Source organism: Caloenas nicobarica, chromosome 15 (assembly GCF_036013445.1).
Source record: "Caloenas nicobarica isolate bCalNic1 chromosome 15, bCalNic1.hap1, whole genome shotgun sequence".
NCBI classification, from domain to species: domain Eukaryota; kingdom Metazoa; phylum Chordata; class Aves; order Columbiformes; family Columbidae; genus Caloenas; species Caloenas nicobarica.
This window is the reverse complement of record NC_088259.1, coordinates 2,564,022-2,634,569: the sequence shown is the minus strand read 5'-3', so window position 1 is coordinate 2,634,569 and position 70,548 is coordinate 2,564,022. Positions and strand designations below refer to the sequence as shown.

Here is a 70,548-nt window from a genome sequence, read left to right as displayed (position 1 = left end):
TAACTCTGAGAATTCCAGTTCAATGCTATTTTATTCTGGAGTGGCCTACCGACTTTCCCCATGGAGTGCAGGTATACTGGCCTATAGATGCTATAGGTGTGTTGCTTGAGCCGCTGGGAACAGCTGACACAGACTTCTTTCTTCGTAATTAATGATAAGGTACTTACTGAATGGTTCTGATCACTGAAATCTACAGTGTTGGAATTACCTCTTTCACTGCTCATCTCAAAGCAGCTTCTGTTATTCCAAATTCACCTAAAGTCTCAATAGCAACAAAAAGATGCTGCCACAGTGAGCTGTGATTTTTTTTTTTTCTGAATTCCACATATCCATTCAATTTCTACTCACAAACTATTGCAAATCTTGCCAAGACTTTATGTGAAAATCTGCAGTTTCAGTTATCTGGCGTGAGAAGAGAAACACGTATCAAAACTTCCCAAGATAAGCGAGCGGTGGCCTTTACAAACATTCATTAACGACGATAAGCACAAATGCACAACCCAGGTGGACTTGACCCACCCCTCGTTCCTCTCTGAAAACAGAGGTTTAGGGACAGGGCACAGCGAAGGAACTCGAAAGGAGCAGAGGAGCTTGAAACTGCAGAAGTTTGGCAGGACTTGCCTTAGCCTGGTCATTGTATAACGTGCAAAGATAGACACCCTCAATTATTGCTCCGGCTTTCTTCCCATGGGTGACTTGGTGTTAGCAACTGGATGGTAGAAGCGCACAGAAACCTGAGCTGTAAAGCACCACGGGTTAAAAGTTCAGCTTTCCACCTTTATGATGGCAGGTTTCGCTCTCTCACTGAGAATGCCTCATTTGTATTTACTTTTTAGGGTCGTTATCTGTCCCACGAGAGTCTTTGTGAAGGTCCAAATTTCAAATAAACAGTATACTATAAGACAGGTATGTGTGGATAATTTTTGTTGTATTTGGCTAAAATATGGGTACTAAGCTCAATAGGTAAACATAAAAGTATGCCATTTAAAACAATGCATTCCCATTAGTGTTTGAATATGTGCCTAAACTCCATGTACACTTTTACATGGTTATGTCATTTCCTGTGTAAAATGTGCTTGTTTATACAGCAGCCATATGAAAGATGCAGTAACCCGCTATGTGGGCTATTTGAAGCTTTCTTTAAGAAACATAAAAACCCCTTGACCCTTGTATAATAAAAGGTGTTAAAAGACACTGCTTTTATAACATCTTAGCCAAGACTAATAAGAATGTACAAAGCAAACAATTTTTTTTTACTCCATAGTCCTGGTCAATCACGTGTTATTTTATGAGTTTACTGTTGCTGTTGGGTAATAAAATGATATTTTAAAATAAAATTGCATGAGATTTCATTGCTTCTCAACAAATTTAATAAATAAGGAAATCTTAACATTTTTTGAAAAACAGTAAACACAGTGCAGTAAATACACTTTGTTGAGTGCTCAGAATAACCCGTTTATTCTGTCATTCTGAGTTCACTGATGTCCCTATTTTGCTGGGGTTTCTTTTCAGGACTAGTTTCAACTTTCTGCAACGATTTGGCTCGCTGAAGTAAGGCGAATGGATTCAGTTTTCCCCGATGTCATTTTGAAGGGCACAGCCATCAAGAAAAAATTGCTCCATTAGTAATAATAGTGATTAATTGGCTGAGCCTCTGCTAGGGGACAGAAAATGCTCTTTTCACTGTTGTTTTCTCGAGGAGTCTCTTTGCTCTAACACCTTGTGCCAGGCTGTGCCATCCAGGAGTCCGGGCTGAGCAGACTCTGCCCATTGGGCTGCCAGAGAAATGCCATGAAAATGAGGGTATTGCTTCCGCACATTCAGTTACTGTCTGCCTGGTTTTGTACAAGATGCCGTTTACCATGGCATTAAGTCAGAAACAAGCCTCTTATTGATAAAAGCAGGCACATCTCATTTTGCTCATGCAAATGGCTTCAAAACATTAATCTTTCTCCAGAAATGTTGAAAGAGAAACACCCTTTGGGTGCTCCATGGCCTTAGAGAAGGGGCTGTATGTCTTCACGGCAGCTCTCTGTTCTGCAAAGGTGCAATAAGACTCATAAATTTTAGATGGCAAAAAAGTCATTAACTCATATGCTTAGTGATCAGATTACAGGAACCCAGCTAAAGAAGATAAAAGGCTCATGGTAGGATGGGGAGAAGCAGACGGCGTGGGAGCAGGAGCTCTATAGAAACCCTGGAGGGAATGTGGCTGGGGAGAAGGTATCAACACAGGCTGGGGATGCAGGGATGGAGAGCAGCCCTGAGGACAAGGACTTGGGGACACTGGGGGATGAAATGCTGGACATGACCCGTTATTGTGCACTTGCAGCCCACAAGGCCAGTCGTATCCTGGGCAGCATCCCCAGCCCCGTGGGCAGCAGGTTTGGGGGGGATTCTGCCCCTCTGCCCCGCTCTGGTGAGACCCCCCTGCAGGGCTGGTCCAGCTCTGGGTCCTCAGCACAGGACACACATGGACCTGCTGGAGAGGGGCCAGAGGAGCCCCAGAAATGATCCGAGGCTGGAACAGCTCTGCTGGGAGGACAGGCTGAGAGAGTTGGGGGGTTCAGCTGGAGAAGAGAAGCTGCAGGGAGACCTTATTGCTCCTTTCCATACTTAAAAGGAGACTGTAAGAAAGATGTGGACAGACTTTTGAGCAGGGCCTGTTGCGATAGGACAAGCGGTGATGGTTTTAATCTAAAGGAGGGGAGATTCAGGCCAGAGATGAGGAAGAAATTGTTGGCCCTGAGGGTGGTGAGAGCCTGGCTCAGGTTGGCCAGAGGGGTGGTGGATGAACCATCCCTTGAGACATCCCAGGCCAGGCTGGACGGGGCTCTGAGCAACCTGAGCTGGTGCAGATGTCCCTGCTCATGGCAGGGGGGCACTGGGGGAGCTGGGAAGGGCCCTTCAACCCAAACTGTTCTATGATTATATGATAAGGGACTTGGGGAGAAGTGGTTGTCAGGAGGTGGCAGACGGGCAGCCCCACAGCGGTGGGGGACAGCAGGGGCTGAGGTCTGGGCGAAGGACTGAATAACAAGATGGACTGAATGCGGGACCCACTGCAGAGTGAATGTAAACCCAGGTGGAACACAAGATGGGTTGGTTGGCAGTGCTGCTGGTAGGAATAGATGTGTTCACATGCCTATCATGAAAAGAACTGTGTAAGCAATTCTTTCTTTCCACTTGCCTGTCCTTCTCATGCCAGTGGCTTTCAGGCTTTACTCAGACATTTGGCCCAGAAGCTGCTGAAGGCTGAGAGCAGGAGCCGGCTCCTGAAGCCCAGCAAAGGCAATAACTTGTGACAGCGGCAGCTGTAGCACAATGCTGACCGCGGCCGCGTGTGCTGTTGTGGGAGGTCCAAGGCAATGGAGCCGAGAAACCCGAGCCTGGATGATGAGGCACTTTCATTTATGAGATTTTCAGATGGATCACGAGTTTCACCGCTGGGCCACAGGCAGACAAGCCGTCTGTCCTCTCCAAGGCATCTGCAGCCTGAGGTTAAAAAGGCTGACCCTGCAGCTCTGAGAGCCAGGTCCTGGGAGAGCGAACTGAAGCGTCTGTGAGCTGAGCTGGGAGCTGATGGGCGACAAGGGCTCCAAAGGAGTCTGGGGCCAGGTACTTGTGGATTGGGTCCCTCTGTCCTTTGGGGATTCAGCTGCACGCACCAGAGGGCTTCACAGTCTAGGAGAGGCTCCTGTTAAACATCCTATTCCCTGGGGTTTTTTTGGTGTTTCGTTTATTTGTTTGGGGTTTTGTTCGTTTGCTGTTTTGTTTTGTCGTGGGGTTTTTTTACTCGCCTTCGTGGAGGGCTTGGGCCTGGTTCCTTCTCCTTGCTGTGCTTCTACCTGGCTGGAGGCACCGGGGGGCAGAACTCCCCTGTCTCCCACTGCACAGCTGCATTCCAGCTGCTCCCCGGGGCGGTCGCGGTCCTGCCTGCACCCTGCGGCGCGGAGCTGGCACAGGACACCCACCCCACACCCCCTGCGGGAACGGGGGATCTGACCTGCATTTCCGATATAAATCACACAGAGGAAGGACTTGTACTAAATGCTTCCACATTCAACTGATCCCTTTTACTGCTGGGTCCTTAAATAAACAGCTGTGTTACAGACAGCCTGATATTTGAGGGATATTGTGAGAACAGCTGCTGGATGAGTCCTGCAGGCAAGAAATACCGAGTGCGAGGAGGGAGAGAGGAGAGAAGGACTTGAGCGATTGGCAGCAGCACAGCTGATCCTGGGGCTCCGGACCTGCACCCAGACAGGGACTCGAGCACATGAACACGGTTCCAAGAAGGTGTCAGTGACACCAGTGGTGACACGTGTCACCGGATTTTTACAGATCCCTGAGCTATACCTTGGTGCCCAGGCTCGGTTAAGGCTGAGATGTTTAAACATCGAGTGCCTGCAGCCCACACATCTTCAGTTCATAGCATCTATAATGGAATTTAAACCCACCTGGCGTGGGTTGGTGACGGAAAACAAATCTCAGATGTATGAAGAAATATTACAGGCATGGAACAAGTTTATTGATTACTTCATTTTTTTTCCTATGGAATAATGTTGTGTGAATAATATCTGATCAGTAAGTTCCATAAAATGTAAGCTGGAATCTTTCTGAGGCATGGAAACTTTCAAAACAGATTGATTCTTTGGAGTTCTAAGAAAAATGACCTGCCGTTTGTCTCAAAATGTAAACACGGTGTAGCTATCTGTCTCCCAAAACATTATAATGTTTTTGGTAAGAGAAAAAGCCATAAGAAATAATTCACTTCTTGCAACAGTAATGAAATATTCCCCATGCCAGTAAGATAAGAAAGTGATGAGGAGCATGTGCTGGCGTTGTCAGAGTTTTAAAACATTTAACCTGCACCAATAAGCCTACTGATTTTTAATAAATCTTGGAATTCTGGGGAAATTCCAGAGGTTTGGGAGACTCAGGAGAAAAGGAATTTAATTCAGTACTATAAAGGGTCACTGTGCTGACCTGGCAATTATAAGCAAATTATAGGACTGTTGATACTGACTGAATCTTATAATGTGATTGAAGAATGGTAGTTTAATTCATAGGCAATGAGGGCAGGAAGAACAATTAGGATCATTTAGGCTGATGAGCCCTATGTACCCTAGGTAAAAAAATTTACCTTTGAGTCCCTGAAATGTCAGCTCAGTTTTTACAGCAATCGAGGCAGCAAATGCAACTTTAGGAATGACTGGAAGAGAAACAGAGAACAAATGAGAAAACAATATGCAGGCACTGCAGGGATTTCCAGGACTGGTGAACACTGTGATGCAGCAGAGCTGGAGAAGGGCAGTGAGAACCACTGGAAGTACGAAACAGCTTCTGAGACAGGAGTAACTGGGCTGACTGGAGCCCTGCAGGGAGAGGTGTCTGGGGGAGATGGAAAGCTGACGAGGGCCAGGAATGTGAACTGGGTGCAAGTTTCCTCCCAAACAAGAGCCACGAGGTACCACATTAAACTGGTTCAGGACAGGTTTGAAACCAGCACAAAGATATGGATTCCTACAGTGTAGCCCAGCTGCAGAACTCCTGACCGCACCCAGGTTTGGATGCTAAAAGTTCACATATGCTTAAAAAACCTGAATAAGTTCATGGAAGAAAAATCCATGAAAAGCTGCTGACTTTCTTGAGCCCCTGGTAGCTGAGAAGCTGTGCCAGGGAAACCTCACTGCACATTTGTCCTCTCCTTATTTTCTTTTCAGGGGTCTGCTGTTGGCTGCGGGAGATGGACTCGATGGATCCACGGGCCAACTTGGCAAAACCATTCTGTTCTGTATGAAGCCCAGGACCTGCAGCAACTGAGTACAGTGGGACCTCCTGGCTTAATCCGTTGAGTAGGACTTAACAGGGCTTTGACCACTGTCCTGTTAGAGAAACATGGTTTTCTGATGTGGTCTCTCTTTTCCCACCATTTTTTTTAAAGGAAGCCTATTTTTAAGGTTCCTTGGCATTAAATGACACTACATAATAGCCGGGTAATAAGTATTTGGAAAGAGAGATCCAGGATTGATTTAAAGACCGAAAGTTTTAAAAAGCTCACCACATTCAGCTCTAAGCTAATTCTGTGAATATTAGCACTTCATTTTTTCATAAGCAGCTATTTCTACCTACTGTCCAGTTTCCACTTTGAATCAGTGAATTGGCTTCTTTGTCTGCTACATGAAAAAACTTGTTCCCATGGGCATTGTTCTGCCTATGCAGACTGTGATGAATTTTTTCTTTTATTTTCTATGAAGGTGGTAGATCAACTTGGTTATGCTTTTGCTGTGCACCTTCCTTACCAGATTTTTTTTTCTTTTTCTTGTGTATTTTCTTTAGACTCTCATTTCTCCAAATACTTTTTGCAGTGTGAACACCAGAACTCATTTAGTGTTGCAGTAACAACCTCATCAATGACACAGAGACACTACTAACTCCATATTTTGACTGGATTTTGCCTTTCATTATAGTCCAGTGTCCAGCTTTCCCTCTCAGCCACAGCATCACATTAGGAGATCAAACTCGACCTTCTATTACAGCCAACACTGCTTTTCCATAATCACTACTTTCTATAGAAAAACTTTCTGGTTTATAAGTTCTTGCCTCACAGCTGAGTTAAAAGCAGCTTAGTCCCACTAAGAAGTTCCTGCTTGACAAGATGTATGTAATTCCTTCTACTCACTATGAAGTAAAAGTTACTTTGCTTTTTAGGGTGAGGCATTGAGACAATTAGGAGAAGAGGGGTGACCTCATTCATGGGGATCAATATGGAAAGGGGGAGTGTCAGGAGGATGGAGCCAGGCTCTTCTCGGTGACAACCAGTGATAAGACAAGGGGTAATGGGTGCAAACTGGAACACAGGAGGTTCCACTTAAAGATGAGAAGAAACTTCTTCATGGTGAGGGTGCCAGAGCCTGGGCCAGGCTGCCCAGGGAGGTTGTGGAGTCTCCTTCTCTGCAGACATTCCAACCCGCCTGGACACCTTCCTGTGTAACCTCATCTGGGTGTTCCTGCTCCAGTGGGGGAATTGGACTGGATGAGCTTTCGAGGTCCCTTCCAACCCCTGACATTGTGAGATTCTGTGAAGTGAAGGCGCAGCCTCAGGAGCCCTGTCAGCAGAGCCCGATGTCCCAGGCTGGAGCCATCACCACCTCCCCGTGTCCCAGGAGCAGCAAGCTCTTCGAGAAGGAGCAGAGGAGAGATGCCTGCAGCAATCTGTGCTTCTGGAATGTCGAAGTGCTTGACTTCAAGAACTGAGCAGAGGGCTGACAGAGCCTCCGCTGCTCACACATCTTCACTAAAATCCTTGCTCTCAGGACATTCTGCAGACATCCCGAGCAGGTGAAGATCGAGCTGTACTCTCTTTGGCACAGATTTAAAGGTTACTTGAAAGCTGCACTGGAGCAGAGGACTGATTCATACAGATCTTGTTCTGCTCTCAGCTCCGATCGCTGAGGGAGGTTTGCAACTCTTGCTGCGAGTCCATGCTGAACCCTGCTTGTAACCGCTGGTTCCTGGCAGGCAAAGCTCTCACCAGTGTCCTGCTCTCCCTGTGTGGTGCCGCTGCCTTGAAGAGGTTTTAACTCTGGGCGCTGGGTGGGTTTTCTCCAGTGGTCTCCAGTGCAGCCTGTACAGAGCTCCCAGCCGTGCTGGCCACCCTGGCCGGGGTGAGCTCAGCGAGGGCTGCGGGGCTGCTCCTGCTCCCCGGCCTCCCCGCAGCGTGGGACATCACTGCTGGACGCAGCCCCACCAAGGCTGGGCCTTCTGCTTGGCTTTTCAGGATATGGGCAACACATCGGTGCTACAGGAGCCAGCCTGTCGCTGAGTCCCTCAAGGACGCTTGGGAGCAGCAGGAGCCTCTCGCAGTGACTGGAGAGGGTGTCCTGGTTTTGTTAAACCTTGACAGAGGGTCACCCTTCTGCCGTCCTCACAGCACGGGGCCAAATCCTGCGGGCCGTGTTTGGAGCCGCGTGAAGGGAGGGAAGAGGGGGTGACTGCTGGGAGGTGGTGGGGACATTTCTAAGTGAAAATTGCTCAGACTTTGCTGGGAGAGACTGACAGCATGAAACTGATAGATTATCCTGGATAGCCAAACCTTGCCCCATATTATATGGTTTTGATCACAAACATAAATGTACTTGGTATAAAACAGAAGGTCAGGAAAGTTTAAGGCACGGTATATGAGAAAACATTTTCCAGATTTCAGCTTCCTCCAAGGTAATATGCAAGTGTAATTAAAACAGAACCTGGAAATATAGAGTACAGTACCCTATTGAAAGTGTGTTGTATGAGCTGAACTCCCTTCATTGATAGCTTTCCAAAACACACAGCTGCAATAATCTCTATCCAGGAGAAGGGAATAAATTAAGTCTGAACACCTCTGCATATAGTACAGTACAGTGTATGGCACTGCACCCCATATAACCTCTGAGCGGTAATGGAAAGCTGAAGGAGGCGCAAGTGGAAAACCTCTCTGACCAGCAAACACTTTCTTCTCCAGAAAGCATACAGATGGGAAGAAAAGCTCCTGAAGCAGAGGTGGCTTAAGTACTGGGATGTCTTGTTTCTGAAGCGGTCTGCTCAAGTCGTTGAGCCTCGGCAGTGGCCGGGTGCCAAAGCACACTCCAGGCTTGACAGGTGGGGAGGGAAACGTCCTGGGCTTGCCCCAGCAAATAGTGAGCACTGACGGCAGCGAACACACAGGAGTTTATCACAGTTAACAGCAGCAGCAGCCATGAGGATATAGAAGCTCGGGAAAATGTAATCAGGTCTTATTGCTACTTCCCTTGAATGGTTCAGCCATGGAACTGAGGATTTGCTTGCGAGGCTTCCCCAAAGGCAGGCGGTGTGGCACCGAGGAGCCTGTTCCGCTTCACATCTGCTGCTCCTCCTGCAGCGCTGGTGCGGGAGAGGGAAACTCCTCCTGGAGACCAGAGCAAGGACCACTTTGCACCCCTGGCCAAGGAATTCCAGATTAGGGAGTTGATCTCCACCCTTGCCAAACTTTTCAAGGTCCATAATGCAACGTGAGGATTGTACTTTTATTGAAATATTTTCTTATTTTCATATTTTTGGAAAGCATTTATCCTGGAAAACAGCAGTAGCAAATGTGTGCACAATGACACTCTTAACTGAGTATTCAGTCTTATGGAGAGGACTAAGCATCTTTAAGTTGCTAAAAATATAATTGGTTTCCATTAAAACTGCTTTTTCAGCTTGTAATGTCATCCTAAGGGTGGACTTGGCCTCGACGTGTCCAGATTTACTCTCTATGCAAAGGAGAAAATTTTTGTGAAAGCGAAGAATGACAAATTCATTATAAACTACCAGTTCGAATTTAGACATGCCATTTTCCCTCAGTACACAGCCAGAGCTAGAAACTCAGCAGAACTTGGGTTTCCCCAGATGGCCCCTCACTGCGTTTCTGGAACTGGGAGCTCCGGTCAGAGCGGTGCAGACACCCAGGTAAGCTCTGGGAGAACTCACACCACACTCCCAGGGCTCCGAGGGCCTGTTATCACTGATCTGCGCTTCACGTCCTAAAGGCTCCATCGGCCAGGCCGCAGTGCCAGAGCTGCCCTGGCTCCCCTGTTCGTATGAGGCCCCTTCAGAGCCCGGAGCACCGGGAAGGTGCAAAGACACTCGAGGTGCTGCCAGACCAGCTGGCAACACCACAAGGCACCGATCCAGGTTACTGAGACCTGCGAGGCCTGAGCGGAGGTTTTGCAATGGGGTTTCTCTTTATCGTCATCTGCAGAGTGTCCTGGAACACCCACTGTCGCGGTTTAACCCCAGCAATATAACCGTGATAGCCGCTCGCTCACTGCCTCTCCAGACGGGGGAGAGAATTGAAAGGAGGGAGAAATTTGGATTGTGATAAACACAGTTTAATAAATAACAAATACTAATACACTACTAGTAAATATATATATGAAATAGAAACAGAATATAAAATAAAAGATACTCAAGGCAATTCCTCACAACTCCGTCCGCACCGAGCAGCCAGTCCCAGGAAGCAGCACCTGGTCCCGAACAGCTGATCCCAAAGAGAGAAAAAAGGAAAAAGGCAGAAAGGCCCCGAGGCCTCTGCAAAACAGCAGGACGGTGAAAGGCCGAACTAAAGAAAGACCTGAACAGCACTCCCCGAACAGGTCTCCATCCCGGCTCCAACTAAAAGAGAGAGTGCGAGAGAGCAAGTGAAAGAGAAAATCAGAAGATCCCAACTCTCCATAAATACAAAGCCCGACGCCAACGGGCTGGAATACTCTTATTGATCAGCCTGGGTGTCAGTCCAGCTCTGTCCGTCCGTCCCCTTCCTCGCTGCCTCGCACCTGTGGGCAGAGCTCAGGGTGTCCTTGGCCCTCAGACCAGAGCAATTCAAAACATTAACTCTGTGCTGGGCTGCTATCTGCTTGTTCTCAAACTAAATTCAAACAACGACCGTGCCAGCTACAAAACAAAAGAAAGGTTTCTAATGCATGAAGAAAATTAACTCATTTTCAGTCAAACCTGCACACCTATTTTCCCTCCTGTTTTCTGGAGTGTCCCAGCCCTGCCTGCCCCAGGTAACAGGGGGAGACCCTGTTTCCCCATGTGATTGTGAGATTTTCTTTGATTCTTTCTTCTGCAGGAGCAGGTGGTTAAGAAGGAAAATACAATTTTAACTCTGCACTTAGAGGGGAATTCAGACTGAGCAGAGCAAAGACAGAAGGTGAAAGATCTGTACTTTTGCCCTGCTTTAAAGTTCGTTTGTTTTTCAGAAGGAGGGAGCTCTCCCCACAAATGTTGGGCTAACAATTGCCTTACCAAGTTGAATTTGATTCTTTTTGTGACTGAGAAGAGAAAAATAAAGAAGTTGTTATGGGACCTTATATATTTAGAATATTTTAAAATGGTCGATTGACCTGCATAGTTACATTTTAAAATATAAAACCATAGGCTTACGTAAAAATGATCAGTCTGCTTTTCTATGCAAAACCAGAAAAAGGACGTTCTATGATAACATTTGAAATGAAATTATGTGCTGATAGAAAATTAGGACAGGAACATCAAGTATTTTAAAATACCTTTTTAAAAAAGTTATTTATCATTCCTTGTTAATTAAGTGAAAAAAAAAAAATAGAATTGTAGTAATGACCACTGAACCAGCTTGGGAGAGGTTACACGTACAGGTAACCTTGGGACTGCAATAGCCCAAGGGCTGCTGTGCAGTGTGTGGAGAGTCTTTCAAAAGTGGACAGAAATACACAGAGTGAAAAACCACACAGAAAATCTGTTTCCTGGTGAGTTAAACACAGAAAGTCTGACTGCAGAGTGGTCTGCATAGAACATCATCACTGCTGGAGAGCAGGAAATGTGGCAAGTAAAAAATACCAGAAGAGGTCATAGAGGTGCCTGTCTCTGAAGTCCAAAAAACTGAAAAGTCAGGAATGATTTAACCTGGAGATTCCAGCTCGGCAGATCAGGCAGTTCTCACCGTGCTGACGTCTTGGGTGCAGCCCCTTTGTATATTCAGTACAATATTGCTCACTCAGAAAGACACAAGTATTCCTCAAGGCAGAGGCCACGCAGGAGCTGGATTGCCGGGTCACCACCCTATGTCTCATATTTTTGACCATATAATCACCACATGCCCATTTGTGCTTCTAATTTCTGATGGCAGTACAACAAGCGACTTAAAAAAAAAAAAAAAACAGAACCATTTCATTCTCTTTTATTATGAGGAAACACATTTATATCCATCAGCAGGGTGAAAACTCAAGTAATATGATAAAGGTTACATAAGAAAAATCTTGCAGAGCTGTGATATGGAGCCTCATCTCCAGAACAGCCAATGGAGAGTTTCTCACATCTCTACAGCGCTTCTCACAGCAAATAACCTGAGGCTGATTTCTTACAGTATCAGCCAAACTCTGCTGTTACCTAATACCTTCAGGAACTTGACATCAAAGGGAGAATGGGGCTCACACTGAGCATCGTTATGTTAAGTAGGAGAAAACTTTCACAGTGTAAGGTTGGAAGGAGCTTCCTATGGAAACTGGGAATCCCCTTACAGAAATTTTTAGGTGCAGATCAGAGAAATATGCACCAGAGAGGTCCAAGTACATTTGGTACTGGATGTGGAGGATGGTCTAGATGGTATTTTTAGTTACATATCTACAAGATTTGCAAATGTCTGTAACTAATTATGCCAACCAAGGTATAATATAACAACCCAGAATCAAAGTCTGAGTCCCTACCATTGCCTGGAACACCCAAGTGAGGACAAACATATTAAAACTAACAAATCATCTCCCCACGGAGAAGAGCTGGTGAGCTAGGCGGGGGTGCTGTGGTGCAAGACTATCAATTTTCAGTCTTTGCCCTGATTAAGATTACGGGATTTTAATCTGAATTTTTCGTACTGAGGGTGGCCATCGCAATTACGCTAGAAAGGTCTCTTCCTTCTTTTTCAGTCTTCCTTGTGGCACTTTAGGTCCCTAATTAGCAGTTCACTGAATCAGAAAGTCAGTTTCTGTTCTGATAAATATTTCATCATCAAGTGTCTCGTCTCCCAGTTGATGATATGCAACTCTTCCTTCCACACACACTGTGCAAACAGGCTGCCTGCAGTGAAATGGGGCTGTGCTCCTGAAAAACAGTGGTGTCAGTAGAAGCGCACCCGGGACTGGATGAAGATTGCAGTAAGAATAAGATAAAAATGCCTGTGCTGTCTTACATGTGCTAAACTGAATCAAAATTGTGAAAAAGAAATGTTGGGCACAACTTGGATCCGTCGGTTGTTTTGAAGGGCTCAGTTTTGTCAATCCACTTGATTTTGGTGTAGTATTTTAACACTGAAGAAACATCTACGTGATTTTAACCCCAGCCCTTCACTGCCCGCTCTCCCCTGCTTTTGGGTTAAAAAACTCACAGCCCCTTATTGTCTCCATTCATGGTAGTAAGGAGATTTGGACCCTTATCCTATCTTTTTCTGGATAACAGCTAGATGTGGAACTTTTCCTCCATGAGTTTTTTCAAGTCTGAATAAGCTTCACACTCCCTCTTTGTGTTTGGATGCTTGCTGGACTGAGGCTTTGACTAACAAGCTAGAATTATATCCCCATTCCTGTTCAGCTCAGTAATTGACTTGTCAAAATGCAGCCTTGCCAACCACAACAGCCTTAACCTAGACCCAGCGTGCTCTAGAAAACCTGATGTTCCACAGAGCCGGAGGTAAACTCAAACAGAACCCAGAGCAGCCCCAACACAGTGTCTGCTCTTGCGCAGCTCCAGGAAAGTGTTAGTCGTTCTCCACGTCTGGGCAAGAATGATCCCAAAGAGGCTGCGAGGGCACCCTGGGCTGCCTGATCCTGCTCTGAAATGCCAGCGCAGGATCTCGACGGGAGCAATTCAGGTGTCCTCGTGTCTCTGAATGGCCACCTGGGGAAAAAGGTTTTTCTCTGTGCTTGCCTGTTTGGGGACAGGGCTTCAGGGTGATTGTCACTAGTTCTCCCCTTTCCCCCTTCTGTTCCCTGCAGGACAGGAATCCCCCGTCACCCCGGCACAAGGAGCACTGCTGGCAGCAGCGTGGGCAGGACGGCAGCGGGACACAGGGTGACAGTATGGACAAGCTGACGGAATAGCTGGCTGCTGCCAGAACGGCTGATCTGCTCTCCTGCTCTGTCCCCAGATACACATTCCTGGCATTCCTCGGATCCTGAGGAGAGCTGTTTCCCAGCTAAGCTCACAGAAAATCCTACTAAACACAACAAAAGGACAATCTTCTGCTGGTCCAGCCCCTTCAACCAGCTCATTGGCTCAGCAATCACCAGATGAATGCTGGTGCCACCACAGCCAGGGGCAGGACTTCTCAGAAATTATTAATTTTATTAGTTGTGTTTTCAAACTTGATCCTTACTTCATCCACCAGCCCCATCCAACCAGACATACAGGAGCAGGCGAAGGCTTCTCCCACCATCCTGCCATCTGGATCATCACTGCACCCATTTGTCCAGACACAGCACACAGGACTGCACAGCACAGCCCCAGTCACCAGGAGCAACCACTCCTGCTGTCAGCAGGCTTCTCCACCACCACTGCCCTCAGGAGAGGACTTGGTGGGTAGAAAGCAGAGAGTCTTCTCTCCACCTGGCTTTCACTTGCTTTCTGCTCCCTGCTTCTCTGCCTTTAGCACACAGCAGTCCCACATCCCGTCTTGGTCACGCTTAAAAAATGGTGGAGTTCATGTTCCCTGGCATGTTTCAGCACACCCATGAAAGCAAGTTTCTGTGCCCTTGTTAATGGCCTGGACTGAAGGGACACCAGCAGTTAGGTAGGAACTTTGCTGCCCTGTTGCTGAGACTTCTTGTTGCTGGTGAAAGTGCTCTCTGAGGAGCAGTTCCACACGGGACATTCATCAAGACTGAGGAGAGACCCACGCAGTCGTGGAGCTGCCCACTGAGCAGAGCTGAGCGGTAGGAATGTGAGGACAGCAAGGACTGGGTACGAGAATGGCAGTACATTGCCAGTGCTCTGATAGATGAAAGGCCCTTAGAGTTGAAATTGAAATTCGGACCCACCTCCAGCTCTTCTGTCTCCACGGCCTCTTCAGAGGCGGTCGGATGTGCTGTGTTCAGCTTGGCTGACATGAAAAGGGCTTAGTGCTACATGGAGAATGTCACAAACAGTGACAGGAAAAAGTGATGGCAAAGAGTAGGCTTCAGAAAAGTGTAATCATTGTCCTTCATCGCCTTCTCACAAAAAATCTGCTGTTAAGAGTGATATTTAATATTGCTTTGAGTCTAACACATGGAGGACAGATAAACAAATAGAAAGGAGCAGAGGTAGCTTTAACCTTCCTCCCTAGAACTGGCCACACACACATGAATGAAATTAAATGTAGCATATTCCTGACAGAGATCTCCAGTTCCCTGCACTGTTCAACATCCAGCTCCATGTCAGAACCACTCATTCACTAAACGCGTTGTCAGATGCAGTTGAACCCGTTTCAGCAGATAGCTGCGGTGTCAGAACATCTCGAAGAGGCCGACTGCAGGCCCAGGGATCCAGGACGCCTGTGGAAGGGAAGTCCAAGCAGGTGATTCCATTGGCCCCCTGAGGCCCGACATTTAAGAACATATGAAAGATTTCTAAGGACTACTGTGGAGTTTCAGGGCTATTAAAGCAGCTGCTACTGCCCTCTTGAGAAGCTGACATCCCAGTAAATATGCTAAGAAAGAGGGGAGTAGAATATTATAGCTCCCCAAGCCCTTTGAGCCAGCACTGCTGCTGACAGAGCAGCCTCGCTCTCTTCCCCAGCTGCTCTTGCTCACATCTGCACCAGCACTAACATTTGTGAGGTGATGTGGATGTGATCCAGATTAAGCCCAGCCTGGCAAAACAAGGCAGCTCATTCCAACCCGTGGGGTTCCTGCTCAGGTTTACTCTGCGGCCTCACGAAAGCCGGTGCCGGCAGCAGGAGCAGGGCGGGTGGATGGCCCTGGGCTGGCTGCAGGGACCCCGGGGGCTGCGCCGTGTCCAGTGCCACCGCTGACACCCGTGCTGGTCCCGGGCAGGCTCACAAAGACACGGGCAGCCGCAACGGCCACATCAACGTCAGCCGGGGGAAACTCGCTGCCCCTATGCTGCTCTTATTAGAGAGAGGTTCTCCTCCCCCTCTCCTCTGCCCTGGTGAGGCCGCATCTGGAATATTGTGTCCAGTTCTGGGCCCCTCAGCTCCAGCAGGACAGGGAACTGCTGGAGAGAGTCCAGCGCAGCCACGAAGATGCTGAAGGGAGTGGAGCATCTCCCGTGTGAGGAAAGGCTGAGGAGCTGGGGCTCTGGAGCTGGAGAAGAGGAGACTGAGGGGTGACCTCATTCATGGGGATCAATATGGAAAGGGGGAGTGTCAGGAGGATGGAGCCAGGCTCTTCTCGGTGACAACCATGATAGGACAAGGGGCAATGGGTACAAACTGGAACACAGGAGGTTCCACTTAAATATGAGAAGAAACTTCTTCCCGGTGAGGGTGCCAGAGCCTGGCCCAGGCTGCCCAGAGAGGTTGTGGAGTCTCCTTCTCTGCAGACATTCCAACCCGCCTGGACACTTTCTGTGTAACCTCATCTGGGTGTTCCTGCTCCGGCGGGGGGATTGGACTGGATGAGCTTTCGAGGTCCCTTCCAACCCCTGACATGCTGTGATTCTGAGTGCTCTCTCAGCTGCCGAGCAGCAGTGCCAGCGCAGCCCTGCGCCCTTGGGAGTCGGCCTCAGAGGAGAGCCCCGCAGTGCCGGGCAGGCACAGCTCTGCCATCTCCTCCCTTCCCAGCCAGACCCCAACCGGGCCCGGGGCTCCCTCCTTTTGACACCTCCCATCTCACCACCTCATTTTCCGCAGCAGCCTGGCCTGGCCCGTCAGCCGCTCCCCGGCCGTGCGGCGCGGGCAGCACTCCTGGAACATCCCACCCACCACGGCCACACACGAGGGACGAGGGCTGTTGCTGACATTCGTAGTTGTTGGAGGTTGTACGGGGACTATCTCGGGGGGCAATTAGGGCAGTGTAGCGGGGGGGGGTCAGAAGATAGTTTAATGTAGAATACCAGCTTTGGGAGTTGGAGGTGAGGGTTTAATTCCCTCTTTTCTCATTACGAGAGGGTGTAGGGGAACTCTAAAAAGGGGTATAACCTTCATTCTTCGGTTTACAAGACTGATGTTTTTATAAACTATTAAGAGTGTTTTAGTAATTGCGGATTTATTTTCTAGGGCTCCGATAGTAGGGAAAAGGATTAGGAGGGTGGTGAAGCAGGTGAGCGAGGCTAGTTGGCCGATGATAATGAACGGGTGTTCTACTGGTTGACTTTCACTCCTGTGGGCACACGGAGGCTGGCGACTCGGATTCCGAACCCGGGCCCCGACCGCGCCCGCTCCGAGCCCGCGCACGCGCGGTGGCGGGCGGAAGGGGCGGGGCCGGGCCCGCCGCGCCGCCGGAAGCAGTGCGGAGGAGCCATGGCGGCGCTGGCGCGGGCCGCGGTGAGTGTCCGCCCGGGAGCGAGCGGCGGTTGTGGCAGCGCCAGCCCTGTGGTGTCGTTACTGCCCCGCAGGTTGTCTCCGGCGTGGCCTCTCAGCAGAGAACGTGCGTGAGGCACAGCCCGGCCCGCGGGGCTGTGGGGCCGCGGGGGGTGCGGGGGGAGCGGCGCCCAACGCCTCCCCATGGCCCCCTGCACATAACCCCCGCCCCAAGGCCCCATGGCCCCCCCGCCATGGCCCTCTGCCCGGCCGTGCCTCCGCTGGAGGAGCGACGTTTCCTTCAGAGCCTGTCTTTACATAAGCTTTAGGCCAGGCTTTAGCACTCCTGCTTGGGCTTGAGAAACCTTTTTTTTTTTTTTTTTTCCCCCCAGTCTGGTGCTTCTGCTGTCGCTTTGGGCCCCGTGGGGTGGGCATTGCCATTGTGGGAGATTCCCTTCTCACTTCAGAGGCGCTTGATTGCAAGGATAATGTGAAGATTCCAATTTCTCTGTTACGGGGAACAGATTGGGTTCTTATGAATGAGAGTGGATTACTAATCACACAACTGCCTTCTCATGCATTAGTGGTGTTTTGTTTTGAATTAGCTTTCAAAGTTTTTGCAGCAGAATGCCACTTTTAGCATATAGTTTAGAAAAGAGAAGTCTGTGCCTGGGTCTGATATTCGGTCACAACACAAATACAGGGATGGCTGGTGCTCCAAGGTGGAGGCAGATTCTCATCAGGAAGATGAGCGGCCTTTAGTCTGAGGGCAATACCCACTTATAAGAAAGAAATTGTTGGCCAGAGAGGTGGTGGATGAACCATCCCTGGAGACATCCCAGGCCAGGCTGGACGGGGCTCTGAGCAACCTGAGCTGGTGCAGATGTCCCTGCGCATGGCAGGGGGGGCACTGGGAGAGCTGGGAAGGTCCCTCCCACCCAAACCGTTCTGTGTTTCTGTGAAGTTAATCCACTACATTCCTGGAACTGGTGTCTGGGGTGTGGTTCTTACAGGCATGGCTAGCCCTGCCCTTTCGGCTTTCAAGCTGAAAGGGACCGAGAGCGAACCTGCCTTAGAGCAACTGAAGTGAGATCGAGTTCCTGCTGCCTCCTCCTGTTCCTGCTAATTCTTGCTCATGTCTTTGCACTGCTGGCCTGCCATTGCCTCCTCCTGCAATTTTTTGGGCCCCTAAGATGCAAATGCTGGAGCAGCAGGACCATGGTAACAGAGAAATAGTTTTCTGCAGTTTTAGTGCGTTAGAGAGGCAATTATAGTAAAAAGGGAGGGGGAAGCCAGGCAGGAGGGGAGCAGGGAGGGTGGTAGAGAGTCACCGGATGGGTTCAGCTCTGTGGAGCTGCACACCCAGGGGGTGGTTTGCAATGAAAACCTTGCAGAAGGTGAAGGACTTGTCTCCTGGGCTTACCTGTCCATGGACAACTCCTCTCCCATACCTTTGAAATGTGGGTATGCTCATTGTTTGTTTTCGTCTGTCTCTGTCCGGTTGTGTTGCAGCAGTGCTTTTCCACAGCTATAAACCCCAGTATATTCCAGCTCTAAGACATACTGCAGCCTAGGCGTGCTTTCCTTCTTGTCTCAAAGATAAAGCCTCAGAAGAATTCCGTCATGTGCCTTGGAATCTTGTAGTAATTAGTTATAAAAAATGGTGATTTTTCTCTCTCACGTCAATGTTTGTTAAACTGTTTATATCAGAGCACTGGATTATCTCAAGAAGTACTTTGTGGTACTCAGCCGAAATGTCTTTTTGGATAGAAATCTATCCTTTTCAAAATTGTACTTGCTGGGCAGTGATGTTAAGGAGAAAGAGCTGGAACTATGTAGCCTTGCTGCAGTAGCAGTGAAGACTGATCGCATTTGTTGTGGCAGTGCATCTGTCCCCTTGCAGTTTTTAAAAATCCAGATGGATTCCCTAATGGATTAGAAGTGCGGCTGTGTGAGGAGCTGAGGAGGGACAGCAGGGACCGCAGGGACAGGAACTCCAGCCGGTTTGTCTCTGCTCCCCCCAGCCCTTGGCAGATGTGCGGGTGTCCCACTGTCCTGTCACTGGGCTGTCCACCCCATCAGGGATTTATGCAAACTGTAACATTCCCCTGGAGTCTTCTCAAATCTACATGTCTCCTTGTATGTTGGATACTTCAATCTTCTAATCATCCTTGTAACCAATTGAAAATGAAGCCATTTTTATTAGAAAAAAAGCATATCCATTCTAATGATATATACGTTATTTCCAGTATTAATGTAGAACATTTATGGAGGCGGCAAATATTGTACTAACTTGAATATTGCAGAAAATGAAAGGTGCAGAGAAAGTGCAGGCAAAGATAACTCTGCCTTTTTACCGTATTACCTGGCATTTTCATTACAGAAAATAATTATTTTCACTTAAATTTATTGGGACAATATACATATTTGAAATACTGAAATTCTGAGCTGTGCCTGAGTAGAGTAACACAAAGATGTGTAAGAGCTGAGAGCTGGATGTGAGCTTTTTAGAGCTCACTCACTCAATTGCAGAATGCTTCTTAAGCATTTGAATTTATTGTATAGATGTAAAAATTGCGGTGTACTTTTATGATGTAGACAGCCAGCCATTTCCTTTGACCAGTCTGTTTCTGCCATCACACCTGGGTTGCACGCTTGTACTGGAAGGCAGGACTTCTTTAAAATCAAAATTTATACTTCTGTCAAGTGCAAGTTGGGAGTTTAATCTGAGGATTGTTGTATAAATGAATAAAACTTGTGGAAGCAGGAGGACAGTTAAACTGTTTCTGAGCAGTAGGGTCCTTTTCTTCATTGCTGCTCTCTCTGTTCCAGGGCTGCCAGACTGGAGTCACTCACTGGATCACAGCCTGCGGTGGATTGTTACAGACAACCACAGTCCCAGGCCAGCGCAGACGGATGCTCTGTGCTATTTCCCAGGTAGGATATCAGTATATTAAAGTGTGTAAAAAGTGGGATAAGTTTAAATTGGGATGAAAAAGTCATGTTTATTAAATAGAGGCTTCCAAAAGTGATATCTTCACTGTCTGTGTGTTCCTGAAATACCAAGGCGACTGAAAAGCCTTCTGCTGCTAAAAGAGTGAGCTCCAGTCCTTCATTGCTCAGTTGTCTTCAACAGTTTTTTAATGGATCCAAATGATCCCGTTGTGAGTAGATTAAATGCAGAAGTCCAAATGGAGGTGTCATTTTTTCCAAAGCTAATAATGATTGCGTGTAATTTACAGCACTTTATTTCATAGAAAGTCTCCACTGTACAATAACCTTGGACTTTCTAGTACTCTGGATATGTTACCTAGCACGGCAGAACATGAAGTTGTGTTGTTTCAGTGGCAAATGCAGCTTTGCAGTTGTGCTTTCAGTTCTGCAACAGCATGCACAGTGTCAGATTGTGTCTATTCATAGTAAATTAACTAGAATATCATGTAATAGCAGTTGATGATAAAGAGGTGAAAAATGTGTAGAAAATGGTAATAGATGCGGGCTGTCTGGACAGAATTAGAGTATATCTCTTTGTGTTTCCTTGTTGCGTAAAATGAAATGAGAGGACATGAAGGCTCTTCTTTGTTTTCCTGTATCTTAAACTTGTATCAAGAGCCATGACTTACAGAGTTAGAAACTTACCTGTAAGTTTTTTTGCTTGAATGTCTTTTCTCAGATAAGACCTTCCAGTCCTGGGAAAGTTGCCTATACTTTTGTGGCACAACCATACTGTTAAAGCACCATCGATATGGAGTAGGATAGCATGTAGGGACCTGGACAAGCTCAAGAAGTGGGCCTATGTGAACCTCATGAGGTTCAACAAGGCCAAGTGCAAGGTCTTGCACCTGGATCAGGGCAACCCCCAGTATCGGTCCAGGCTGGGGATGCAGGGATGGAGAGCAGCCTTGAGGAGAAGGACTTGGGGACACTGGGGGATGAAATGCTGGACATGACCCGTTATTGTGCATTTGCAGCCCACAAAGCCAGTTGTATCCTGGGCAGCATCCCCAGCCCTGTGGGCAGCAGGTTTGGGGGGGATCTGCCCGTCTGCCCCACTCTGGTGAGACCCCCCTGCAGTGCTGGTCCAGCTCTGGGTCCTCAGCACAGGACACACATGGACCTGCTGGAGAGGGGCCAGAGGAGCCCCAGAAATGATCCGAGGCTGGAGCAGCTCTGTTGGGAGGACAGGCTGAGAGAGTTGGGGGGTTCAGCTGGAGAAGAGAAGCTGCGGGGAGACCTTATTGCTCCTTTCCATACTTAAAAGGAGACTGTAAGAAAGATGTGGACAGACTTTTGAGCAGGGCCTGTTGCGATAGGACAAGCGGTGATGGTTTTAATCTGAAGGAGGGGAGATTCAGGCCGGACATGAGGAAGGAATTGTTGGCCCTGAGGGTGGTGAGAGCCTGGCCCAGGGTTGGCCAGAGGGGTGGTGGCTGAACCATCCCTGGAGGCATCCCAGGCCAGGCTGGACGGGGCTCTGAGCAACCTGAGCTGGTGCAGATGTCCCTGCTCATGGCAGGGGGGGCACTGGGGTAGCTGGGAAGGGCCCTTCAACCCAAACCATCTGTGATTCTATGATGTTGGGAGTAGAAAGGGAAGTTATGAAGAGAGCAGTTGTGAAGTTGATTGATAGAGCTGATGTTACTCTGAGCCACCAATAGATTCAGTAAATACTGGAGGTGACTGCTCTTAAAAAAGTAGTATATTTACTATGTCTGAATTTATTAATAAACAAGGTACTGGTAATCTGGGTATGCTGGGAGGCTATGAGAGGTGTTCTAGTCAGTGTGCAGCTTCTTCCCTGGAGATCCCACTCACTCCTACTCAATAGTTTTCTTTATTGTGCAGTAGCTCTGTGATCCGGATCATGTGCTGTGAAATTATAGTGGTTGCAGTGGTAGCTTTTACCTTGTTATTTGTTTTGCTCAAGTCCTGGCACAAAGGCAATTGAATGGACTATAAAGTTGTAGATAAAAGTAGCATAAACTGTTTCTCTGCAAGGACAGGAAAAAGAATTATTCTTCATTGAGAGCAAAACCCATAATGAGAAGTAATGTCTGAGAAAATCAAAGCAGATAGCCCATGGTTTTTGAGAGTGAAGTGTTCTGCCAGTCTATTCCATCAGTACGTGTGCAGAACACTAGAAAATGTGTGGAGCACAGCATGAAGCATGGACAACCACTTTGTGTTATGATAGTAAATTTGTGCTTTTTGCAATATAAAGTTTTTCAGGATTAGACTGAACTGTAACTGATGTGGAAGCAAACTAAGGGTAGTTGGTGTAAAGTTACGTGTCTACTAGTCAATGTTTATTTCATTTTTTACTTTTCTTTTATAATTTTTACTAGAGACGCCAGGCTGACCGGTTCCGATTGTCAAAATCCTCTGGTGGATTGATTCAAGCCAACGGAGCCATTACGCAGCCAAACAGATCATTTTACAACACAAATAAGGTTAGAAGAGTTTGATTTTTTATTGTCGGAGGGCACATTGTGCTAGGGATTATACAGATACAGGTAACAAAGCTCATTTCAAAACATGTAAGAGATGATCGATCCTTTATTTAAAATGTTTGAATATAGCATGAACAAGGGGTACAATAATTTGAGAAGCACTTTGTGTTCCTTTCCAGAAAATGAAGCACTAGCATGGGAAATGCAGTTGCCGTCGGGTTATCTGGAGTGAAGGTTCCAATGAGAAGCCTGAGGGCTTCTTTCCAGTGAGGAAAGAAACTAAGTTAAGGAGAGTAGGTATTGAGCTGGGGGGCAGATGTTCCTTTATTACCATTAAAATGGGGAACACAGGAGTTGCCCATACGTGTTAGAAGTGACAGGATATTTCCTGATTCTTTACCTTGGGAATAATGTGTAACGACAGCTTTGCTGTCTGCTAAACACTGAAAATTGTCATACAATCTACTAATAATGACTAATTATCATGTAATTATTTACTGTTCATCTGTACTACTTTGTTAATTTGTGGTCTCTGCATCTGTTACCTTTATTGTCTTTTGTCTTGCAATGGAAGTTTTCTGGAGCATGGATCATCTCCGTAAGATTAGTTTAGCCCTTAATCCAAGGGTGTCAGCGTCTCTCAACTTAAAAATTTCCTGATCCTGCTCTTGTTAACTCAGTGTGAAGAAAATGGCAAAATGGAACATGTGTATGAGAAATGAGAGGACAGAAGGAAGAAGGCAGTTAGGGATTCATGGGTGAAACTTGCAATCCCAGTTTGCTGTTGATCTCGTGTATTCTACTGGTGCAGACTTAGTGGTAAATAATAAATGTATTTTAAATCAGTTATTTTGACATGGATAGACAAAACAAAGGAAAACAAGGAGATGTGTGGAAGGAAAAAGCCCCAGCCGCTGTTTGCATCCACTTCTTAACCAGAGGTTTTCCTTTTTTTAGTCCATTTTTCAGTGTTTTTCAGCTGGCGAGGTAAACCAAACGTATTGCAGACAAGGAGACTGAAGTGTACGAAGTGGCTTGTACAATTTGCCATGGCCAGAGCCAAGAATGGTACCCTGGCTCTCAAAGGTGGTGCGTACCCCTTGTTCCTACACCTGCCTGCGCCCCTCTCTTGTGCCTGCGCAAGGATCGTCTGCAGAGCAGGTCTGGGAGAGCAACGGGTGACAAGCCAGGGGGTGGCAGGAAGATCTGCAAGGCAGGGTCAGAGACTTGCTTTTGCTGCATCAGAAAGGGCTAAGGGCGGGCTACAAAGCTTGAAAGATGAATTTGGAAACTTCCTTCTTAAAATAACCATGGTGTAAGAAGCCAGGCAGGATTTACGACCAGAGAGGAAGCAGTTTACAGAAGCGTAGGTAAGGTTTGAGGTAGGCTTTTGGACTGCAACCTCGTTATTTCAAGTAGGAAAATACTTACCTGTCTTTGAAATACGAACTTGACTATGCACTCCTGGTAGGAAAGTGGTTTAGAATTAATGGTGAGCTGCAGTTGTTTCATTTTTGTATTTGGTGTCAAAATTAAGAGGATTGTTCAGCTTGAGCGCTACATTTCAGGTATTGAGCAGGAAAGTCAGGCTGAGGTGGGTTTATGTCCCTTTCAGTGTCCTGATGAGCTTGTTTTGAGCGAGTTGTAAAATGTATTTTTTAAGTTTTTTCTGTATGTTTTCTAGATCTGATTTTCTACACGCTTGTAGGACCGTTTAGTTGATTTGGCTGCAGTCCTGGCGCTGGCGGGATGAACCGCATACCTCTGTCCATAGGCCGAACCACACACTCGCTGCTTCAATCCCCTCTCCATCTCCTGAGCCAGTCCAGGCAGACTTGCAGAAGAATGAAGAATCACGGCATTTCTTACAAAAAGACTGATTTACAGTCAATCATTTTTGGTGATGAGCTAACAACAGTTGAATCAATATAATTTTGGTTTTTAACTTCTGCATAATGAAAAATCCATACTGAGAGAGACTTCATAATGCATTTGTAGATAACAGACATTTAGTAAAATTAAGCTGCCTGGATTCACTGGGGTTTAGTATGATTTTAATTCCTGTGGAGGAGATGAGTGGTTATTGGGGCACAAGTTCTGCATTAAGGAAATCCTGTCACTGCCTGGCTGGAGCGAGGCTATGGAGTTACCGTGTGGTCTAAGGTCAGGTGTCAGTGCAGAGGAGACAAGTATTGCATGGGATAATCTTGAAGTACTAAAAATTGGTTTAAATATTCATATTCATGTTGGTAGACTCACTGGGTCCATCACTTGTGGCAGAGGGAGGGAAGGTGCCTGTGCAGATGCTCCTGTTCTGGATGAGAGCAGAGGACTTGGTGAACAGTGTCAATGGCCAACGTTCCAAGTGAGGATCTGAGGATTAAAGAAGGTCCTGGACAGTGTTGTGCTGTTTCACGAGGTGACTGGTAGATACTGAAATGGCACTGGGCATGTTTGTTCCTGTTTGCCTGAATACTGAGCACGATGGGGTTCCAGACAGCAACAGCTGTCTCTGGATAGTACCCAAGTGCAAAGGATTTCCTCTCACATGCTAAAGCTTGTGTGTGGATATACATAGGGATTGATCATGTCTCAAAGCTACAGTTTTTGTCATGTTTACAGTTTATAATTAATTATAGCAACTTGTGCAGGATATATGGCCGTATTTTAATGTGTATTTATTTATCATTCATGCCGTTTCAAAAATAACTATACTAGTGCTAGGAAAGCAGTAGAGAAAACAGCCAGAATTATCAGAAATGTGAAAAGGCGTCAGTACGAGAAGAGGCTATTTTAGTACCCTTCTAAACTAAGGGGAGATAACTGATGGGCATATATGTGATACTAGCCTAGAAAAGTCATAAAAATACTGGAAACGGGAAGAGGAAATGGTTGGTTGTGGCTTCTTACAGGACAACAGGGAGCATCCAGTGAACTGGCAAGGTTGGATTTAAAGCAGGCACATAACTGTGAAACTCATGTACCACAACTCTGTGCATTATGGAGGTTAAATAGTTTTGAACATGGGGCTGCTGAAGGTGCATCCAGTTGTTGCTGCCAAAAATGAGTGTGTGGATCCCTGTCGTGGTGCAGGCCGGGCTGTGAGCAGCTGGGCAGGTCACCCCAGGGCCGTGCCCCCATTGCTCCTGGGCCTGGCTGGGGATGGTGTCCTGGGGTAGGTGTTTGTTCTGGCTATGTGCAGCGCTCCTTACATCGTGAAATTGCTTCTCTACTAAGAAAATTCTTTTCTTAGTATGCTCATGTCTTAGGAGGAAGTGTTTAGGGTAAAATTCCAGCAGCTTAAAGCAATTTAACATTTCTTTGGTCAGGGAACTTTCTCAGATCAAAGAATCATTTTGGTTGGAAGAGACCCTTAAGATCATCAAGTCCAACCACTATCCCGTGTCCCTGAGAACCTCATCTCCGGGTCTGTCCAACCCCTCCAGGAATGGTGACTCCAGCACTGCCCTGGGCAGCCTGTTGCAATGCCCGACAGCCCTTTGGGGAAGAAATTGTTCCCCAGATCCAACCTCAACCTCCCCTGGCGCAACTTGAGGCCGTTTCCTCTGGTCCTGGCACTTGTTCCTGGGGAGCAGAGCCCGACCCCTCCTGGCTCCAAGCTCCTTTCAGGCAGTTCAGAGATCAGAAGGTCTCCCCTCAGCTCCTGTTCTCCAGCTGAACCCCCAGCTCCCTCAGCCGCTCCCATCACACTTGTGCTCCAGCCCCTCACCAGCTCCGTTCCCTTCTCTGAACTCGCTCCAGCACCTCAAGGGCTTTCTTGGCGTGAGGGGCCCAGAACTACTTTGCTGTAGCAAGGGCCCATCATAACACCTCTCAGCTGTGTTCCTCAAGTATATGTAGGAGATTCACATGCATTAGATTTTGCTTAGATGGGTTAAAAGTACAGTAATTTGTTGATAACGAAATGTTTACACTGCGTACTTAATTCATTAGCAATGATTTGCTGGAGTACGAGTGGTAACTACCGCGGGCTGATTGCTGCTGCCAAGCCGCCGAAAGGCAGAACGCCACAGAGGTTTCTTACCAGTCCCGTGGGGTTGAAGGTGTGTAGTTAATCTGGAGAACGTTTCTCTTCATGTTTGCAGACACTGCAAATCATCAAGGACTAAATACTTTCCTGATCTAGATTTTCTGCAGGTACCATTTAGATTAACTGTGAGAGGAATAACAACAATCTGGGGGAGCTTTTCAGTAAGAACAATGGGTTCATGTAGCTTCGTTAGTTTTAAGATGGAGCTGATTGGTTTATGTAATTACTCTAGACTATGACATGCCTGTGAGAGTAAGAGAGGGAATGTGAAATGTTAGCTTTATTTACTCTGTTTCTGTGATTTGTTTGCTCGTTTTACCTGTAAAAGATTTAAGCCCAAGTAAAGACGTACAATTGGAAAGAATATTGGAATCTAGACTGGTGGCTGTATTTTGCAAAGGAGGTTTCTGTACAGACTATTTTGAGTCTCAGCTTCCAATGGGATGCTTTCGGCAAAACGGTTATGCAGCGTTTGCATCCATAAACAGAATAATGTCGCATAGGAAAAAGTGTAATATTTTGCAGAGAAGACCTAAATATGTATTTGTTTTGTCGAACAAAGAAATGAAACAAAAACCCTGAAGTTGTCTGTTAAATGTGTGGCTTTTCTAACTAAAATGATTTGTCAGATTTAATTGCTAAGACTGAAGTATGTGATATTTCAATATTACAGCATCTTTCTGCAAAAGATTCCTTGCAGCCATCTGAAGAGAAAGTGGGTCCTTTCACAAGGTTGATAGAAGCACTGGGTTTCACAGGACCACTGAAGTACAGCAGATGGGTAAGGCATTAATTTAATAATTCTTTTGCTTGTTCGATACTTTCAGAGTTCTAAAAAGCAAACAAAAACCCCTCACTTATTTTCTTATGATAGGAGGAGTACTTGTTGGAAAAGTTCTAATTATTACCCATGTAAATTCCTGGTTTGTGATGTGAGGAATAATAATCCGTAGCTTGAACTTCCCTTGATCTATGTGTTGCCATCATTGACATAAGTAGGAAAATCAGTTTGTAAAGTCTTAACCTTCTTGAATTTCTTCTGATATCTTATTTTTCACTTCATTTGTGCACTGAGGACGCAATAACAGCCTTACTGCCCAAGTCGAACACCCACATAGACCATCATCTTGTCTCTAACAATGACCGATTGCAGTTATCTAAAAATAATTTAATTACAGGAAAGCACAGTATGATACTTGTCTCGTGTGCTCCTCCAGCTACAACAGTTGTCTGTTCCAGGACTTCCTGCATGGCATTGGGCATTTTTCTGTAACATCTAGTGATGGATTGTTTTCTATAAATTTGTCCAGTTGCACTTTGAAGTCTTGTAAGTTTATAGGATCCATCGCATCCATAGCGTTCAGTGTCAGGAGTTCCATAGCTTGAGTACCCACTCGGGGAAGAAGTACTGTTGTTTTCAGTTGGTGCCTTTTGATTTTGTACTTAAATAAATGGTGATTATTCTTTTCTTGGAGTGTATGTTCACATTCTCCCTTTCACTGATTTTATAGACTCATATATTCTATAATAACTCAGTCTTTCTATGAAATGAGGAGACTTGTTGCTGTCGTTGAGGCTCTTTCATGTTTTGATTTTTGTTGGCCTTCTCTGCACCTCTTTGTGTTCTATATTTCTGTGACAGGAGGGTCTCCGGAGCAGTGAGATATGATACAATTGCTGTTTGAGTCGCTGTTCAGTAATAGCTGACTAGGGCAGAGTGTGTTTTTTGTGTTTTTTAAATAGTCCTTTCATAAAGCCATTGCTAGCATTGACTAAATGAGAGCAGTTCTGTAAGAGACACCTTCAGTTCCTTATGCAGAAGGAAAAAGAGATGGAATTCAGAATTTCTTTGCTCTGAACTAGGACATGCTATTAAGGAGTGGGAGGAAAAGGCAGCTTGAAGCAAGGGCTGAGCCTGACTGTGCAGGAATTAAAACCCACAAGGTGTTTCTGGATATCTGCAAGGCAGAGTGGACCTCGAGACTGATCTGAAACTGCTGCTCATTGCAGTTTTAATGTCTGGTAATGCTTAGCCTGGGGCAATGTCTTTCACCAGGGAGATCTCTATTCCCAGGCCAGGCAGCATTTCCTTTAAAAAGGAAACCTTAGAACTCCAATAATCACTGTAAATTATTTTACTGCAAGAAGTTTAGATGTATACTTCATTTTTGACAGAAGCCTGAGATTATCAAATAAGAACAAAAAAAATGTCTCCTGTGTTTCTACAGCAGATCAGTTGCAACTTCCTTATTTTTCTTTTTGGTTAGAGGAGACACAAATCATTACTTTGGTGATTGGAAGTGCCATTTGACAGGCATAGTGCTCATCTCTGTAGTGTAGAGAGCGCTGAGATGATACCTGGTATATGTCACTAAAAATGGAAAACAGAACCAAACCAAACAACCAAAAAACAACAAAGACCACAACAAAACACACACACAAACCCGAAACAACAATCAAAAAATCCCCACAAACAAACAAAAAATCTCCACAAACAAGCAAAAAACAAAAAACAAGCCAAAACCAAAACCCCAAGCCTGGTGCTGCTTCCTCGCTTAGTTGGGGAGTAGGCTCTGGAGTTTTCATATTTTTTAAATTTTTCTCCTCTTGACATTAATAAGCAGGAGTGACTGATGGCTCTTTAAAATGTTTAGTGTCAGTTATTGTGCTCTTTGAAGCTTCAATACGTGTCTCTTTGTTACAGATGATGCACTCAAGGTGTGTTTGGTGCAATGACAGAACAAAATCAGAAGTGCCAAAGCACCTGAATATACCTCATGTCACTCATCATTTGGGATTCCTTTCTCACTTGTGAAGCTTAGTTGGTCAATTTTCATTTTTTTAGGAAAAAGATATATTTTTAGGACGTCTCGTATGTCACTTCTTTAATATTTAAAACTTAAATTTTACAAACCACTTTGAGTGATATGCATCAAAGTTATTGGAGGAAACCAGGAACTGTGGATTGGGATCTTTGGAGTCCCTGGAAGGAAATCATTTCATTCCTTTTTCTGTAATGACAGGATTATATTAGGCTAGATTTGGAAGGATATTCAAGAAGCCATTTAATTTTTTTTTTTTTGCTTCAAGGCAAGATTGATATACTCGTGTAATTCCTGGCAGATATAATAGTTTAATGTGCTCCCGAAAATCTCAAGTCATTGTGATTCCCAAAAGAAGTCTTCTCAGAAAATGGTAGTGTATGTATTTAACAAAAGCCATGGCGTTCACTGGCTCTCATGAAGAATGCTTTAAGTATTGTCTTTTCTTTTTCTTTAGAAAGTTAAGGTAGCGGCTTTGCGCATGTACACGTGCTGCGTGGAGAAAACTGACTACGAGGAATTTTTTAACAGTAAGTAATGCACTTGATGATATTTGAAGGGGTGTGGTTAGTAGGTCGAGAGAGGTTCTCCTGCCCCTCTCCTCTGCCCTGGTGAGACCACATCTGGAATATTGTGTCCAGTTCTGGGCCCCTCAGCTCCAGAAGGACAGGGAACTGCTGGAGAGAGTCCAGTGCAGCCACGAAGATGCTGAAGGGAGTGGAGCATCTCCCGTGTGAGGAAAGGCTGAGGAGCTGGGGCTCTGGAGCTGGAGAAGAGGAGACTGAGGGGTGACCTTATTCATGGGGATCAATATGGAAAGGGGGAGTGTCATGAGGATGGAGCCAGGCTCTTCTTGGTGACAACCAATGATAGGACAAGGGGCAGTGGGTGCAAACTGGAACACAGGAGGTTCCACTTAAATATGAGAAGAAACTTCTTCTCACTGAGGGTGACGGAGCCTGGCCCAGGCTGCCCAGGGAGGTTGTGGAGTCTCCTTCTCTGCAGACATTCCAACCCGCCTGGACACCTTCCTGTGTAACCTCATCTGGGTGTTCCTGCTCCGGCGGAGGGATTGGACTGGCTGAACTTTCGAAGTCCCTTCCCATCCCTGACATTCTGTGATTCTGTGATATTTCGACTACTGCCTGGGTGAGAGAACTTCGGATGAAAATTCATTAGATATATTTATGCCAATAACTCTGACAGCAAGAAGACTTGTCAGCGCCGAGCGGCGTGGTCAGCTGGAAGCTGTGGGTGCTGCAGCGTTCCCTTCAGCTCTGAAGGGGCTCAAGGGCAGACCCGCAGGCTGGGGCTGTGACGTATTGCCCACTGCAGTGGAGAACAAGGTGGGACATGTCAAATCCAGAATATCCTGGACTTGGAAGAATATTGCCTTTGTATTAATAGGGCTGGGATAAACTAAGATTCCAGATCTCTCTCCCCTTTTTACTGTGGTGAGATGGTCTCTGTGTCCTACCCTGTCCCATGAGCAGCTGTGAGAAGGTCCAGTATAACTGGGATGCAGATATGAGACCCATCCCTGTGCACTGATGCACAGCTGTGTTTATGATATGGGATCAGTCAGATCACAGGGTCCTACCTGGCTCTCTTCCTCATGGCTGGGGCAGGTTTGACTAGAACTTAGAGACTTTCTACATTTTACTTACCATGACAGTTTTAAACCAGGACCCATCTCTTGACTGGCTAGAGACAATGGCTAGAACAGAGACACAAGTCCCTCCTCTAAGTACATGGGAATAATGTCTCGAATTGGGATGGCTTTTCCATGTTGCACACAGCTTTTTAGATATTAGCTTAAAAGTCTGTCCCTGCTTTTATTAGTATCAAGTCTGGCTGACGAGTGGGCAAGACGTGGTTTTGAGACTTACTTAAGCTTCAATAATATTTTATTCTGATGTGAATTATTTCCTATGTCAGTGTGATTTAGCTGATAGTAAACCCGTTGCCTGGATCTGGCCTGTCAGCTGCATTCCTGAGCTACCAAACGCTTTCTTACGGCTTCATGATGCACCGCACAGGTTGGGGCTGCTGCTGCTGCCTCTTGAGAGACCAGCTGAAGGGACAGCTTTGCGTGTTCATCTAGTGCTGAGTTTAGTGAGGGTGGTTTGGTACGTGATGTTGCTGCTGCAAGATTTTCCAATGGTTTTCAGAAGGTTTTCCAAAACTGTGATGTGGTTTCAGCGGTTGCAAGAGTGCGAGAACGCTATGAGCAGCAGGATTCGTTAGTGATCAAAAAATTAGAACCTCATTTTTCCTGCGCACACACCTCTCCCCAGCTGCCTGCCGGCTCAGACTTTCTCAGATAAGTCCTCTTCTGTTTGTCGTATTTGCCTCTCAAATAGAGGTTTTGCTGGTTTTAACTGGTGTTTCACTATCTCCGCTTAACAGGTTAGTTCTACAAAGATGTATAAATGTCACCCTGGATTAAAACGTAAAGGAATTTCAGGACATGTCTGTGAAAAAGATACTGGCACAGATTTTTAGGCTCAATACTGAGTTAAATTACATCAGTTGTATTCTTGCTATTGTCTTACTATTTTAAGCACTTTAAACATATCACGAACAGCAGGCAGCCTTTCCTTCAAGTGTCACCGTTTTCTCCAGAATGTCCTGTTGTTCCCTTTTCTTTTCGCTCCACAGTACAAGTTGCAGCCAGTCCACCTCCGAACTTACACCACGGAAACCTGTGTTTGCATTGACTTGAAACTTCAGTAAGGAACAAGATAGTTTGTTTTGCCAAGATTGCCAGAGTGCAGGATGTACCCGGTGGTTTTATAGGAACACCTGTGGTGTTGGGGTCTATGGTTGTGGTTCCAATGAAATCATTGCTTTATAAGAAGAGATGTGAGAAGTGTCTGTTCCTTCTGTCTGCTTACAGCTGCAGCAGTTTGGGGGATTAGTTCTAAAATTTAACAGGCATGTGATCCATGCTTAAAAAGTAGTTCCTCTAAACCAGACTGTGTGGGGTGGGCAGGAGCCTTTTAGTTGATTTTGCCAAAGAAGCAGCTTTGGGCTGTGGTTCCATAGGCAGCTGCGTCCAAGCAGTTGCCAGAGGGACAGGCTCAATGCTACATCCCCTGCCTGTGGCCTGGACAGTTATCTTGTCCTCTGGTGAGCTGTTCAGGTCACTGAAAGAAAAGGGCCCAGTTTTTTACTGATTTACTGTTTTGCTGTGTTAGTGAACTAAAGTGGCACATGGAAGGGTCTGATGGGCAGCAGCTGTGGCCTAAAGTAGGTGGTGAGGAGTACGCTGTGCGAGGGGAACATGGCATGAAGCAAGACATGCAACTTTCGGCTCAATTCTTCATCAAACGAGGTCGGTCAGGAGCTGTTTGTTTCTGTTCGGAATTGCTCCTTTTTCCACTAAAGATGGGCAGCCCTTAAGCCAGGGCTGCAGCTCAGTCCCAGAGGAGCAGCTTGGGGGACGAGTAGGAACCAGCAGCCACTGACTCTTGGCTCCGTCCCGTGGAGCTGCAGCGAGCACACGTGTGCCCGGGGCTGTGCCGCTGCGGGTGCCGCACACACACTGATCAGCTGTGCCCTGGAGGAACCCCAGGAGAGGTCCTGGTGCCACATGGGACCCAGCTCAGGTCAGCCCGAGCCAGAGCTGGCTGTACGTAGACCTGGGGTGTATTTATCCTTTGCTTTACTTGCATGGGGGTGAGATATCCCGGTGAACAGCATCGCATCAGCTCTGCTCTCTGGAGAGCTTATTAGCTTTTTCTCTGCTGTTTGTAAGAGTTGTGAACCTACTGAGCTGGCCTCGGAAACCGTTCACCTGTGCATGCATAAAACCATTTGTGGTCTCATTAACCCTGTGTGATCAGAACCAGTTCTTACAGAGCCTCCTTCAGTGCTTCTGGAGGTGTTTTAGTGATGTGGTCACGTTGTGACTAACAGCTGTGATGTCACCTTCTGGAACTTGGATCGGTATGTGCATTTTGTAAGGTAATTCTCTGACAGAGGTGACATAGAGTGTAAAGACTGGATAGTGTGGCGCTGAGGACTAGGACAGCGATAGCATTTCACGTCTTACAGGCTGTCTTGCCATCCCAGCGCGTTTCTGCTGATATCTGGTGAAATTACCAAGACTTTCTGTTACGCAGCATGAGCCCTGGGATCTGCCTTTCTCTGTGTTGTTCTGCAGCACAGCAGTTCCCAAAATATGAACTGTGGATATGCAAGTCATGAGGCTGCTGTAGAATATAAAGGAGGTGTTTTAGTTGAGACTCTTTAGTATTATACTGCAGTTAATTTTATTATGCCTGTCATTCTGTTCTCTCTGGTTTGTGATCAGCCATGGGCAAAACCTGGGGAACTCTGCTTCAGAGCCTACATCCCAAGTGTCTGTATTTTGCTGCTGATGTGGAAAGTGGAGCTGGTTTAGGACTTCAGCCGTTTCTTGTTTAAAGGAGAACAGAGAAGTAGTAGAGGTAAGGGCCAGATTACAGTGCCAGGCTTTCCGTGCACAACACCTGCCGAGCCGGGGCAGTTCTGGCAAAGCGAAGGAGGGAGCCGCCTGTGAGGAGGGTGTTTCATGCCTAACCTTGCAAAAGAGCTCTTAGGATGAGGGAGGTGATCCTGAGAGCTGAGCTGAAGTTTGCATGATGAACATGGAGTGTACGGTTAGCTTGAATACATCATGAACTGTTAGTGCTGTTAATTGCTCCACTGTCATGCAGCTGCAGCAGTGAAGAGCTGGTCCCACCAGAACAGCCTTTCAGGTGGCTCCTGGTGGGGCTACAAGCAGCTGGAAAGGGCTGGAGTTTCCCGACAGGACTCTGGATTCTTCCATCTCCCTTAACCCATCAGGTCCCTTACAGGCCCTTGCTGTGCCTGTCATGCTCAGGGAACACTGACGGTTTTTGCAGGCTGGGGGGATGTTAGCCCATTGCGTCCTTCCTAAAATTGGGGCAGTGGTAAAGATGAGTTGTCATGAAAGCAAGTCCATGTTCAAGTTTTGTATCCCTTATCCGATGAATTTTAAGTGCAGAATGACTGGAGGAAGAGGTTATGTCCTCACAGTCCTGAGCATTCGTGTCTCTTATTGTGCGGAGACATGTGAACGGGATGTGTTCTACAGGCAGAATAGATTTATTCCCCAGCTGATAATAATCACAGTCATTTCATAGGTAGCTTTACCATCAGACATTTTTTCTGTATCTTAACTGTATTCTGAAGGGAATAATTTTATGTTTAATAATAGAATGGATTTTTCTCCCCAGTTAGTTTCCCAGAATAAGATGTTCCAAAACTCCAAAGTTTAAAATTGCATTGTTTTTAAAAAACTGATATCTGAGGACAAGCCTATTGCTTTAAATGAGCCATCTCTTCTTTAAATTTATGATATAGACAGTCCTAACATAGAACTTAAAAAAAAATTATAAAAATAGAAGTGCAACACTTGGAAAGTTAGTGAAAAAATTCTTCCCTCTTGGGTACTGAATAGGCCTTTAAAAACTTTCCATATTTCCAGTAGTAGAGGTGCGAGCTTTGCTTTCCACTGCAGAGTGATGTCTGTCATGGGAGGCTGATGCGTGGTAACTTCTACTTCAGAAACCTGCAGCATCTATTGAACCAAGTGTTTTACTCTGCATCTTGCCCGTGGAACCTTCATTTAATGACACGGTTTGATTAACGCAAGCATTGTGTACTGTTGCCCTGGCTAGAGATGCTTGGCATGCCTTTAGGTCAGAGTAGTCATTTCTAGGCACATGAACTATTTTAATAGGAGTGAGAGAGCCAAAAGGGTGAGAAGGTGGGAGAAACTTGTGTTTCATCTCCAAACATTGACTGTTAGTGTCTTTATACTGCCGTAGAGGTGGCACAGGTGATGTACAGGCACTGATGCTGAAGCTTGGCACCTCCTGGGCACTGCTGGAGTCACCTCTCCGAGGAGGGAGGAATATTGGTGATTGCCTTGGTTCTTGTGATGGTTGCCTGACCAAAGTTGGCATGTTAAAAGGAAGAGGCTGTGAAAAGCGTTGCTTCATGATCCAGGTGAATCTCCTTGGTATTACCTGAGAGCCAAGAGGTGTAGGAGTTGGGAAGGAATAAATTCAGCACAGAAGAGATAAGATTGACTTCCTTGGGGCACACAGACTGGAGAGTCCATTTCTGAATAATCCCTGGCCTTCTTGCAGCGGGTTTGAACAGCCTGGAGGACAAGGCCAAGGTGACCGTGTCAGATCCTTCTCATTAGGTCCCCTCTTAAAAACTCCCCCAGGAAACAGATGGAGAGGTGACTTCCTAGGAGGAAGGTTTGAGAGGAACTGGAGAACTTAATGTGCACATAACCCATAGGTCCCTGCTTTTGAAGCAAATCTCCAGGCTCACATCTGAACGGCACAGGCAGATCCATAGTGTGAACATGGATACGTACAAACCATCTCTGGGAAGCCCAGGGGCTGTCAGGTGTAGAAGGGCTGGAGGTGCAGGACGCTGAGGGCGCTGCGGGTTGTCTGGCTGGGGGGAAATCAGAGCCCAGAGCTGGCAGCAGAGTCGCCTGCCCCTGGCAGGAGGCACCAGCACCTTGAAGGCAGAGTGTGAGAAGGGAGCAAAGCGTCTGTTGATGCTTCCCTGGTATTCTCTGCTGCTTTGGGACTTCCTGAGCTAGAAGCCACACGCTTGTCTAATTCTCCGCTTTGGAATTTTTTTTCACCCTGTAAATGTTTCAGAATCTACAGCGTCCTGTGACTGCATGTTCTAGGGTTTAAACACGGGTGTGACAGTAAATGCTGTTTGCTTCTGATATGTGCGTTCTGTTTAGGGCCAGAAATTGAATTATTAAAATGTAGATTTTGGTGTAGTGAATTTCTGCTAGGCGCAAAACATGATGAAATCCGTATTAATATTTAGTTTTGTTTTTGTGTTTTTCCCCCTCTCATTAAGGGTGTCAAATGCCTGATACTTTGAATTCGTGGTTTCTAGTAGCCCAGCTTCATGTCTGGTAAGTGAAAAGTAAAATAGTTAAATAACTATTTTCAGGAAAGAGTGCTATGTGTCTTAATGTGAGAAAAAGTAGGCTCCATGGTTATTGATAATAGTGCTTATACTGATTTTACTAATTACTGAATTTTAACAGTTTTCTACTAAAGAACAAAAAGCCCCTTAGAGAAGCCAACGTCTTTTACATCTCTGAATTCCTCAGTAGCGGAATGATGTTTCCCATGGGTTTTCTAAAAGCCTTGCTCAGCCTATGTGGAAAAATCTTACCTGGGTGTTTTAGGAAAAGTTTAAATTTATGTAGAAGTGGTTTAAATTGGGAGAATTTGTGGTGATTGAAGTTGCTGCTCGTCAGAAGCATTTAACAAATTATAGCATTGGCATTTATTCTTGCAGCTCTAAAATGTACGTGCAGGTTGGTGAATGCCAGCCTGGCTACATGTAAAAATATTTAACACCTTACGCATTAAGTTTTTCCTTTTTTTCATTTGTGAAAATAGTAGCCAAAAAAATCAGGTTTTCATCTAGCATTACATACTTGTAAAGGTCAGAGGGATGCACAAGGGAGTACAGTCATTTTTGTGAAGTGCCAGATCTTTCAGGAAACCGAAGCCCATAGACGTACGTTCAGGTATCCAGAGCCTGAAAGGAAGTTTGTACCGAAATAGCTGCACTTAAGCATAGGCCCCTTATTTCCTTGCCTCCTTTTTTTCCCCTTCCCTCCTTTTAATTTCCTGTCTCGTCAGTATATTGAAAGATGGGGCAGCTCATTTCACAAAAGAATGAATAAATTAGCAGAACCATTGAAATTATAATCAGTTAATGAAATCAGTGGAATCAAGTAGGGCAGACCCTTGAGATTTGCAGTTTATTTATGTCTTAATGTTCCCTGTGGGGAAAAAGGCTTTAAAAAAAATCAGTTGATAAGCTAATAATTCATATTGATATTTGGAAAACTACTGCAAGAAATGTTGCAAGCTGAACTGTAAATATCTAGGGAAAACCAAAGAGGAATAATATAAATCTGCAAAGAACACACCTTTTTTCACATCGTCTTGGCTTGTGTACCCTGTGATACACAGCTTCAAATTCAAGATACATAGTCTTTCATGACAGGCATAAAATTAAACAAGGGGACTGTGATAGAGATGAAACTAGTATAGGATAGACACAAAAATCCTAAGATCAAAGCTCTGTTGGAGAAGGCCAAGAGTTGCCACACTTTGAGCTGGGGATGTTAAGGAGACATTCAATGAGGGAAATTGAAGGAGTCTCATGCTTAGGATATGGGGCACAGGTTCACAGGGATGTCCTACACAAGCAGGAAGGAACCAAATCCCTCTGCTTCATACGACAGCAATGAAGACTCAAGTGCAAGAGGTTAATTTTGCAGAGTGTCTGTGCCTGGTTCTTCCGCGTTCCTGGTGGGCTGCCCTCGGGAACGCTGTTGTTCTGGCCCACAAATGAGAGATCCAGGTGGATATTCTGGGAGGCAGAGGAGCCGGTGCCAGGGCTGTGCGGTCCTGGGTGATGCTGCAGGCTTCACTTGGGATTAGCTCGGTGACCAGGATTTTGCCATGGCATCATTTTGCTTTCCCAGTCAGCTTTATTTCTATGTTCTCTGGTCCTCTTTCTTTAATCAGTTTGACCTCAGTGAAGTGGGAGCAGAACATTATTGACTCTGCTGGCTCTGGCGAGGCCAAGGACATCCTGCCACGCTCTGAAGGCTCCAGTACCTCTGTCTTTCCTGCTGGACCTTTTGCCTCAGAGGCTGGAAACCTTCCTGAGCTGGTGGCCAATGACCTGACCATGTAGATTCTGATCACCAGCTGTTAAAACGCTCCTGTTTCCCCTTGCAGTGTGGACTAGATCACATTCTGGTGTATCTCCTCCTCACCTCTTCTTCAGAGTTCTAGATTGAACTCATGTAGAGTGTCTTCTGGAGCTGGAAAAGATGAGAATTTTTCCTGGTTTGGAAAACCCCACCTCCTGTCTTGCTGTTGTCATTGCCTGTTCTGTTCTAGTCGGCTGTGTTTCTGGGCTTTTTGCATCCCACTTTTTATAGACTTCAGGTGCTTGTCAAAGCGTATGTTCTGTTACAGATTCTGGTGGGTCCTCTGAATCTCTGGCTCTTATTTCTTCTTGCCTATGAATAGAGTTTTCCTACTTACCTTCAGTCAGAAAGGAGGGAAATTCAGGGTCTCGTGTTTAGCCTTTACTTTTGCTAATTTCTTTCAAGACGATGTTCCTTTAGAGACACTCCAGTGCTAAAATTATACTTTAGAAAATCAACCCGTTCTTTCCTGAATGTCATGTCTTTATAGGCCGTTTTTGTTACTTTACACCTCTGATGTCAGGAGGACTCTATGTTTAGAAGTCCAGACCTTTTAGAAAATCTCAAGCAGTTCATCTCCACCGCTGAGTTTGCTGTTTCCCATCCCGTGGCAGTCTCCAGGGGGTATTGACCATGGCCAGAGCTGTTACCAAATTGCCAAAGAGATGACTTTGGTGACAGTGGTGACACGCTAAGAAATGTCTTGGTGCCGGATGTATCATGTAGATACCTAGAGGTTCCTTCATATTTCCATCACACCAAGTGTGGTGACATCTCTAAGCTATTTAGGATCAAAACAGAGTGGTGCTATGGTTCTTTTTCTAAAAGACTCCAAGATCTTTTGCAAGACTTCACCTGAGCATTGTTTTTCATAAGGAAATCTGCACTTGAGAAAGTGTTGATCAGTCTGAGAGAGTTCAGAGGAGATCAAGAGCCACCAAGTACGTAGAAAACAGTTCCTGCAGGAAAAGGTGTCTCAGATTTGCATGGAGAAGACTGAGGATACCATATCAGTTTGAAATGTGCTGCTTCAGAAGAAAGGAGATAAACTATTTCAAGGTAGAGAGGACAGGGAGAAAGTGAATTCAGTTACATCAGAGGAATCTTGCCTGAGAGAGGTTTTAAGAACAAGTTTATCTGGAATGTCTTAGGCATTTAGTTGATCCTGCCTTAACATTTGGGGAACGGGCTATACAGCCCATGCAAAGGCATCAGGAAGGCTGCACGGCCGCGCTTGCTTCGTCTGGTCTGCCCAGCAAAGACCTGGACGTGGCTGTAAGTACAATAGTTGGTGAACTTGCTAGGCTGGGCCACAGGACAACATGTAATCCTAACTAGGAAGAGTTCAGAATTCTGATCGTTGCCATTATTCGTAGAAGTGTATGGCACAACATACAGCTGACAGCAAAGTCAATTCAGGAGATTCCTCCTCCTGCCCCCCAGGTTGCTGACCATTTGTGAATGGGTTAAACAGAATAAAGCCTTCCAAATTTACTGTTGGTACTTGTGTTGTTAAGGCAGAGTAATTTCTCTGAACAAGTATAAGAGTGCCCCAGAAACAGTTGCCCTGGAGCAGCTGAGGAAGCAGGAGCGAGTGTCCGGGAGCCCAGCGGGGAGCTCTGGGGGGGCTTTGCCCTTGGGCGCGTAAAGCACCGTGACACCCTGACCAGTGGCACTGGGGCCACCGCAGAGCTGGACAGGCCGGTGGCCACTGCTGCTCCCGGGGTTGGCACTACGGGAATTACTGACACAGCAATTGCAGCGGAGGGTGTTGTGGGGAACTGCAACATCTCACCTAACATGGCTTGAGTTATAGGTGCTCCTGCATTTCAGGTGTCCTTTCATATAATTTTCTTCTAATATAATCTCCCTGCATAACTTAAATACAGCACAAATTATCCAACCTAGCCAGCTTTCTAAAGATAGTCTGGAATAATTTTGCTTTCATGGTTTGATGAAGATGAGTCAGTATTTGCCTAACTACAGAACAGATTCTGTAGGGAACTCTAAAATGTTTCACACTGTGTTGATCTGCTTAGAAGGTTTATAGTCTTTAAAGAGTCTGTGTCTTTTAAACCTCAGATGGCAGGTGTAGTAACAAACTACCAAATTTTCAAATAAACTGCCAAATTCCATGATCTCAGCTGTGGTGCAGCAGAACAGCTCTGTGACAGTGCTGGGCGTCCCAACAGAGCTGCCTTTTGGGCTTCGCGGGCAGCAGGTTGGACTCGGACACCCCTCGGGCCCTGCTCATCAGTGCCCCATTGTTTTTGCTGCTCTGTGCACTACTCGCTCCTGTTCCCCGCCCCAGGCTGGATGGGAACCAGGAATGATGCTCAGGATGAGGTTTTCTTGCCAAGCCACTCTTTTTTTTTTTTTTTCCCCCTCCCCCAAGCTTGTGTATTCAGCAAGAGAAGTATAAAAATGCTTTTCTTAAGCACAATTAGTCTTTTAAACTGAGTCTTTTTCTCTTTGACTTGTTAAGAGTGAATAAAAATTTGGGATACAGTAACTCTTACTGATTAACTTTTTCATACAGCTCAATTATGTAAATGCGCAAGAGGAATAAAGGTTTTGAAACCGGTACATGCAAGACACAGAAGTTTTAAGCTCTTTATGCATTTGTTCTATGGAAGAACTGGTAACTGGACAGCTGTTCTCTGGGTTCTAGACCACTGTTTTAGCAGAAAGCTTTGGCATTCTTCTGTGAGCAAGATGAGGATTCATTTGTTAATACTCTCTTAATTGCATTTGTTTGCTGGGACAGCGGTGCTGTGGGACAGATACCGAGTTGTCACTGCCACAATATGACCCTTGGGAATCCTTGCACAGCTGTTTCCTGAGACAGAAATTGCCACGATCTTCCCAACGTTCCCTTCACTGGCTGCTGCCCTCTCCCTTCTCCACCCACTTTCCTTTGCAGGTTAGAAAATGTTTCCTTTAGTGATCAGTAGACAAGATAGAATCCATCATAAAGATTGGCAGCTGTCCTTTTACAGCTCAGCTCAGGTGTTTATGATTCTCCCTGCTGCGCTGGCATTTGTAGATCACCAAATACTTTTAATGCCTGTAGGGAGGCACAGATCTCACGTCCACTGAAGAAATGAACAGACAAAAAAAAAAAATCATCATTTTACTCTCGTGGCACGTTCACTTTTGTTGTCAGTATGCAACTGCTTCCAAGTGGCCTCCAGCAGCTCTGCTCTGTTGCTTTTCCATAAGCTGTGAGGAGTTTCCAGTGAGCAGTTTCCCACCTGTAACGTGTCTCTGTGCAAAGCAAAGCAGGGACTTCTTCAGCTCCCGGGTCTGAGCATCGCCCCAGCCGCAGGAACCGGGTCAGTCCTGCACAGGCACTCGTGAGCTGTAGCGCAGGGCAGGGAAGAGGGCACGGTGACAGGGCTGGTCGCTCAGTGAGGGATTAGCCTGTATTTCAGTCTGTGCTGTTCACAGACATTGTAAAAGAGGCAAAATAAAATTTTTCATGATTTATTTTTTAGACAGAGCAGCAGCAATGAAGTTCAAGGGGCTTTAATGCTTAAAAAAAAAGTAAAACAACTCAACCTGGTATTCTCATTAAGATCCCACAAAGCACCTACAAACTTGGAAATTCTTCTAGTATGTACTGCTTGTGGGGGTTTTGCCAAGTGGTTGGACATGTATCCAAAGACCCCCATAGCTGAAATAATTTAGGACATTGCTAATGTGAATTTGGGTGAAGTCTGTAACTTGCTTAAGCTCTCACAGCTTGGCTGGTCCGGACTCCCGCAGCACTTCAGTGTCGCAGCTGAATCCCAGCTGGCTTGTGGCCTGGGATTAGACAGAGCATCGGTTTCTGCTCCAAAGGATGGTATGTCCTTAAGGCTGAGGAATTTAGGTGTTTGAGTAGATTACAGTACTGTCAGCCAGAATGAGTCCACTGTCACTCTTCCGTAGCTGGATTGGCCCAAATCCAGCAGATACAGTTCTTCAGTACAGAAGTTTATTTAAAACTGAGAGTTTATTTAAAAAAAAAAAAAAAATCTTTGTATGTGATGTTTTCCCTGATCACAAAAGCACATACTGAAAGGAGAATCGTGAGCTGAAATGTATTTAATTTACTTTTTACATTTGAAGAGAAACTAGAAGCTATGAATTTGGTGTTTATGTTCTTGCAGGATGTGTCTGGTACGAATGAAGCAGGAGGGTCGCACAGGAAAATACATGTGTCGCTATATCGTTCACTGCATGTGGGAGGATGTTGAGCAGCGCGGGAAGGTGATGGGGGTAAGTCACCTGTGGTGTTGGTCACCTTGATGATTCACATCTGTCAGTGCTTTTATAACTTTACATATGTTAGAAGAATGCGCGAGAATCAGCCTGCAGCTGCATGTTTCTTTCCTTATTAGCTGAAGCTGGTGTACATAGCCCCTCACTCCTGACCCCTCATTCCCAAGCTGTCCTGCCTATTGTATTCAGCCACTGACCTTGTTTCTGAAACTGCACCGTGGCCTGGATGGAGATATTGATTTATCTGACAGTAATTAATTTTCTCTCTGGTTTGCCATGTGGTTGCAGAAGTGGATGCTGCTTGTGGACAGGAATAAGCAGCTGGGGTAGGGAGAAGTGTGACTCGTGCTAAATGTAGAACCGCAACTTAGGTAATTCCAGCAGAGCTTTGAGTTTTCTCTGTATCTAGGATGGTGAGTAAAAGGAAAGTTAAGGGACAAGGGTTTTATGTAAAGTTCCTGTACATGACTATAACTAGTCATTAGCTTATTTTTAATTTGGGTTTCTTAGTACACCTAGTCTTTATCACAAAAGAAATGTTGTTAGGAGAGAGTAGCTTCAAGGAAAGTTCATTTGCAAGTTTGAAGGAAGAACAAGGTTGGATCTTGCTGGCCTGTGCTGAGGAGGTTATGCTGGTTCGCTGTAATCGGCATTTCTGCCCTCAAAGCCTCTGAGTGTGTTTCTCCAGCCCTGCGTTGGTGATGGGCTCCAGGGAAGGCCGTGCAGAAGCAGTGAAGCAGGAGACAGATTTCATAACCCCAGTGTGACAGTGGTGGCAGGAGACCTGAGACAGGTGAGGGTGTCCACGTTCAGGGCATTTCTAGTGGGAGAACAGGGCTGGGAAAGGCCTCCTGTGCTGTGGAAAAAGAAAAGAATTGCTCCATTATTAAATAGAGGTTTGTCTGCGATTAAAATAAATTAGACTGATAAAGAAGTGACAGCTTTCGTACAGCAATAATGTCATAGCGTCAGGTCTTAATTGTCAGCCAAATCCCCAAGGGAGAGGCTGCTGGGCTATTGCTGTTGGTGACAGACAGGGGAGTGAACCAGTGAGGTAGGGTTTGCTATGTGATCACATTAGTAATTCGAGAAGTTTCTCTCTGATCTTTTATTTTGTATATGGTTTTGGAAAGTGTTGATTCTGGTGTAACTTCAGTTTTTCTGTCAGCAATGGCTTTTTTTTTCCCTAGTTATTGGGAATTTCGTAGCTTCACTCCGTTCCAGCTTGCTTTTAAAGACGAGTCATCCTCTTCATCTTCTTTTGGATTAAATCTAAATTCAGGCATCTTAGAATTTCTTGCTACAATAATGGGCTTACATAAATTCCATAAAATCTCCGCTTTCCTGGTTAGATGCCATAGGCAGCATGAATGAGCCTGGGCAAATTAGATGATAGTACCAGAGAAAAAGACTGAATTAAACAGCTTATGCGTTTTTGTCCTTACCCAGTGCCTTCCATGTCATATCAGTGGTTGATTTGACTTTGTGCAGGAACTGGAGACAGCTCAGATCTTCATTTGGGGTGTAAATTTAAAGCTCTTTTTCTTAAAAAGTGAGGGGAAAAAAACCCCAACAAACAGCAAACTAACTAACCAAACCCCAGCCAAACCCGAAATCTCTTCAGGGATATTTTGATTCTATCTGTGCACAGAGAAAGTGCTGCTTTGGAACAGCAAATGATTTCTCTTGTTTCTTTTGACCCGAATGTTGCCTTACATGAACTAACCCCAAATGCCATCTCGTGGTTTTCCCTGCAGGATTTGCGGCAGCAGCAGCAATCAGCGCAGGGAAGCACCGCAGGCTGTTTGCTCCCCTTACGAGCATGCAGAGCTGAAAAGTGGAGCATGGTCTAAGTTAGACCCGTATCGAGATTTTTCTCAGTAGACTTGAAGAGGGAGAAAAAAACTAGTGCTTACAGTCAGTTCAGGGAAGCACAGGGTTTCCATTTCTGCAAATTAAACTATTCCATTGCACCTCAAAGTTCCCCAAAGTCTAAAAAAACCCAGTAGTGTCCTTGTTCTCATCCAATCTGGGGCCTCCGGTGTTAATACTTGCATATTATAATGGTGTGGTTGCTGTGTGGTGCAACTGTGAGGACATCTTAAGTTGTTTGAATGCCATTAATTCTCTGCCTTGGCAAGTCAGGCATCTTTTTCAGTTTGTCCTTGAATTTAGATTTTGCAATCTTTGTTTGTAATAATGATCATGCAATGTAATAATGAGCATGTTTAGTTTGCAATAATGTGATTCCTATAATATCCTTTTGACTGTAACCTAGTGTTAGTGTAGCTTTTGTGTGGCAATAGGTGATGCTTAAACAAAGTATGTACACATTGAAGCGCTTGGTCTCCAAACCAGTTACATCTGTGTGGATATTTAATGCAGTTTAGCTGCACAGAGACTCACTGATTTTAATGAGACTCTTGTGGGAGAATGTGAACTCGAGGTAACAGCTCAGCAGAGGCGCTGAGGCTGCGGGAGGAAGCGCAGGGAACTCTCCTACATTGTAAACCTGGGGATCAGGACTGTTCTTTTCCCCCGAGCTGTTTGGGAAGGCGTAGGGCTTTCATAGTATTTCACTGGTTGTTTTTTTTTTTCTCTTTCATCTTTTAGTTATTCCTAATATTTCAGTTGTTATTTTGTCAAGGTGAAAGAATTTTTTAGTCTCTTCTGGTAGTATTTATTGTATGTTAGGTGAAAATAACATATGCCTTGCTGTTTGAAGAAGTTAGCTGTTCCCTTGCTCCTTATCGTTGCTTTATTTTCCTTCCCCTTTGCTGGTTATCCTGATTTAATCACCTCAGCCGTGCTCCTGCGTGGGCAGCTCCTGTGTCTTCCGCGCTTCTTCACGTGCTTTCCTGCCCCTCACACAGCGAACCCGACTGGACTCCTCACATCTCAGCTTTAGAAATTGCGAGGCGTTTAAGTGATGGGTAAAGGGCAGTTACCACAGCTGTTAGGTTCTGCTTATTAGTCTTGATGTATTTGTCCCTAATGGTTCTTTTAAAATGAAGCCGAGGTAACGACAGAGGGTTTGTGAGCTCATTGACGAATAACGTGTGACAGGTATTTATTTTCAAGTAATTTAGTCCTGCGATCAGTATATATTCTACCTCCAAAGGAAGGTAGTTAAATATATCAAGATAAGAATAGTAGATAAAAAGAAGATGACATTCATGTTCCTCTGTCGATGCCTTCAAATTTCAGAATCTCAGCCTTTCTCAGAAGTTAAATGAAAAGAAACTTTACTGAATACGTTTAAGGCACTAAGTTGTCATCTGCATAGCTCCTGGAATGGCAGGAAATTCCATTCCCTGCTTTTTCTGTCATGCAGGGTATCAAAGGTCAGTATTTCATTCTGGTGGGTACATTCCTGTATTGCGGTATAAGTGACAGAGCACCTGTATGAAATTGGATGCGATTAGTTTAACTTGTTGACAGACAAAGCTGCAATTCTTCATCTCGTTTCCATATCTAGCAACAATTCCAACACTTGATGCAGAAAATGGATACTATACTCCTGAATTGATATCGATGGTTTATTCAAATATGCCGTCTGCTCTCAAATATACAAGTTCATTGGAGCCGAAAGTGATAGAATGTAAGGCATTTTAACTGCTAATTTACATCAGCTCCAGCTCCAAATGGAGTTTGTATTATTTCAAAACCTGGTTGTTAAAATTGCTGAAATCTAAATCTCAGCTACAAAGTTGTGGGACCTGTTAGCCTGAGCTCCTTCAGCACTCCTGGATGTCGGCAAGAGTCAGAAACCAAAACTTGACACAGCTGTAAAAACACAGGGAGAGCCTGTGGCCTCAGCAAATTCTACTGGTGCAGGCATATTTCAGATATAAATTTTACTCTGCTGTCCCTAGGACTAATGAACTCCGTTTCTTTTGGTGGGTTTGCAGCCAGGTGTGTCCAGCTCTGTGGCTAACCAGTGCTCTTTACTTAATTTTTCCACTAGTGACATTTCTATCAAACTTTAAAAACAAACAGAAAAATTGGCTTGATGCAATGACTCCGAGTGTTAATAGTAACATTAGGCTGGGTAAAAGGCTTCCTTTGGATCCTGCTTTGCCAGAGATCTCCACCTCGCGGCTGCAGGGAACACATTTATACGACGCAAACTGGCAGCTGCCAGTTGTAAGGGGTTGTAAGGGGAGTTCAGTCAGGACCAGAAATTGCTGCTATTTGTCTTCTTAACAGAGTTCTTTAGTGCCATGAACATTAACCTTTCTGGCCTGAGTATTGTGTGTTAGTAACTGTGTGTGTAGCAAAGCAGTTGTTAAAAGGTTATGTGTATTTGAATACCTGTAGGTGTAGAGTTGATCAAAAAGACTTAGAGATGCTGGAATTCCCTGGAATGGGGTTTCAGCTGATAATCAGGCAGGAGATATGAGGTTAGAAAAAAGAACCCAAACCCCAAAAAACCAACACCCCTTCCCACCCCTTCCTACCCCTTCCTCCGAGAACCCAGCACTAACGCTTCTGAGTGCAAATCACATGCTGTCCTACAAAGGTCCATGAGGCTTTATTGAAGTACTTGTAAATTGTCATAGGTGCTTTTGAACAGTGTTAGTCTTGTGTGTTGTGCTGGCATTCTGCTTCTCAAGTTAGGTTTTTTTGGTTCAAAATAACAATTTTATAACCATACATGTTCTAAAAGCTGCAAAAGAGATAAGAGTAGGAGGGGCTGTTAAGGGCAGCATGCCAAACCTGGTTTAATTTATCTTAATCTCACTTTCCTGTTTTCCCACCAGACCACTTAGACCCCTGCCCCCTTTTTTTCCAGGAACACATCTACGTGTCTTTTGAATTCGTTTATTGGCTCTGCTGTGCACAGCACAATACATCCTTTGTTATATGTTCAGCTAGAGCTGTTCCTACCCAGTGACCCATGATTTGCTCTCGGTTACACTCGTGTACATCTGAGGCAGCGCCATCAGAACCAATAACGGGCTTCACGTCAGTGGGACTGGGAGCAGAATCTGGCTCTGTGAACTTGAACACCATTTTCACTCTTTTCACAATTAGAAGACTTCAGATGATTGAAAATGCCGGTTTACCTTATAGTAGCTACAAAACTTCCTAAACATGGTACAATTCAGTTCGTTATTCTTACTGTGGAGAACAAAAAGTCTGACACTTACAAGGACTCGGACATCACGGTCAGAGCGAGATAAGTAAGATTCTGGAGTGGCTTTAGAAGATGAGAGGACAGGGTGTAAAAATGATAGAATTTTGAAACAGAGCTTGATCTTTGCAGGAATTGCGCTGTCGCGGTTGATTCCCCTGCTGGGCTGGAATATCAGGTGTGGCTTCCAGCCTGTCCCCAAAATCTGATGAGAAGTCCCAGAGTCACGTTGGGATGTGCGGAACAAACCAAGCGCGTTATCCTGGAGAAGGGGCAGAGCGGGAGGAGCGTCCGGAGCAAAACAGTGCGGAGAACGAGGGGTTGTGTTTGAGGGAATGGATTGGGATATGAGATAGAGGATAGTGCTTAGTACAGTTGAAAAAGACTTTTAAAAGCCTATAAAACTAAAGAGGAGAAGTTTTACTTTCAAATGGTCTATGTGTATTTTGAAATGTGTAACTTTACTCGGACATTTTAAGGAGAAAAATGAAAAATATTATGAACTTTTAATGACTATTTAGAAAACATAAGATCTTAACCAGTTTCTATTGTTCGCTTTAATAAAAAGCAAACCCCAAACCAAAACAACAAAAACCAAAATGACAAAAAAACGAACACCAAAAAAACCCCCAAACAAAGCAAACAACAACAAACCATGAACAAACAAAACCACTTGCCAAATTAGTGAGATACAAAATTGCTGTGTGTGGGTTTTGTGCTTTCTTTGTTTAACAGACTGCTAGGAATTGTATGATATGTTTTAGCTGAACTTAGTGTTTTAAGAACGTCATGAAATAAATAGTTCATCAACCCTTGATTGTTTCTCAAATTGCTCAAAAATTTACAACAATATTCCAGTATTTTGTCATTTTATAAACGAATAGTAGCGTCAGGTACTGCTTCCAGAGTAAATTCAGTAAATTTGATTCTGGGAATCTTAATAACTTAAATATGCAGGAAAATGCATGTGTATAGAATGTTACCTTGAAAATATCTCAGCCGTGGTGAGGTCTGGAACAAACGGTATGCACGGCGATGCAGATACCAGCTTATGGACTTTTGAAATAAGTGTCTCTTTCTCACGTTATTTTTAGTGTAGTTGTTCTAGAACCAGTGCCTGTGGAACTAACACACCTGGCTGTCTGAAACACAGGCATGTTTGGGGCCTGCCGAGGATACCTGGTGTTGAAATCAAGGTATAATGTATGCTTGGGTTCTTTTCAACTGGCCTGCCCCAATTTTCTGTAGAGTCTGGCGTAAAAAAAAAATCAATTTAAATTTCCCAGATGCGTTGGATCCTGTTACTGTAAGGTAGTGTCCTTGGTCTGTTCCATGCCTGCAAGAAGCAAGCTGGAAGCACCTTTTCCAGAAATACCTTTCTCGTTATTCCCCACGTTCTGCAGCAGTGGGACTCACATGCCCACGTGCCAAAATGGGTTTCCCCATGCCATGCTCATGGGCGTTAAGTGCTCCCCGTGTTCCTTGGGCTCTCCAGAACACAGTGGAGTTGCCAAAATTCAAACATTGCACAATGAAACGATTGCTCCCCGCAGCTGCATCACTTTGATTTTGGCAGCGTGGCCATGAGGTGGAAGCAGGGCAGGGATCCCGACGGGATCCCAGCTCCTGCCAGGGCTTCGCGTGTGTGTGCACAAGCACAGGCAGGTCTCAAGAAGAGCCAGAGGCCACGAATGCATTTGCAAAGAGCAAGTTTTATTTCAGTTACCTCTCTACTGGGGGATGTCTGAACGCGCACCTGAGCTCCCAGGCAGAGGTGACACAAGCGGGGACGCAGGCGCTGGTGAGTTCAGCCCTGCTGGAAGATCGCTGGGCCTGCTGAGCTCGCCTGGATTTCAAGGTTTCAGGCAGGCGCAGCCTCTTGCTCTTTCTCACAGCAAAGCAGGAATCTCAGACATGGCGATAAGTTGTCTGGAGTTTCTCACAGGCCTATGTTATCTAACACAGAGGTTCTACTCATCAAGCACACAAGGTCAGTAAAACAATTAGTGTGATGTATGTGCTTTTTCTACAGACAGCTGCAAGTCACTTGAGCGTATTTACATTTAACCAACCTCCTCGCCAATCTCCTGCTACATCCCCATACAGTGTGTCACTCACCATCTCATGTGAGATTTGCCCATGATCAGTGCAGGGTTAAGTAACATGTAACACCACATGTTTTGAACATTTACATTATCAGCTTCCTATGCTTTTGAACTTTTCTCCACAATTCCTCAGCTGAGATCAGCAGGTCTGCTTGGCTAAGCCTTTGGGACTCTTGAGACCAAGGTGACTCGTGTTGTGGTTGTAATTATTTTTTAACAACTCTACACTGCTGCAGTGAAGACATGAATGCACTTTTAAGCTCCTTCGTAAATACAGAAAAATACCAGGACCAATGTCTCTTCTAAATCTGAGTAGTCAAACAAATCACTGAGAGGGTCTGTATTGTTCCCCATACATTTTAAACATACTGCTGCTTGTGCTTTTTTGCTGCTGGTAGAATGTCACTGGTATCTTTGGCTTCCTCTTCAGAAATGAATAACTTAATTTTTCCTTCTGTTTTTGGTGTTGGCCTGTCTTGAAAGACAGTAACATAAGCAGCAGTGCGGGTCCTGGTGTGGCGCAGGGTTCGGGAGGCTGCTCCTGCCCTTCCCTCACACAGCGTCTCTGCGTGTCCCGGGCTCTGGCTGAAGCAGCGTGTCCCTGGCTTGGCTCTCTTCTGGGTGTCACAGGATAAAAAGGAAGTAAAGCTACTGGAGAGTGTCCAGAAGAGGCTACGAAGTTGGTGAAGGGTTTGGAGGCGAAGCCGGATGAGGAGCTGCTGAAGTCCCTGGGTTTGTTCAGCTGGAGCAGAGGAGACTGAGGGCAGAGCTCATGGGGCTGCAGCTTCAGCAGGGGAGCAGGAGGGGCCGGGCTGAGCTCTTCTCTCTGTGACAGTGACAGAACCCAGGGAATGGCAGGAACATGTGCCAGGGGAGGTTTAGGTTGGACACGAGGAAAAGGTTCTTCCCCCAGAGGTGCTGGACACTGGAACAGGCTCCCCAGGGAGGTGTCACGGCCCCAACCTGACAGTGTTCAAGAAGAGACTGGACAACGTCCTCAGACACACGGGGTGACCTGTGGGGTGTCCTGTGCAGGGACAGGAGCTGGACTCGATGAGCCTGGTGGGTCCCTTCCGACTCAGGACATTCTATGATTCCCAGGTCACAGCTGCCACCTCTGTGGTGTCTCTGGCTCTTCCTCCTGTGTCAGGAGGCTCTGGCCTTTGGTACCTTCTGCTGCCAGGAGCTTGGCTGGGTTTGTGTCCACATCCAGCTGCCACCGAACGCTCCTGAGTGCTCCTCATGCCTGAACTGAGGGGTGGCTGAAGTGCCATGTTCTGCACAAATCTGGACTTGTCTCCACAGGGGACAGATAGCACAAGTGAGGTCTGTTCGGTACTTGGGATCTCTTCTAGAGATGAAGGTTAGAACCTTTATTTTGGGGAAGGATTAGTAACTGTTTCATTGCTTCATTTCTGAGAGCAAGTCGCGAGTGCAGCTTTATGGACTACAGTGATGGTTTCCAGGAGGGAAAGAGGCGCAATGTGCAAGAGAAGTCGTCTGTTTTCTCTGTGACACCCAGTGCATTCGGGCTAATATGATCTTCATCAAGGTTATATCTGTACAACTGTGGTAATTAGTCTTGTTCTGTCCTTGCTCTTGTCCTGCTGTCCTGTTCTCGGAGTTGCCTTCCTTGCCTGACTCTTCCACTTTTTTTCAGGTGCAAAAAGTTTAATTCCACATTGGTTGCTTTGCTCTGTGGTACACTGACAGTGTTACTGCTTTCAAGTCTGCCTAATTTTCGCACTTACTTGCAGTACGTAAGCAATTACTTAAGATCTTAATTCATCACGCCCATTCTGAATGTTTTTTCCCCTCCTTGGGCATTTTTGTGTTACCCTAATCCCTGAATTCACTGGAGCTTGTATCTGATTCTCTTTTCAGGGTCTGCACCTGTTTTCACATTTCTCCTCTGTCAGCATGTCACATGCTTCTCCCTTTCTACTTCTTATCTTGTAGAGATACTGGTTTATCTTTTTACCTTTTCTTACCTCTCTCGTTAATTCCCTTTGTTTCCTTGCAGGGCCCCTGCACACTGTCACACTGTGTATGTCACACTGTATGTCACATTGGCCCTACCACCTCTCTCCCTTCCTTGTGTTTTTTCATGTTCAACTAATCCTTTTAGAACCATCAGTGCCCGCTGTGCCTCTCGCCATCCCTGGCATGTTGTTTCATCATTCACAGTGGTCATGTCCTGCCTCTATTCAACGTGCTCGTCCCGCAGCCTCCTGGTGCGAAGGGGAGCTCAGAACCCGTTTTCTTGTCTGCCGGCTTCAAACTCACCTTTGCATGTCAAAGCATCTTCATGAATTTGCTTCTTTCAACTTTCTTTGCTTCTTCATTCCCTTTATTTCTTTATCTGAACACTTGCTTTCCCATCCTAAATCCCAGTTGCATATTTACCATTTTCAGTGCCTTCCTCTGCTATATGCCTCATATTTTTCTCGCTCTGACGTAGGCATCACGCGTATGTCTTCTGAAAGCTGCCGCAAGGACCATCTCTCTGGCTGGTTGCTCGCTGTGGCGTTGCATCTCCTGTCTCCACTGGTGGCTGTTTTGCCCTGTGACGTGCAGGGTGTCCTGGGCTGTGGAGCAGCTGCTGCCGGCAGCTCTTGTGCCACTGTCATTGTCACACTCCCCGCCAGGCCCCTTCAGTTCTGCTGCAGACACAGTGTTCACTAGTGCAGCGCCTTGTAGCCTGGCCAGGTAAATGAGTTGCAAATGGTTGTATTTTCCTGTTAGAACTCAGTTTGTTTTGTTACTTCATTTCCTGACTTCTCTGGCCCATTTTTTTCCATTTATCAAACCCGCAGCTCTATGAAGCCCTTATTTTTGACTGTTTTTGCAAACAGCTCCCACAGTAGAATAAATCATAATGATCGGGAAGTACAAATCCAATACATTCAGTAATTCCAATGCTCACTTCCGTGCTTGCTTGCTTCTCTGTTACTACTTTAGTATGAGCAATGGTGTATGATTCTTTTGTACATGTCTAGGCAAACGGATGGGTTTTTCTGTTTTCCATTCTGTTTTGGGAATCTCAATAGATACTTTCTATTCCCTTCTCTTCCTCTGCTGGTTCTGGTCACACCCAGCACTTGCTGAATCTCTGTTGACATGAACTAGTTAATTGTCATTAACTTCTGTAAGAACTTCAGTGCTGTTGTTTCCATATTCAGAGGGCAGGAAATAATGCAAAAGGATAAAAGATTTGCCCAAAATACCAGCGTATCTGATCTTGGAGATCTCCATCTGTTTCTAGCAAAACATACATGGTGTTGCTGTTCAGGTTGGTCAGATGGCCTCGTGCCCATGAGAACGACCACACGTACAAAGGGACTCAGCTGGCGGTGCGGGTGTCATGGATGGAAAACAGGGTCAATACGATCTCAGTCTAAGCGAAATGAGCAGCACTGAACTGCATTGATTTTCCGATGCCTTGGGCGTGGATTCCTTCACTGCAGATATATTTGGGAGCGAACAGCAGGCTGGCAGGCCTGGGGATGACCAGTGGGTTCAGGGGGTGTCAGCTGAACGATAGAGTCATTTGTCTCGTTCACGCTGACAGTGCTAGCAATTCCTGCTATTTGTAGCTGCTGTTTGAAGACTTCATTTTTTAAGAGTCAGGAAATGGCAGCGACCCTGTAGTTGATGGACATCCATGGCTAAAGCCCCAGAGGACAGAGCTGTGTCCCGAGGAGCTTGAAAATCATGTGTCTCACTGAGAGCATCCGACATTTGCCCTTTTGTGTTTCCTGGTTTATTTTGTACTTGCAAGAGGGAAGATGGCCCATATATAGGTTTAATTTGTGTTGTTCAGGAAACAGCACATAAGGAAATTTTTGGCTTCTCAAAATCCTTGCCCACACTTTTAGGATCTTCTGGAAGTTTATTTATTCACAGCAGCATCAAGTCCGAATGAAATACAGAAGATGGAAAACTCACAGCATCTTACCGTGCAGCTTTTTCATGGTTCGCTTTCCTCCTTTGCCTTTTACTTGAGGGCAGGACTAGGGTAGAGAAATAATTTTTGTTCGCTTCTGAAAGGTTACAGTAATAAAGAAACTCTTGTTAACATCAGCGTATATGGCAGGCAGGAGTTTTCACAGTCTGGCATTGTTTATTTTACCAGCAATTTGGAACCTTCTGCACTCTTAAAATATTGGCAAGAAAATATTTAACTGTTAACTATTCTGTGGCATGCATGTGTTTGAAGCCCTGGGGAGGAGGAGTGCTTGGGGAAATCAGGTTTTTCTCAGCTTATGATTGAAACCAGAAGGTGCAGAATATTGGCAGAAGGTGAAGGCAATGTGACTTCAAATTAGAATTTTACCCAAATGTGGAACTGATGAGAGGATGTCAAACAGGTCACGTATGAACAGGGCTGTGCTAGGAAATAGTGGGAAGTCTGATGGGGCAAACACAAATTAGCCAGTCTGCTGGGCACCACAGAAATGAATTGGAAAGTGAGATGGTAAGAATGAGCATTTGCATTTGTCCTGTCCTCAGTCACGGGGTGAAGGCTGTACCGGTACCGGGCGTTAGCATCAAGGGTTAGATTTATTAATTGCTCACTAGTTGTGTGGACTGTAGCAATTGCCACTCCGTTTTGAAATGAAATAAACTTTTTTTCATGGAGAGTTTTTGAGGAGAGATGTGGCTTGCATTTTTGGAGAGGAGACGGGTGTCTTGCTGTTCTTACCCAGTAGAATCTTGTTCTGGTCCCAAATTGTTGGAGAAAGAATGTTTTTTTTATTACTTTTTCCCCTAGGGAAGGATAATCTATTTGGTCTGAGTAGAATCATTCTTGCTCTTACCCCTACATAAAAAGTAGCCTCTACCCATGAGATTATGAAAAGCTATGGGAAAGGTAGCAATTTTTTCTAATTGCCCTGGGCTATTTCAGGTGAAATTCGTCCCAAGTCAGCAGAGTGACCTGGTGGTTGGTGTCCAGGGTCATGGCACACGCAGCGGAGACACCGCTCAGGATCTGCAGCCGTCAGGGTGCTGAGGCAGCGACCAGAGATATTTGGGGAGAAGTATAAGAAATGGAACTGTGTATCAGGATTTCTTCTGGTGTGTGCACTTGATGTTCACTAACCAGTAATATGAGAGCTGCATGGGGACCATCGTATTTAGTGTCTACTCACAGAAATCCTCGAGGAATGTTCAGCCCCTTTTTTATCTCTTTCGTATTTTTTACTCATTAATGTCCTGTGGCAATGACTTCTACCACTTAATTGTGTTTCATGAGGAAGTACTTTTATTTTCTCTTAAGGTATTATTTGGTCATTTCGTCAGCTTTTTTTAACATATTTTTAATGAGAAACAGTGAACAGTAATTCCTTGTTTACCTGCTCAGTACCACTCATGATTTCACCTCTCCATCATCATCTTCCTCATTTCTTCCTGGATATAACTACTGTTTCCTCATATGTCTAATCACCTTGGTCTTTTTGCTGTGCTTTCTATTTCTTTTAGATCTGTTCTGAGATGAAAGGGTAATAAATATATGCAGCATTTTATATGTGCACACACTATGGATTTATGGCAGAATAGGGTTCCTCATAATAACTCCTAAAATTTATCTTTTTCTTCACTATTGAATTGTTGAACTGAAGTTTTTTTTAGATTTCTCCACAAAATATCTGTAAGATCCATTTCCAGAATTGTAGGTGCTAAATATGTGCACATTGTTGGATACAGTTTGGTTTTTTGTTGTTGTTTTGTTTGTTTGTTTGTTTGTTTTTTAATACCTATTACTGGTACCTTTATCAGTACTGAATATTACTGGTCATAATTATCTGTGATTGTTATTTTAATTAATTATTGTATTTTCTACTAATTTGTACTTACCTGGTTCTGCTGAAATACTTCGCAAAACAGATGCCACCTTTCATGGCTCTGCAGCCCTGCTAAACGTTATCTAATATGTTTCATTTGGTTTAGTACTTTATGACCCCAAGGACTGTTTTGCTCTTGACTTTTATTCATAGAGTCATAGAACGTCCTGAGCTGGAAGGGACCCACCAGGCTCATCGAGTCCAGCTCCTGTCCCTGCACAGGACACCCCACAGGTCACCCCGTGGGTCTGAGGACGTTGTCCAGTCTCTTCTTGAACACTGTCAGGTTGGGGCCGTGACACCTCCCTGGGGAGCCTGTTCCAGTGTCCAGCACCTCTGGGGGAAGAACCTTTTCCTCGTGTCCAACCTAAACCTCCCCTGGCACATCTTCTGCCATTCCCTGGGTTCTGTCACTGTCACAGAGAGAAGAGCTCAGCCCTGCCCCTCCTGCTCCCCTGCTGAAGCTGCAGCCCCATGAGCTCTGCCCTCAGTCTCCTCTGCTCCAGCGGAACAAACCCAGGGACTTCAGCCGCTCCTCATCCGGCTTCGCCTCCAAACCCTTCACCAACTTCGTAGCCTCTTCTGGACACTCTCTAGTAGCTTTACCTCCTTTTCTCCTGTGTCCCCAGCCCTGCACACAGTGAACGCTGCAGGTGAGGCCGCCCCAGCGCAGAGCAGAGCGGGACAATCCCCTCCCTGCCCGGCTGGCCCTGCTGTGCTGGATGCACCAGGACACGGGTCCCTCTTGGTTCCAGGGACACCGTTGGCTCGTGTTCAACTTGCCATCGACCAGAACCCCCAGATCCCTCTCCATGGAGCTGCTCTCCAGCATCTCATCTGTACAGCCAGAGTTGCCGTGTCCCAGGTGCAAAATCCGGCACTTGCCCTTGCCGAACTTCATGTGGTTGGTGATTGCCCAGTTCTCCAGTTTGCACAGATCCCTCTGCAGGGCCTCCCTCCCTCCAGAGTGTTAGGGCTTACTTAACCCTAACCCTCGAGAGTTTATTAAGTTATCTTAAGGCTTTTTCTATGGGCATATCGTATCACATGGGATGCGATGGACTTGCAGAATCCTGAGTGCCATGAGAAGGTGATGGAGCGATGTTAGGCAGCCGGTGCTGGTTCCAGCAGCAGCAGGTGGTGGTTCTCAGGAGCAGCAGAGCAGGGCACCTCTTGCTGAAGCATGTGGTGGATGCAGAAGGTTTACTGGATGTACAGACCTTTTGACAGCTACCGTATAAACAAATATCGAGGACTGAGAATTGTCCCGAGCTGAAATTGGTTGGGAGAGTACTCGGAGGAAGGATATATCAGCTTGTAGTCTTTGTACTGGTCTCAGTGGATCTGGGCACTGCTGAGGGCGAGATACCATCTTAGGTGGAGACTTGGTCTGATCTGGGACAGTGTTTCTTGTGTGACTCCCTCTGACAGTTACTGAGGTTTGTCCCAATAAAGAGATCGAGTTTTACGGGAGCTCTGTAAGTGCTCATGGGGAATATCTTCCTTAATAATTTATTTACGTTTGCTGCTGTCTTCTCCAAGTGCCTCTTTTAAACTTGGCTGTGTAAATTCCTTTCAGTTTATCAGACTGAATTCTTGATTCTGATGTGTTCAGAAACATGTTCATGATGAGTTTTAGGCTTTTAGCAAGTAGTTTTTTAAAAGGCATTACAGGAAAACCCCTCTACAACTGCTCACCCTTACAGGATGAACGCAACCGAGCACAGCGATGTCACCTCTTGTCCCTGGTCTGTCCCTTGAGAGGTTGTCAATGAGCTCTGCCGGCCATGTGCTGCAGAGAAAAGGAATTCGGAATTACCCCCTGTATACTGAAAACAGTTCAGATTGTACTGTGATCTGCTCTGCATCTTTCACTGTTACCATGGCAGTTTCCAAATTAATAGATTGGAAGACAGAAACATTCCTCATTTTCCTGATAGCAGCCAGCTGGGGTGACTGCCTGCTTTTGCTGAAATCTGGAGGTGATGTTGTATTGACTTGCTTTTCTATGTCTGCTTGAAATGAACATGCTCTGAGGAGCGTTACTGATGATTATACAGTTGTTGCAAAGGTAGCAGAGCATGCAAAATCTTTTTCCATTAACATGTTGTTGTTATGGGTTGAAGATTTTGGCAGGAACTGGTTCTGATGCAGTCTGACATTTAGCTTTTGTCTAGGTTGGTATTATGATATTGGACTAGTTTGTCACTGAGTGTTGAAGAATGCTTTAAAATCTATTCTCTGAAGTTAGTTACCTGCTGAGGTGCATTACAAAATTTTATTTAGAAAATTAGAGGATTTATCAGAAATGTTAATATTTAAAAGTATATGGGGACTCGCAGCTGTAGCTAATTACAGGCTGGTAAGCTTGTTTGCAGACAAAATAACAGAGTGGTTAATAAAAGACTCAGAAAATGAAGATTGGAAAAATAATTTCTGCAATATCTTTGTCATTTCACAACTATGTGAGATTGCCTGAAGGAACTGACCTTTTTGGCCCCTTGCTACAGAGATATTTTTAATCGGTTTTATTAATTTAATTTTTCTCATCCTAGCAACAGTCTCAGCCATTTTCAAAATTACTGTCCTGCAAGTAATAGTTATGTTATTGGAGGAAATAAAAGGGTCGTATGCAGGTTTTCCCATTTAACGTCACGTGCCTTTATTAAAAGGGCAGCAAACACTTAAAAAGCCCATATATAACTATATGTGGTCATATATTATTTATAACTGATGTAAACTATATATTATAAGTCATTCTTTCCAAATGCAACTTGAGAGAAAGTCCATAAAAACGCCTCAGTGTTTGAGGAGTGCCACTTTTTATCACGGAGGGTTCGTCCTGTGTCTCCTCTCCTGGTCCCAACTGCAGCGGGAGCCGAGGACGTTCGATGGACGTTCGTGCTGTGGCTCCCAGGAGCCCCCGAGTAGACTCAGTCCTAAGGATAAACGTGTGCTTGTACCTACCTGACTTGTTTTGCACGAGAGATGGATTAATTCTTACTGTATCAGCATAAACTACTACTTTGCTATTACAACTTTAATCACTCCAGGAGCACATTGATGATGGAGTGTATCAGCCTAAATCTTACCTTTAAAGGGCCTAATCTTTGTTTGAAAAGACGACTGTGCCGACACATCTGTGTACAGGTACAGGAGCAAATACATTGTACAGAAGAGGCTTTTTATTTGAGCAGGAACAGTATAATGAGAATGAGGGGCTGGAAACTTAAGCCAGAAAATTCAAATATGAAATGAGATACACATGTTCAGCTGTGAGGGTGATATGTTTTAGCCAAACACAACTTACTGAGCTTCGTACAGAGGGAGCTCGGTGAAATGTAGTGGTCTGTGATATGCAGAGGGTCAGGTTCTATGATCTAATCATTTCTTCTGGCTGAAATCTCTCCATAAAAAAATCTAGTTCAACCATAACTTACGGCCTAAAGAGAGGAATTGCTGCATGAAATTCAATGACTAGTGCCTGTACAAGGTGCAGGTAGAAGTGTCCCTTCTGGCTTTATAGTCTATAGATGGATTCGTACGTTAAAGTAGATTAAGGGTGCAACACATGCTGGTAAAACCGTAACAGAAAAACTCCTGTTAAAGTGCTTTCAGACAGTGGAGCCCATGGACATCCCAGCTACGTCTAGCCCAGCATTGAGCGCGGTCTGACGGGAGCAGGTTGCGGAGCGGAGCCGGCGATGGTCCCGTGTCCCTGCGCGCAGGGGTGACGGTCACCCGCGCTGGCTCTGGCTGGGCCCTGGCGCCCTGGGGCTGGTTGAGCACATCAGGTTTCCAGTTTGCACACACCCAGACCTCTGCACTGTAAACCAAAGCGTGGGAATGGGAGTGAGGAGGAGATTAATTACAAAAGAACGCTCTCAATCCATCCAAAACCAGTAATAGGGACTAATACTATAGCAGCTTTCATTTTAAAGACTGTGCCCATACGTGAGATATTTTCATTCATGTCCAGCATATAAAATAAAGCAGCATGCTCTTAGTATCGTAGAGAGTTTGTTAGAATACAAAACCTTAACTGAGCCTTGGTAACGTAAATTGTCTGATAGAGCAGTAAGCCTCATCGGTTGGCTGTTGAATGATGTGTATTGAACTCACTGAGGCTGCAGATGAGGTTTCTCATTGCAATATAACAAAGAAAATGCAGTAGCTTTATGCTGGAGTCGTCTTGCAGGCAGAATGTGGGATTGTGGTGGCTTTCAATGAAAAGTTCTGACCTGATACATTAGCTGTACATTTCTTTTTTCTTTTTTTTTTTGAAAGGACTTGTAAATGTGAGAGATATACTAAAAATGTATTCCCTGTTTTGAACTAAGATAGTTCTTTGTGTCAGTTTAGGCGATGGTATACAAATTTACTGTGGTGACAGCACTGCCGTGGGTTGTTCCAAAGCAGGCAAAGGGGCTAAGTCCCTAGAAGAGCTCCAGATGTTACTGATTTTTTTCTTGTTATTAGCAATTACTCACTTGGAAGGGTCTAGCAGTTTTTCTTCTCAATAACAAACTGTGGAAGAGTCAGCAGAATCATGACCAACCAGATCATGAAACTTGCCAGTGGTAAGAACATGTACAAACTGAGAAAGAGGAAGCGTGTCCAACAGACGCTGATTTGGATTTACTTATTTTTCTTGTTTTATGAAGCAGGATTTTTTTCTTACAATGTTAGTATTTAACCAGTGCCAGTTGTATTCTTCAGAAACTGCAATATTCCTTGAAATGTAATTTTATTTCCTAAGTTATGGTGCCATCCCCAAAGTCATATTTTATATTTTAAACTGTTTGCCTTTTAAGATGTATTTATTGCCATGTTTGTTTAACGTGGTTATCTCCTTCGTCAATCTGTTTCTTGCTAACTTAAAGCTGCTGCTCTTTGGTTTTCGTACTGAAAGCTGCTTCCCTGGGGATGTATAGTCCAGGACTTGTCTCTGTAATGGGACTATTTGTTTTCTTTGCCCCTTGCAGTTGCCTGCTGTAACATTTGTAGTATGTGTTAAGTAATCCTTGAGGTAACATTTTTATTATGTCATAAAAAGTGCGTGGCAAATATATAATAACTCACGGAATTTGTTTGTTTAAAATGGAAGGATAATTTATTGAGTGTGTTACATGAGACCTGCTCCCCCTTATTAGAGCTGTAGAAGTGCAGCTTATTTAGAAGTATGTTCTATTGAGAAAAACCACGATCTCTGACATGCATAGAAAGTTTGAGCATGGTTGGGTAGAAATGACATCATAGTTTATGTACTCAATAAAAATTTAATTAAGTCATTACAGAAGTTGCAGTCATCATTTAACCCTCTGATTTCTTATGTTTAGTTCTTTTTTTAAACATTCAGTAATAACCAGTCTCCAAATCTTGATAGCCTATAAAATATCTGCATGAATTTTAATAGTTTATACTAATGGAAAAATGTGAGTAACTGACATAAAAGTAATTTTCCTTGTGTTTGCACTATATGCATTTCTATAAAAATCAACAGATGAAAAAGATAGTGGTTTAATGGAAGAATATTTGAACTGGAGGTTTGCTAGCATGGCAAAAACTAATTCATATTTTGATAGAAAAGCTGTTGCATAATTACCAAGGTCAGTACTCTTAAGGATACTAAGAAAGTATTTGGGACGTGTGGTTCACAGTGACCTAAGTGTGGAGATTTCAGATATGTGAGTTTTCCCAGCTTTTCTGTCGCCCTGCGGTGAGCCGTACGTCACAGCCAGCTGTGCCCGTTCCACGGCAGATCTGTTGTCCTACCCTGCGCTCCTATTTGCAGTTTGTCACACCTGTCCCCACACATAGTCTCACACGTAAGTGTTCTGCCGTACGAAGGTAACGACCCTGGGGATTTATACTTACACTGTATGCGAGATCTGTAGAAAAGAAATTAGATCTCTCATGAGAGTCAGCACAAAGAAGCAGCTTTTCCAATGGATGTGTAGCTTCACCCTCAGGAGGGGAACTGTTTATTAAATAATTTAGTTGACAGATGTCATAAGTACAGGCAGGAGGAATGGCCGGGGTGTGTGAGGGATGTGCTGTGAGGTGTTTCAGCAGCTCTTCTCTGTTGGTTCCATCTTAAGCTCACATGGGGTCAGTGGGTGGCTTAGGCCAAACCAGCAAATATTTAAGCAACTGCTAAATTCAGTTAAAAGTCAGTGTGGAACTTGGACTGAGTCACACTTGCAGTATAGGGGCAAGTAGCTGGATAATCACAAACTCTGAAAGAAATTTAGCCATAGTCAAAAAAAGGTTGTGTCAAAAGAGGGGTTGTTCAACCTGGAGAGGAGAAGCTCCCGAGAGACCTATTGTGGCCTTTCAGTGCTTAAAGGTGGCTTATAAGAAAGATGGGGACAGACTTTTTAGCCAGGCCTGTTGTGACAGGGCAAGGGGCGATGGTTTTAAACTAAAGGAGGGAGATTCAGGCCAGACGTGAGGAAGAAATTGTTGGCCCTGAGGGTGGTGAGAGCCTGGCCCAGGTTGGCCAGAGAGGTGGTGGCTGAACCATCCCTGGAGACATCCCAGGCCAGGCTGGACGGGGCTCTGAGCAACCTGAGCTGGTGCAGATGTCCCTGCTCATGGCAGGGGGGGCTCTGGGGGAGCTGGGGAGGGCCCTTCCACACAAACCATCTGTGATTATATGAAAAACTAATAAGTCTGAGCTTCTAGTGAGACGCTGGAGAAACAGAATTCATGATTCCTGAATGAGAAGGTCGGTATTGACAAGTACGGAGCTGTGGTGGGAATGGTGCCTCTTCAGTGTTACAGAACTTTTACTGTAATGATATGTCCAGCTCTAAAGAAAAACAGCTGAAAAGCCTCCGAGATTCTAAAAGACCTGTGCGAATGAAACAAAGTCTAGAAAACCTGCTTAATAGTTAAAATACAGAGCAGCCTTCATTCTCTGGGTGTGTGCTGCCCCTGAAAGGACAGCCTGGCCTGCGCTCCTTCCACGCTGCGCTTTTCTCTGCTCATGTAGCTGTATGTCAGCGCTGTTGGCTGGGGAGTTTTCTGCCATTCATATATTCTGAGTAACACTGCCTTTCATTTGTGTGCAGAATTACAGGAGCTGTGTTGCGTGTTGTTCTAAAGTGTTTGCCGGCACCACCATTGCTGCTTACGGCCAGATCCTGACCCGCGGGCCCGGGCGCCGTTTCTTCTTTGCCTGCTCCGAGGGAAACTGATAATGTTTTCTCATCACCTCCTCTTTGGAGCCTCTGCAGATGGTTGTCTGGTTTATTTTTCAGATTAACTCTGTTGTTCTAAAGGAAGATTTGAGAAGTATGGTAGAAAATTTCTACGCAGCTTTATTTGGATATGATGAGGTAAGAAGGATGTTTTCAGAGAATGTGCAAGAACAAATAGACCTTCGAATTCGTGAACAGAGGGTACTCCACATGGGTAAAACATTTGCCCTACATATCTTTGGAGAAATGTTATGTTATGGAAGCAGACTTTTTAGTTTTTTGGGTCATCTTATGCATTGAATTAAAGTGCTTTCAAGAAAAAAGAAAGCACACAGCATACTGATTAAAAACAAGGGACGTGGAAGGAGGGATGTTCTTTGTCACTGCTTGACCATCAATAAATCATTTCCTCCCTCTGAATCCCATAGTACTCAACTATACTTTGAAACCAAAGAGAGTATTTTTATGGAGTCTGTGTGAGAGGGTATTTATAAGAGGTATCTAATAATATGGGGAGGCAAAAGCACCACTGTGGACAAGTGTCTGCAGGACGTTCGAGAAGAAAATACGGTTACCTCATCTCTTTTAGTAGTTATTTTTTTGCTATAGTGGGTGTTGCTTTTCAGGTGCTCTTATTCACATGATGATACTATTTTTTGCATGGTGATTTGCTTTATTAATATCTTGCAAATGTGAATATCTGAGAGTTGTGGACAGTGTTAGGCATGCAGGTCTTTAATCTAGTTTTAAGTATAGCCAGGATGTGTCTACCCGTGTCTGTCTTTTTTATTCTTTTCTCTTTTTGTTGACACTCTTTTTGGAAACAAAATGTCTAGTTAAATTAAAAACAAATGTTGACCTTTTTTATTTTTAACTGAACGTTTTAAAATCCTCTCTTGCCTTTGGCAAATGTGTCAGCAGAAGACAGGAGTTATGAGACCATGGTGGTAACAGCACATAATCTAAAAAGACAATAAAAGTGAGAGAGAATTTAGACAAGAAGTGGTCATTGTTGTGATTCTTGCATAAGCCAAATTTAATATTAGATTTAGCTGGAAAAATCTAGATAGTTCTTGACGATTATGAGTTCTCTCTCATTTAGAATGAAAAATAGAAAAGCAAAGCAAAATAGTGAAGTCCTAACTACATTTCTGCAACATTGTATGAAATATCCTTTGATTTTTCTTTTCCAAGTGTCATGGGCTTCACCCAATTCTGTGAGGTGGTGCTGTCTTCTCTGTAAGGCCAAAATTTGTATGGTAAAGACTTCATAACACACAAATGCAATTATTTGCTCCTGCATTAGGAATACCCTGATGCATTTTTTTGCCAAATTAACTTGCCAGAATATTTGTTACAGGCTGCTCTGTAAATTAATTTGAAGCCAGGGTTGGTTTTGCATTCTGGGGAAGAGATGTTGATGCCTTTCCATACATACAGTCCATCGCAGCCATGGGCTTTGAGACAGCCAATATTGGCAGTTGCCAAGTGGAGAATTGTGTTCAGACCCTCTTCACCTGCAGTTTTTAATTCCCCTCTGTGTTTCCTTTAGGGAATCTTGTCTGATGATCATGTTCTGGCAGCAGCTCTTTGGAGAAACCTTTTTAACAAGAACTGTGAGGACCCTCGGCATCTGGAGTTACTTGTAGAATATGTGCGCAAACAGGTACACTTTCTCTTCTTTAGAATATTCAATATGTATTTTTATTGTGTGCATACTATGTAGCTCAGTTCCCCTCATAAATATAACTGATACTTATATTTAGTGATTATTTTTAAGGAGAAAAAGGTAAAAAAATATAAAAACTGGCTGATATTTATTGCAGTTTGATGAAGAATGGCTGCAGAGAAATTAACGGAATATTGAAAGCAATCCTGCTCATCTCGTTCTGCACCTGTGCTGTGGAGGGGCTTGACAAAATGTGTCAGAAATGGGCTGCAACTGGTTGTGGAATTACAAATGATGTTGCGGATTTGAGATTCCCTTCATAATAAAATAGCGCACGGAGCTTGAAGGTCTCCTGACGATCTTTGTGGAAAAGAAGTAGAAGGATTTGTTTTCCAGAATTACTTGTTTCTTTCAGTTATTACCTGGAAGAAACAATATTATGTGGTGTTTGTCCTCTCAACCCTTTGGAGGTTTGTGAACCAGGTTTCTAGGAAATGTTGGTAGGATATAGTCCAGGTGGGCACCAAAGACAGAAAAGGGGTGAGAGAGGTTCTGGAGTTGGACGGGGAACTGAAGACCAGAACCTCCACAACGTCATTCTCTATAATGTTTCCAATACTATATTCAGGAGCAGATAGAGATTTGGAGAGACAGAATTTCAGCATGTACCTGAGAAAACGGTGCAGGAAGCAAAAGGGCTGAACTTTGTAAGAGACTGAGGACACTTCTGGAATGCTTGAGGGCGTCTCGGGAGGGACAGGCTTGATTTAGTGCTTCAGCTTGCTGATGCTTAACATCAGGGAGGCTGTAGGAAAGTTGAAAACTGAAGATTGGCAGGGAGCAAACACGTATAAAAAGTATGGAATTTGGGACAATTTGCTGCCAAGTGGGGAATTTGTTGTACATCTGTATATTCAAGTGAAGGATGGGACAGAAGCTGTCAGCAGTTGAGTAGGAAATAGTGATCACACAGATCGATGCGGCACATTGAGGAAGAATCAGCACAGCTTCTGTGGAGACAGGTCGTCCCTGCAGGCACCTCTCAAGTGTCCCAGCTTTACATGGTGAGCCCTAAACTGCCTGTGCCACACAGGAATGACTCCTGGAGATTGCAACTGGATTATCAAAATCTCAGCTCAGCACTCAATAGTGTTTAAAAAAGGCAAAACAAATGCTTACAATTACTAAGGAATAGAGAATAAAATAGTGTTGTCATGCCACTTTTAAAATCTATGGTACTGTTGTGATCGTGAATAATGTGTATGGTTTGGGTATCAAGAAAGATAAAAGCCCAACTTGAAAAAGGCTCAGAGAAGAGGGTAAGGGTGACGTGGAACAGCTCCTTTATTAGCAATGAGCACGATCCCCTGCCTGAAAAACAGCTGAGAAGAAATGAGACAGCTCTGTGAAATCTTGAAGACATATGAAAGGTGGGCAAGGAAAGGCTGTTCACAAGAACGTGGGCCGTAACGTTGCCACGGGTTGTGTGGGATGTGACAATTGCATGGGGGTTCCAAAGCTGCTGGCAAGGTTTATGGAAGAGAAGTCTGTCCAGGGCTATTAAGTCCACAACATCCACTTCAGCCTCAAAATACCCAAACTAACACATTTTGAGAGGGAGGGAAAATAAATGAGGAAAATAACATTATATGTCTGTGTTGTCCCAAACTCCTCCTGAGGAATCGGCTACTGGTGACTGTCAGAAACAGGACATGGTGCTTGGGTGGCTTGTGGGTCTGACCCTCTGTGGCCACTGCTGTATTCTTTCCTCTGTTGAGAAACTCCTTGTCAAATGATCTTTTGTTCCAGTAAGCACTGCTATGAAGTCTTTCCCACCATTTCTTGCTGATCCTGTCTTTAACAGTGGCAATTAGTGGATGCCAGAGAAGAACACAGTAACCGGGCAGGCATGTGTACTATTTCCTTGCTCATCTCTCCCAGCAATCTGCCTCACAGGCTTCCTGAGCCAGAGGTGGTTTTGTCTTTTACTTGATGGACTTTTTTCTTTTTTTTCCTTGTCCCCTTCTCCCTCCCCCATGTTTGCAGTGTCCTGTGGCAGCAAGTTAACCCTATGTTATGTCACAAAAGGTTTGGTTTTTTTATTTTGCTTGTGTTGCACCTTAAAATTTCATTTGATCCCAGGCATTTCTTGTATTGCAAGAATGAGTGTTCATTCCATGTTCATCTCCTCCAACTCATGTGCTTTTATATTATAAATCTCAGGTGTTCTGTGCTGGTCAGGCTTTTTTTCTATAGTGATAAGCCTTGTTCTGTGTGAAACCACTTTTATGAGACCACTCCGTTTAGATGATGGTACCAGCAGTGCGTCATCTGAATTAACTGCTGGGAAGATGAAGTGACTCATGTTTGCTTTGTGTGGCTCTTCTTTGTCCTGCTGCCAGACTCTCCGAAGAAGCATTAGCTCAGGTGTCAGTAGAAGACCTTACGCAGTTAAGTCCAGTAGATCTGCAGATACTTATCTCCTGGTCTTTCCATGACGCTTCAGCAGTTGTAAATTATCTTTTTAGGTCCTACCTCATTTTGCAAATGGCAAAGGGTACTAAAACCTCCCTGTTCTGCTTTCTTTCGGGAAAGCCCCGTGTTTGCATAGCCCTTGAGAAGCCTGAAGTGGCAGTGGGCCGCCGTGCACTAACATCCTGTCCTTGCAGGTGCAGCACCTGGACGCGCTGAGCGGGGAGGACCTGCTGCTGACGGGCGAGGTGAGCTGGCGCCCGCTCGTGGAGAGCAATGCCCGCAGCATCCTCAAGCCCCTCGGCCCCGTTTACAATGACGAAGGACTCTGAGACACCGGCACCTGACGTTTCTATCAGTTTGTCAGATCAGCTCGGGAAGCAGGCCTGACGTGGAAATGGGCTGAGGCTGTGGGCTCAGGAAGGAAAATCTGCTGTTGGAGAGAAAATATTTAATTAGTTGTCCTGTCCGTGGTGACTCAGTAGCAAATGGGACAGCCAGACTCTTCTGAATATGCACCCGCAAATAAATGCTAGTTGGTCTGAGAACCTCTGTCCTTGTTACGGCGCTGAGTGGCCCTTGCTGACAAAGGGAAAGACCTGCCTTCTGTCTTTAGGAAACCAGATCTTTTACCATGACTTAGAGTTGTTTCAAGAAGACATTTCTGTCCTTTGCCTTGTTTAGAGAACTGCTACATAGACCCAGCGGTGTTCATCTGCTCGCTTAATGGTTGTGAATGCAAATCCGAGTTTTGCATATTAGATGTTAATGTATTTTAAAAGCCTGATATCAAGATGGAATGGCCCATTTTTTGCTTTAGTGGAGTTAAGAATTGCTTTAACAGACTCTGAAGGGTTTTCTGTGAAAATCCTCTTTGGGAACTCTCTGCTCTGTTGCACAGGGATAGGAGGATGCAGAGAATAAAGCACAGTCCCCAGTAATCCTGTGTGAGCAGAGCTGCTCTAACAGTGACTCTGGCCATTTTAATGAGCATAAAGTCTGAAACATGGCTGGGCTGTCACTAAAAGCTGCCTCAGAGTAGTTGGTATTTCAGTCTGCCTTGATAATATTTCCGTATTCTTTTTAGAGTTGTGGTCTAAGAATGTCTTTATGAACAGAACATCCGTTTTGCTGTCCGGGGCTCACAGTGGGACAGCGCTGTGCTGGCTCCATCCCCAAGCAGTGCTCCAGGGCTTCTCAACAAGACACATCCAGCCCAGTGAAAACTTCATGTGGCTGTGCAGGCAAATTATGCCAACGTAGTAATTACGGGAGCAAGAGCTCCACTGATGAGATGAGCAGAGGCTGTGATGGTTCACCAGGCTGTTTCCAGGTCAGTGACAAGAACGGTTTTCATTTCTCTCCTGTCTAAAATCCTACTCAATAATAAAAGTGTGTCTGGATAAAATTGATGTGTATGTGTTTTCTGTGCTATGTGTACTTTTGATAAGAATAAGCCCTATAATATCAGGACTTGTTCCTAATAAAACTATTTTAAAAAAAGTCAAAGGTGGTAATACTTAATTTGTGAAATTAATCCTTAATTTGTGAATCCTTAACCTGGTGAAAGTGTGACTGTGCCTGGCTGTGACTGTTCTTTCTGAAGTTGCTTTCTTCATATTGTGTGTTTTGGGGAATATTTGACGTCCCTTCTCTGTGTAAAGAGCAGTGGGATGCAGAATATAGACTTCCAAACACTGGCTTGCATTTTTTTTTTTTTAATCTTCTCTTAGGGAGCCTTCTGTGTATAAAAAAAGGCATTTTGTTATTTTTTTTCCAAGGCGAACTTCCTCAGTTTAACTTGTTATAAAATGAGTCATGTAAAGAAACCCTCTATGTGTGAGGTGTATCCCTTCTCTGTGAAAACATTACAGACCAAACAACTTACTTGCAGTTTATTTAAGATGCTTTTGTTGAAAGCTGAGCTAAGCGGAGAAACCTCTTATGTGTGAAGTATTATACAGTGTGTGTGAGATAATAACACCTTGTAATTCATTACAGCTGGGTTGTATTTACATAAAAGAAGGCTGAGCTGTGTAGGAATTTGCTGATTAATTTATTTTTAATGAGAGTGAAGTATACCAAGTACCAAAATAAACTTTACTTTGTGTATCTTACTGCTCCTGAAATAGGTGGAAAAATTAATGGTAGATATTTTGGCTCAAAGCTACACACATTAATTCATATACAAAACAGTCATTTAAACTTTAACCCCTTTCCTGCTATGTAATTTAAACCTGGACTCACATTATCCATGCCACAGGAGCACTGGACAGGGAGCACAGTGCACAGTCGGAGATCGTGCGGTGTCTGTGGTGCCAATGCCCTGAAGCCCCCGAGCTGCCAGAATTCATAGGACCTGCTCTGGAGGTGACGACGCCTTTTGTACTCTGAGCATGGGGCAGCCAGGTGGTCAAAACCGAAACCTTTCTTGTGTTTAGGGGCAGGAGGTTCCAGAAGTCGTGGTGCTGGATCGTGGTCATTGGCATCTGCCTTTGCACCTTTGATTCATGTGAGAATAAAGACCTATAATCCTGGCTCTTTATATGTTCCATGAAGCCCCTCTGGCCGCGCTGCTGTCCCAGAGCTGAGCCAGCAGGCAGCGTGTGATTTGGCAGGTTGGGAGAGTAAGGCAGAAACAGAATTAACAGGCTAATCTGTTAGAGGGCAAAAGTACACTGGAGGCTACAGAGGACAAGAGAAGACTTTGCATCCCAGCCATTAGTTACCTGGAGACGGGATTTGGATTCAGAATATGACCCCTCTTAAGTCGAGAGGCATATGCCAACAGGATAGAAACATGCCATTGCCAGTATCTTATACAAAAGACATCTTTCCAACCAGGATTTTAGAGGCCTTGAGAGAGAATACATTTCCAGTAGCAAAATCTGCACCTTGCAGGCGTTAACAGCAGCAATGACTGGCAGCTCAAGGTGATTCCAGTGCAGCAGATCGCAGGGGCTTTTTAACCAAATGTCATAAAGCCCATCTTTTCCCTTTTTTGAGGTTTTGCAGAGAGAATGATTGAAGGTATTTTGCTTATGGACAGTTCTTTGTTTATGCTGCTGGGTTTTTTGAAAGTGGTTTCAGAGCGTCGGCTTGGGGACACTGTATTTTAAGTGAATATATGCAAACACGTCTCTTCTGGAAGGAGCCATTTTGCGCACTTTATCATCCAGCCTGATCTCCTATCTCCTATACAGAATCTGGATATTATTCCAAAGGACTTATTCCCCCACCTTTCCCAGGAGAGGTGAGGCTCTAGGACGCGCTCATCAGTTCAGCCAGGTCTTGGCTCGTTTCTCGGAGCAGAGAAGGGCCCCGTGCTCAGTGTCGTCCCTCCTTCTGGCCCGTTCTGCACCAGTGCCAGGGTAGGTGTGTGTTTTGCCCACAGGGTCCAACTTGGGAGGTCTCTTGCTTCAAACCAATATTCTGAGACATTTTGGAGCCGGGGGGAGTCATCTGATACCATTTGATGCCTACTCTGTATTTTAGGTGAAGTGTTTTTCTGTGTCATCTTGACTGCTGTGTTCACACCGCCTTTTGGTTTTTATACCTAACGGGTTTCTCCTGCTTCTTCAAACAGCTGAAGTGCTGAGAGCATCGACATCCTTGGTGATCTCCACATTGCCTGTAGTGTCCCAAGCCCTGTTAAAATGCAGTTACCGCTTCCCAGATTTCTGACTCCTCACGTTCCACAAAGTGAAGTTTTCAGTTGTGCTTCTGCCACAGCAAGCC

At 45.0% G+C, this 70,548-nt stretch overlaps 1 protein-coding gene across 2 annotated transcripts; it reads left to right on the top strand.

Annotated features, from left to right (window-relative positions):
- Positions 1–16,953: 16,953 nt before the first annotated feature.
- On the top strand, positions 16,954–67,502 carry LOC135994825 (ubiquinol-cytochrome-c reductase complex assembly factor 1). Of its 2 annotated transcripts, XM_065645711.1 has the most exons (10): positions 16,954–17,011; positions 19,820–19,924; positions 22,333–22,437; positions 27,162–27,269; positions 29,768–29,840; positions 36,223–36,280; positions 42,265–42,373; positions 62,730–62,807; positions 64,222–64,335; positions 67,008–67,502. In XM_065645711.1, the coding sequence occupies exons 1-10, from the start codon at positions 16,988–16,990 to the stop codon at positions 67,140–67,142; spliced, it is 909 nt and encodes a 302-aa protein (XP_065501783.1). In that variant the 5' UTR covers positions 16,954–16,987; the 3' UTR covers positions 67,143–67,502. The 2 variants fall into 2 exon arrangements, with proteins under 2 accessions (XP_065501783.1, XP_065501784.1); XM_065645712.1 differs by lacking the exon at positions 22,333–22,437.
- Positions 67,503–70,548: the final 3,046 nt, after the last annotated feature.

Excerpts from the sequence above, each read along its gene's own strand:
- LOC135994825 (XM_065645711.1), top strand. The coding sequence starts at position 16,988 with ATGGCGGCGCTGGCGCGGGCCGCG. Across the intron at positions 19,925-22,332 it reads TGCTCTGTGCTATTTCCCAG|AGACGCCAGGCTGACCGGTT; the intron begins GTAGGATATCAG and ends AATTTTTACTAG. Across the intron at positions 42,374-62,729 it reads AGCGCGGGAAGGTGATGGGG|ATTAACTCTGTTGTTCTAAA; the intron begins GTAAGTCACCTG and ends TTTATTTTTCAG.